This window comes from Mustelus asterias, chromosome 16 (genome assembly GCF_964213995.1).
Source record: "Mustelus asterias chromosome 16, sMusAst1.hap1.1, whole genome shotgun sequence".
Classification (NCBI taxonomy): domain Eukaryota; kingdom Metazoa; phylum Chordata; class Chondrichthyes; order Carcharhiniformes; family Triakidae; genus Mustelus; species Mustelus asterias.
The window spans coordinates 80,845,279-80,917,367 of NC_135816.1; the positions used below are offsets into that span (position 1 = coordinate 80,845,279).

The following is a 72,089-nucleotide window of genomic DNA, read 5'->3' on the forward strand; positions in this document are numbered from 1 at the left end:
ATGATACAATGAGAAGGAAAATAGAGTATTTTAGGAGTGTCAAGGGGAGCAAATCCGCAGATACATTATTGGAGTCGAAAGTGCAGTGTGAAGCTTAAGAAGGCAATTAGGAGAGCAAAGTGGGGAATATGAGAAAACTGTGGCTGGTAGAAGTAGAGAAAATCCCAAGGTATTCGTTCTGCAAGTGTATCAGCGGGAAGAGGAAAACTAGGGAATGATTAGAAGCCATTAGGGATGAAGGGTGCAATCTATGGGTGAAGCCACAGAAATCGATAGAGTGTTGAATGAACACTTCACATCCATCTTCACTCAAGAGATTGAGGATGAAAGTATGGAATTCGGGGAGAGAGAAATTATGAGGCTCTTGAGCAAATTAACATAGAAAAGAACAAGATATCGGAGGTTCTGGATTTAAACAAGCCAACACAATTGGACAAATCTGCAGGTCCAGATGAATTGTTTCCCAGGCTTCTGTGGGACGCAAGGGAGGAGATTGCAAGGGCTCTGACCCAAATTTTAATTCCTCTCTGGGAGGTGCCAAATGACTGGAGAATAGTTAATATGGTTCTGTTATTTAAGATGGGTTGTCGATATAAACCAGGAAACTACAGAGCAGTGTGTCTCATGTCAGCGGTATTCAATGAATGGCAGGACACTAGGACGTTCTGTTAAACAAAGTGACCTTGGCGTGTTTGTTCATAGATCTCTGAAGGTGAAAGGACATGTTAGTAAGGTGGTGAAAAAGGCATGTAGGACCCTTGTCTTTATCAATCGAGTTATAAATTACAGAAACAGGGAAGTCATGTTGGAGTTACATAGAACTTTGGTGAAGCCACAGTTGGAGTAATGTATGAAGTCATGGTCGCCACATCATAGGAAGGATGTGATTGCACTAGCGGGGATGCAGAGGAAATTCGCCAGGTTTCTGACTGGGATGGAATACTGAAGTTTCGAAGAGACTTTGGATAGACTCAGGTTGCTTTCACTGGAGCAGAGAAGAATGAGGGGCGACGTGATCAAGGTGTACAAGATTATGAGAGGCATTGGCAGAGTGGATGGGACCTGTTTGAACATGTTATGAACGCATCTTCCCTGCCTATCAAGTCTTGAGGTGGGACTGAACCCTGAGCTCCCCATTCTGAGGTCGGCACATAACCCACACTGCCATGAGAGGAGATAAGTTCTCTGATCTTGTTGGCCCCGCCATTGTTGCCGTTGAGAATGGAGAATTCGATGCTCAGTCAACTCTCCATTCAGTGCAGCGGGACCAGAAAACCCCAGCCACGGGTGAGGCCGGAGACTTCTGGTCCAGAGGGAATTCACTCAGAGTGTTGTGGGAATCTGGAATGCACTGCCCAGGAAGGTAGTCGAGGATGGAAACCTTACAATCTTTATAAAAATATTTGGATAATCACTTGAAATATCACAATATTCAAGGATATGGGACAAGTGCAGGACAATGGGAGTAACTCGCTTTTAGTGGTAGATATTGTCAATGGGCCAGAAGGGCCTTTTCTGCACTGCAGACTTTATGACTCTGGGTCTTTGGGTGCGCTCCAATCTCACTTCAAATCAGCAACGATGGAGTTAAAACAGTGAGAGCAAGAGGCACATGCGCACTGACACTTCCTGGATGGCTCCAAGTAGATTTATTGCAACAGGAACCAAGGGAGAAACCGACCGGTCCAATCCCCCCACCGCCCCCTGACCACACATTTCAACACTTGGACTGAACACAAGAGCCCAACTGAACGTGATCGGTGCCCCTTCTCTTCCCTCATGGACGAACTGGGTGAGTACTGTTGAGATCAGATTTCAGATGTGCAAACTGTCGAGGTGGAGAACAAACGTGACGCCGAAGAGGGAGAGATATGTAGGTCAAAGGGGCTCCTCAGTTCTTCGGACTGATAGTGCGGTATATAAATATCTGTATTAATAGAGAACTGTTCATGATAATTATGATATAATCTAAGCACCTCTGCCAGCACTTCGATAGAGCTACTTCGACATTCCAGCCTATCCTCTGCACGGTTTGACTCCCTTGTTAGTCAAGGATCTATCCACCTCTGCCTTAAAAAAAAAGGACCCTGCCACTGCCACTGTCTTGGGAGCAGTTTCAAACTCTCACCACCACCCGAGAGAGAACAAAAGGACTCCTGAACTCCGTCTTAAGTGGCAGACACTCTAGTCCTAGAACTTTCCTCTAGTCCTAAAATCGATTACAGAAGCAGGGAGGTTATGCTTCAGTTGCACATGGCATTCGTGAGACCACATCTGGCACATGGGGTATAGTATTGGTCTACTTATCTAAGGAAAGATGAAAATACATCAGAAGCAGTTCAGAGAAGGCTTATTAGTTTAATACCAGGAATGGGTGGATTATTTTATGAGGACAGGTTGGAGAGGTTAGGTTTAAATCTGCGAGAGTTTAGAAGAGTAAGAGGCAACTTGACCACAACCTTTAAGATCCTGAGGGGTATTGACAGGGTGGATGTGGAGAGGATGTTTCTTCTTATCAGAGAATCTAGAACTAGGGGTCGCTCATTTAAAACGAAGATGAGGAAAAATGTTTTCTCTCAGAGGGATGTGAGTCTCTGGAACTCGTTTCCCCGAAAGGCCCTGGAACCAGAGTCTTTGATTTTTTTTAAAGGAAAAGCTGAATAGATTATTGATTAATATAAGGGGTGAAGTGTTCCCGGGGGTCGGCAGGAATGTGGGGTTAAGTTACAATCAGATCAACCATAAACGTATTGATTGACTGAGCAGTTTGAGGGGCCGAGTGGCCTACTCTTGCTCCGAATAGCTTAGTTTGTATCTGATCTCTCCCACAAGGGTAAACGTTCTTTCGACATCCAGTCTGTGAAGGTCTGCTGAGGAACTCAAATCTTTCAATAGGATCACCTTTCATTCCTCTGAATTCTAATGAATACACGCCAAACCTCTCTAACCTTTCATCCTGTAGAAATGCATGTCTCAACTTTGCAACAAGAAAGCATCTTGGCCAGCTAAACTTTCAAATTACAAATTCTGCCACTCACTGGATCTTTGAAAGTGTTTAGTATAGCAAAATCGCCTAGGTTCATCTGTTGAGTGGCATTAATCCATACGTGGGTTAGTTAAGAAAACTTGGTAACATCAAGATGCATTTGTTGTCCCAAGGCACAGATTTGAGGCAATGTAAAATGAAGTTGACACAGGATGTGAGCTGATGTGTCATCGAGCCGGAGTTTTGCGACACAAAAAAAAGGCCATTCGGCCCGTTGTGTGGGCGCCCGGCCATCAAGGTTAATTTGGTAATTTTAAAAGGGGCATTGGAAATATAGAGGAAATTATAAAAAATATGAGCAGGATTGTTCTCACTTCCCACAGCGTGTATCCTGGGGGCGGGAGGCGGAGCGCTCACTGGATCTTACCTTCCCGACATTGTCAACGGGGTTTTCCCATTGACCTGCAGGGGAATCCTTCGTGGGGGTGCACCATGGGTCGGACTTTCAGATCCTGCTGTCATAAACGGCATCAAGATTTTGGCGAATATCACCGAAGTATGGGGAAAGAGCAGATGCTAAGTGGAGAGTATTCCATCACACTCCGGACTCCTCATAGCCAGCCCTCCATTTGAAATTCAGAAGTGTTATGAACCAGTCCCCACTTGTCTGGGTGAGTGCAACACTAACAACAGTCAATAAACTCAACACATCCAGGACAAAGCAATCCCTCTTGATTGACGCCCCTTCCAGAAACATTCACTTCTTCCACCAGAGATGAACAGCAGCAGACGTGTGTACCATCTACAAGATGCACTGCAGGGATTCACTAAGGCTCCTGCTTCGGCAGCACCTTCCAAACCCATGACCACTACAATCTAGAGGGACTAGGGAGCACACAGCTGGGAACACCACGACCTGGAAGTTCTTCTCCAAGACACTCAGCATCCTGTCTTGTAAATATATCACCATTCCTTCACTACCGCTGGAACAAAATCCAGGAACTCCCTCCCTCACCGCACTATTGGTGTATCTACTCCATTGGGACTGCAGTGGTTCAAGAATACAGTTTCTAAATGGCAAGTCGGAAGTGTAACAAATGCTGACCTAGCCACTAAAGCCCATATCCTATAAAAATGAATAAAAATTAAATAAAACAGAGGATAGGCTGGAATGTCGAATACAGCCTCCAAACAGATCAACCCTTTTGGTATTGAACGGCATAGTCGGAGAGATGGGACCGAACGGCCTGCTGCATTTCCTTATTAGCACGCTCGCATTAAGAAACTGAATGGCTACTTAAGAATTGTTGGAAAAATTATTTTAGTAAAGCGACATGATCCAACTTCCCACAAATGTTTTCACATATGGTGGGTCTCAATCGCTTTCAGAACGGGAACTGTTACTTTGCAAGTTCTTCAAACGGCGGTTTGCAATCTGGAGAACTTGCCTCTCTGCGGTGACAGACAGTGAGCAAAGTTAAAAATGAAATCTAACGCCCAGAGAACATCAAAGTAGACTTTTCAAACTAAAGAAATGCAAGGGCAAGTCGATGCTGGATAATATGGGTATCTGGTCTTAGCGTAAGCCAATTGCAATGGGGTTTGAATGGAATTGAAGAAAATAAGGCTGGAGCTGTCTCAGCATCTGCCTGCAATGAGATAGAAAGCGTAAGCAGCACGCCTCAAGCTGCAGCAATGAAATGTTTCCGTTTGCGGCCGTCTTACTTCCTCCAATTTTGGCTCGCTATGAGTAAGATGTTCTTCAACTCCGTGCGTAGGCAAACACCTGCTGTGTGTCACATGCTAGTGTTTGATATGGACACGAGCCTTGGGAAAGTTAACTCCAGAAATGTCAGTTTGGACAGGATTGCAGGAGGTGCTAAGTTAAAGGTTGCATTTAAGACCATGTAACGCACACCCGACACCAAAAAACACACAATTAATCACTGATATTCAAATTCTTCCATCATCTTTCTTAATCTTTCTGTCTTTTGCAGTTATCTGACGCACATTTGCATTCGTTTTCACTCCATACACACAGAGAAACACAGACACTTATTGATATGTGAGAACATTCCCCATCTATGTCCAACAAGTAGTATTTATTAACCTAGTCATATTACAAGAGGATTGGCGTACGGGAGTAGTAATCAATTGTATGGAACCTTGGATAGACAACACGTGGAGTATTATCGGCAGTGTCGGTTCCCTTAGCTCAAAAAGGATATTATTGCCTTAGAGGGCGTGTAACAAAGGTTCACCAGATTTGTTCTCCGGATTGTCTCATTAAGAGAAATTGGGTAAAGTGGGCCTGTATTCTCCAAAGCGTCGCACAACGAAGGCTATCTAATTGAAGCTAACTAAATACTTAAAGGAATAGACATGCTCGTTGCAGGTAAAGTGCTTCCCTTGTTTGGGGAGCCAGGAAACATAATTCCAAAATAAGGGGGGAAACCACTTGGGACTAAGACGAGGAGAAATTTCCTTACTCAGAGGGTTGTGAATCTCTGGAATTCTCTACCCCAGAAAGCTATGGAAGAACAATTACTGAACAAAGGTAGAGATTGATAGATTTTTGATCAGCAATAATGTAAAGGGTTATGGCCATAGTGTGATTAAAAGGCATTGCTATGATCACATTGCATAGAGGAGCAGGTTCGGTCGGCTGAATGGCCTATTCCCCGTTCCAATGTTACTGGAGATTCACTACCTGTATTCGTGGTGTATGTGTGTGCATGTGTGGATGGAGGGAGGTGGGAGGTGGAGGAGGTGCATGAGCTTTCTCTCTCCTCCACGTACACATATTGACCTATGTCCCTGAGATCTGCATTGCATCCTTTATCCCTCTGTGATTGGATGTGCTTCTTTCCTTAGCCGGATATGGCTGTCCTCTATATTTACTGGCCATTCAGAGAAATGATAGAAACCCTACAGTGCAGAAGGAGGCCATTCGGCCCATCGAGTCTGCACCGACCACAATCCCACCCACTCCCTATCCCCACATATTTACCCACTAATCCCTCTAACTACGCATCTCAGGGACAATTTTTAACCTGGCCAATCAACCTAACCCGCACATCTTTGGACTGTGGGAGAAAACCGGAGCACCCGGAGGAAACCCACGCAGACACGAGGAGAATGTGCAAACTCCACACAGACAGTGACCCGAGCCAGGAATCGAACCCGGGACCCTGGAGCTGTGAAGCAGCAGTGCTAACCACTGTGCTACCGTGCCGCCCCATTGCTCACAAGAAGGTACTGGTGGTGAGCTGTCTCCTTGAATCACTGTAATCCATGTGCTACATGAAGGCCCAAAGTATACAGTATGTCCTCCCTGCATGGACATTAGTGAACTAGTCAGTTTCATTTGTACAATAACAGTTTCGTGGTCGGCATTAGACTAGCTTTTAGTTCCAGATTTATTAATTGAATTTAACTTCTACACAGCTGACGTGGTGGCATAGTGGTGTCTTCAGGGGAATTAAAAAAGCAAGTTTTGCGGATCCGGGTTGGTATCCACCGCTGCAACTACCAATCTGGAATTGAAAGTCTGTTGTGACAATTGTTGTGAAATGACTTATGTCGCTATTACCAGAAAAACAATTGGCGGTGTGGTAACAGCGAGGAGGAAAGCTTTAGATTTCAAGAGGATATAGAAGGGCTGGTCAGATGGGCAGAACAGAGGCAAATGGAATTTAACTCCGAAAAGTGTGGGGTGTTACATTTTGGGAGCACCAACGAGGCAAGGACATACGCAATGAATGGTAGGATGCTAAGACCAGAGAGACCTTGAATTGCATGCCCAAAGATCCATGAAGGCAGCAGGACAGAAAGATAAGGCGCTTAAGGTACCATATGGGATCGCTGCCAACACACAGAATATAAGGGCAGGGAGGTTATGATGGAGCTACTATAAAACATAGGGCCACAGCTGGAGTTGAATGCAGTTTAGTCACCACTCCATCCGAAGGGTGTTACACTAGAAAGGGTGTAAAGGAGATTCACAAGGAAAAGGCTTGGGCTGGAGCATTTCAGCTATAAAGTGAGTCTGGATAAGCTGTGGTTGTTGTCCGTAGAGCAGAGAAGGTTGAGGGGGGATCCAACTGAGGTGTACACAATTATGAGGAACATAGATAAGGTCGACAGGAATTAACCTGTCTCCCCATAGTAGAGGGGTCAGTTACCAGGGGGTATATATTTAAAAGATAAGGAACAGCAGATTTAGTGGGGATATAAGGAAAAGCTTTTTCACCCAAAGGGTTGTAGGAATTTTGAACTCATTGTCTGAAAGAGTGGTAGAGGTCCAACCCTTATAAGAAGCGTTTAGATGCGCACTTGAAATGCCATAGTATACAAAGATATGGACCAATTGCCAGAAAATGGGATTATAATAGATAAGGCAGGGCAGATCTTACTCAGTTAATGGTAGGGAGTTGGGGAGAGTTATAGCACAAAGAGATCTAGGGGTACAAGTTCATAGCTCCTTGAAAGTGGAGTCACAGGTGGACAGAGTGGTGAAGAAGACGTTCGGCATGTTTGGTTTCATTGGTCAGAACATTGACTGCAGGAGCTGGGGCATCTTGTCGAAGTTGTACACGACATTGGGAAGGCCAATTTGGAACACTGTGTATAATTCTGGTCACCCTATTAGAGAAAGGGTATTATTAAACTAGAACGAGTATAGAAAAGATTTCCTAGGATGCTACCGGGACTTGATGGCTTGACTTATAAGGAGAGGCTGGATGGGCTCGGACATTTTATTCTTGAGCGTAGGAGGCTTCGGGATGATCTTATAGAGATCCATAAAATAATGAGGGGCATAGATCAGCTAGATAGTCAATATCTTTTCCCAAAGGTAGGGGAGTCTAAAACTAGAGGGCATAGGTTTAAGGTAAGAGGGGAGAGTTACAAAATGGTCCAGAGGGGCATTTTTTCACACAGACAGTGGTGAATGTCTGGAACAAGCTGCCAGAGGTAGTAGTAGAGACGGGTACAATTTTGTCTTTTAAAAAGCGTTTAGACAGTTGCATGGGTAAGATGGCTAGAGAGGGATATGGGCCATACGGGGGCATTTGGGTTTAGCTTAGTTATTAAAAAAAGGGGCGGCATGGACAAGTTGGGCCGAAGGGCCTGTTCCCATGCTGTAAACCACTATGACTCTAAGTGTTTGATGGCCTGGATAACCGTTCATCCCTTTGTCAAACAATAATCTATCTAACTTAAAAATATTCAAAGGTTCCTTTTGAGAATTCCAGAGCTTCGCCATCCTCTGATCGAAAACAAATTCTCCTCATCTCCGTTTTTAAACAGTGACCCCTATTTCTAGATTCTCCAACAAAAAGAAACATCCTCCCCACACCCGTCCCGTCGATACCCTTCAATATCTGAAACGCTTTGATCAAGTCGCCTCTTACTCTTCTAATTCCTAGTGGATACGAATCTAAGTTGTCCAACCGTTCCTCATGAGGCAACACGCACTTTCCGTGCATTAGTCGAGTAAATCTTCTCAACTGTTTCTAAGCATTTTTTTCTTCAACAAGGAGACCAACAGCTACAGCAGATGTGATCTCAAACTAAGTCATATACAACTGAGGTTGCTCGTCATGAGCGTGCATGTGATTAATGGTTCCTGTTTAACGTTCTGTTATACTTTCAGATATACTGTTGGCTGAACTTGAGCAAACGTCAGTGAGTAGCCGTGGAAGTAAATCGGATGACTTAGCTCCACCTGAGTATGACGTCCTGTCAGCATTTGAAACAAAGGGAAGTGCTTTAGAGTCTTCAGTGAATGTCAACGAGTTGCCTCCACAGGCCTCTGGTGGCATAAGTGACGCATCCACCATGCAATCAGTACAAGTAAGAAACATTTCAAGTTTCACTAGGGGAAATTGAATACATGAAATGGCAACAGCGAGAATTGATGGAGAGGCATGCGTCCGCATTGCACTTTCTGGGGTAAAAAAACGGACTTAGTGGAATGCTTATCCTCTGCATTATGGGCTAGATTTTCCGGTCCCTCTCGCTCTGTGACCAGAAATTCCTACCCAAGTTCAAGCTTTCTAATGGTCTGTGAAATTTTCTGCCCCACCAGCGACGATTCCGTCAGCGATCGGGACTGGAAATTCCCTCTTTGTATTTTTGCCATTGTGGGATAGTGAAGGATGGTGGGACTCACTGCCTAAAATGATGGTAGAGACTCGAACCCTCTCAACATTTAAGAAGCAAATAGATGAAAATTTGAATCGTAGTAGCATGCAAGGCTAAGGACCAAGCGCTGAAAAATGTATTTAGAATAGATAGGTGCTTGATGATCGCTGATAATATGATGGACCAAAGGGCCTCTTTTTGTGCAGTAAATCTCGATGATTCTATGGCTATAACATTGAAAACTGACATGGTGACATATCCAAGCACTCCCAGAAAGTCCCACACTCGATACTAGGTAGGAACCATTGTAGCAAGCATTGGAACATCCTGTTCCTTACATCTGGTAAACTCTATGATTTTATGGCATCTTCATTCGAGAAAGAAGAAAGCACGGGCTCCAGGTTTCACTTAACCAAGATCCCTTAAAGAAAGATTCGCCACTTAGCAGACAAGGAAGTCCTCCTAGTTTCCTCTGCAACTTCATTTCCCCAATTGAAATTATTAAAGCAAATCAGAGGATCTTTGCACTCTGCCAGCCACGGCGACGCCAATATTAGTTGCTGCTTTCTCCCCCAAAAAATCACCAAATCAAATCAATATTTGCCAAGTTAATTCTTGAAATTGAAATTTCTTAGGGTATCTAGTGAGCTGACCAACGTCGCTCAAAGGGGATATATTTTATGTATCTACTTCAAATTCATTTTAATTTACTGCACAAATTAGTCGGTGAGTTTCGCTGCACGCTAACTTTGGTAAATTTTCCAGTCCCGCCCACCATGGGAGTCATCGCGGAAGGGATGGAAAATCTGATGGTCCATTTAATGTTCCGTTGACCTCAGGCAGGAATTTCCTGTGTCGGGGCGGGGGCTCACTTACAACATGCTCGGTAAATGTTATTGAGGTCAGTGAGTCACAGAGATATTGGGACACTGAAAGAGCTATCAACTGCAGGCGGCTCTCCGCAGAGCAATCTAGTCTGTCCAATTTAATACCACCAATGCTGATCTTGTCTCGGTCAATTTCACTTTCCTGCCCATTAAGCATAGCCCTTCAACCCATTACTGATTAAAAATCAGTCTCACTCCTCCTTAAATTTGCTCAATGTCCCGCCATCCGCCGCACTCGGAGATAGTGAATTCCACAAATTCACGGGAGAAGTTGTTTCGCCTCATCATTGTTTTAAATCATAGAAACCATAGAAACCCTACAGTGCAGAAGGAGGCCATTCGGCCCATCGAGTCTGCACCGACCACAATCCCACCCAGGCCCTACTCCCACATATTTACCCGCTAATCCACGCATTTTAGGATTCTAAGGGGCAATTTTTAACCTGGCCAATCAACCTAGCCCGCACATCTTTGGACTGTGGGAGGAAACCGGAGCACCCGGAGGAAACCCACGCAGACACGAGGAGAATGTGCAAACTCCACACAGACAGTGACCCGAGCCGGGAATCGAACCCGGGACCCTGGAGCTGTGAAGCAGCAGTGCTAACCACTGCGCTACCGTGCCGCCCTAAATCTACTACCCCTTATCATAAAACTGCGACCTATATGTTTAAAGAAGGAATAAACTTCGGTTTTGAAGTGTCATATATGATGCACTTTCTGCAGTCAAGATTTTTATTGAGCGTTATGGTGAAAAGGGGAAATGTGTATAGCTTCCAATTTACGCGTATGGGACAAAAGAAATGTCCAAAATGATTAAAACTGGGCAACGGTAGCAAATGAAATCTCCTGGAAATCTATTTTCTCCGCTCCTATATTCAGTTCGAGTGAAATCCTCGTGGTCCTGAACGCGTATTGCTCTCCAGGAGTTTCGGTAGCGAAGTTGAAGTTGCTGCCAAAGCAGTTTGCTTATTCTTACAAAACTGACAAAAAAAACCCTGCTCAACTGTCAAGTGCAATTAAAGCAAATACAATTCATTCAAACCGGATATTTTGGTATCTTTAAATTAATAAAATCCATTAACGCCAGTTCCTCACAAACATCTGCCTGAACTGTCAATTATCGCACCAATGATAATTCATACTAAGCTGTTTCAGAAAAGCTGTTCAGATAAAGTCCATAAACATTGCTTCAGATCACCATTAAAAAAAACTTTAGATTGGTAGTATTATCAAAACCTTAAACTCTCCATCGTTGCAGTACAATGCAACACCATCACAGCTGTATGCATGTTTTTCCTCTTTCATAACGTTTAGATGCTGGTGCCCACTCCCTGTCAATTTGGGCTGAATCATCGCCAACCAGAGTATTGAATGTTCTAAGGAGGAAATTTACCCTTGAAAATACATTTGGCCAGGGCTTTTGCAATGGAGTGGCAAACCGGAATACTACCCTCAAAACTTCAGAAACATTCTGCTGGTTTTGTGATGGTATGAATTTATACAAATGAGATCCCCTCAGGTGCACTTGTGTTGTTTATATGATTTGGTTAATGCATACCTTTCTCCATTAATGTGTTTACTGCATTTCCAGTTACAGCCAGTCTACAAGTCCTACATCGATGGAGCTCAGTCTAAAGGTGATGTACTTAAAGGAAGTGATTATGGTTACAGGTAAGCAAGAATAATTTGGAATGATTTGATTTAACAAAAATGTTAACCTTTAGATTGTATATGAGTCGTTGCTGCTTGGCCAGTCACTCCCATTTTAATAAATTTTTAGTCGATCGTGAGGGTACTGTCACAAGGATATATACCAGATACTCACATGATAGATTGCGGGTAATGAAACTAAATATTCGAAGGAATTCACAAAGAATATCGTCGCCTTGGTCAGTTTTTGTAAGCTCTGTCTGATATTCATTATTCCACTGAAACACCTCCTCAATGATCATCCTCAACACCGGTTCCCCACAAGGCTGTGTTCTCAGCCTCCTATTATACTCCTTAAACACATGACTGTGTGGCCAAATTCCCCTCCAATTCGATTTTCAAGTTTGCTGATGACACCACCGTAGTGGGTCGGATCTCAAACAATGACGAGACAGCACAGGAATGAGATAGAGAATGGTGAATTGGTGCGGCAACAATAAGCTCTCCCTCAATGTCAACAAAACAAAGGAGATTGTCATCGACTTCATGAAGCATACAGGAGAACAGGCCCCTGTCTACATCAATGGGGACAAAGTGGAAAGGGTCGAGAGCTTCGAGTGTTTAGGTGTCCAGACCAACAACAACGTGGCCTGCCCCCCACCCCCCCCCCATGCCGACACTATAGTTAAGAAAGTCAACCAACGCCTCTACTTTCTCAGAAGACTAAGGAAATTTGGAATATTAGCTACGACTCTCACCAACTTTTACAGATGTACCATAGAACGCATTCTTTCTGGTTTTGTCACAGCTTGGTGTGGCTCCTGCTCTGCCCAAGACTGCAAGAAACTACTAAAGGTTGTGAATGTAGCCCAATCCATCACGCAAACCGACCTCCAATCTGTTGACTCTCTCTACACTTCCCGCTGCCTCGGCAAAGCAGCCAGCACAATCAAGGACCCCACGCACCCCCGACATTCTCTCTTCCACCTTCTTCTGTGGGGGAAAGGTACAAAAGTCTGTGGTCACGTACCAACCGACTCAAGAACAACTTCTTCCCTGCTGCTTTGAATGGACTTACCTCGCATTAAGTTGATCTTTCTCCAGACCCTAGCTATGACCGAAACATTACATTCTGCACTCTCTCATTTCGTTTTGTATGAACGGTATGCTCTGTCTGTATAGCGCGCAAGAAACAATAGTTTTCACTGTATGTTAATACATGTGACAATAATAAATCAAATCAAATCAAAATCAAAGAAGTCAATTTAGCAGTGCCGCACAACCGCCGGCCAATAGACTTCCACCAGATAAAAGCAAATTACTATGGATGCTGGAATTTGAAACCAAAAGAGAAAATGCTGGAAAATGTCAGCAGGTCCGGCAGCATCTGTAACGAGAGAGAAGAGCTGACGTTTTGAATCCAGGTGACCTTTTGTCAAAACTCAGAGTTTTGTCAGAGCTATGACGTAGGGTCATCTATTTTCTCTCCTTAGAGGTGCTGCCAGACCAGCTGATATTTTCCAGCATTTTCTTTTTTGATTTCAGATTTCCATCAGATTTCATATACGGCCGACGTCCAGTTTTAGTCACCACATTTCCTTTCGTTCCGGATGCATAAGCTGAACCATACAATTTCCCGTTGTTATGTTGATGGTCAATTCAAGTCATTACTGTGGAAAGTGTATCACATATGACACTTCAAAACTAAAATGTATTCTTTCTTTATATATAGGTAATGGTTTTAGGATAAGGGGTAGCAACGGAGATGAGGAGAAATTACTTCTCACAAAGGGTCGTGAATCTGTTGAATTTAATATCCCGGAGTGTGGTGGATGCCGTGACATTGACTAATTTTAAGGAAGAGATCGACATATTTTTAATTAGTAATAGGTTGAAGGATTATGGCGGACGGGCAGGAAGTGGAGTTGAGGTCAACACAAGATCAGTCATGATCATATTAAATGCCGGAACAGGCTCCAGAGGCTGAATTGCCTACTCCTGATCCTGGTTCTTATGTTTTATACGAGGTAGTGTGAAATGATAAACGGAATGATTTAGAAAATAAATTTATTGGCATATAAATTTCAGAATAAAATTCCCTGAGAAAAATCCATCAAAAGTGTTCTTGGAAATCAAATCAGCATGCGTTTCACCATTCAAGCTTTAGACGAAATACTATCAGTGACATAGAATCAAAGAATAACACAGCGTTGGATGTGGCCAATCAGCCCATCTTGTCTGGTCCAGTTCTTTTGATAAACCAATGAGTGTTACATCCCCTCGCCTTTCCAATATCTGTGCACTTTTGGAGCTATTTCTACAATTTTTTTTAGATGGCCTCCGTTACCGCCCGCAGCAGGAATAATCGCGGGTGGGACAGACAATTTGACTGACCGTTTAACGGCAATTTCCGTTCTCGAGGCGGAGGCGAACTGAAAAATCCCGTCTTTTTTCAGGGCGGGATTTTCCTCCCCCTCCACGCCGTGTTTCGGGGCGGCGGGTGGCGGCGAGCCGCTCATCTGGCGGCGGGATCTTATATTCCCGCCATTGTGAACGGTGTTTCCCATTGAACGCACCCATCGCCGCCCGGAAACCCGAGGCGAGGGCGCACTGTCGGCGGGATTATAACGAAATGACATATGCATCTATTTTTATTAATCTGGTGTTTCCTGATTAATTCACGTAATTAATTCTCCAAAGAAAATAGACAAGCAAAATGCCTTCTGACCATGCTTCTGTCATCCTCACCTGGCAGAACATAACCTTTCGAGAATGTTCCCCATGCAGAATGTACCCACACAGATCGGAAGGGTTGGTAACCAGAAGACATACATCAATTTAAGATATTGTGAAAGAGTAGCTGAAGGGAGATGAGGAAAGTTTTTTTTTACTTTCTTCCTTAATATGTGGTGGAGGTAGGCACCCGGGACAGCCGGAAGTGATCTTCTTTGCGTTATATCGTTCTACCATTGCATGATGGCGGAAATATCGTCAGGCTCGTTAGCAGTATGAACGTCATAGTGCGACAAAGATTGGCGAGTCATTTGTTATATTGAATATCAACTTGCCTGGAGGTCCGAAATGGATGTCGATCAAGGCTCGCTTTGGAGGTGTGAATGTTGCATTGAACCAATGGCTCGCCAGGGAATGGAGGAGATTTTGTAGAAAAGTAAACAGCGAACAATTCATAATTGGGTTGAAATAAAGGAAAACATTTTTAGAGAGGGTTTCAAATGGTTATATTCCGGTCAAATATTCTCATTGAGATTCATTGACCAGAGCGCCTGAGGACTTTTTAAACAATGTTTACATAAGATCATACGAAATCGGAGCAGAACTAGGCCCTTCAGCCCTTCGAGCCTGCTACGAAGAACAAAGTACATTACAGCATAAAAACAGGTCCTTCAACCCACAAATCTTGTGCCTTTCTAAAGAAGTCACAGTTGCACAGTGGTTAGCACTGCTGCGCCACAGCGCCAGAGACCCGCGTGCCATTCCGGCTTAGGGTCTCAGTCTCTGTGGAGTTTGCACATTCGCCCCGTGTCTGCGCGAGGTTACTCCGGGTGCTCCGGTTTCCTCCCATACTCCAAAGATGTGCGGGTTAGGTGGATTGGCCATGCTGAATTGTCCCTTAGTGTCAGGGCGAACTAGCAGGGTAAATACGTGGGGTTACAGGGATAGGATCCGGATGGAACTGTTGTCGGTGCAGGTTGAATGGGCGAAATTGCCTCCTTCTGCACTGTATGGATTCTATGACTATTATCTAAAGCAAACACCTTTTGCCTCTCCACCGTTGGTATCCCCCTATTCCAGTGGTTCCCAAACTTTTTTCACTGGGCCGCACTTTCGGAATAAAAATATGCTCGTGCCACACCGAATTTTTTATTGATAAGAAATACATTCAACAACAAAAAACCCCCAACTCCTAGCGGTGCTTGATTCATAACATAGAACACAACTACTTTATAATATGATCATGGGACATCCAGAAAGTATAAAACAATCACTTTGGAAAAACATCTAGTCCATGTTTAAATGTTTCTTTGATTGTCCTTGAATCTTCCCGCCTCACTTGCCACTCTCTCTTGCTGCACCAGTGTGGCGCGCCACACCCTTTGGGAAGCACTGTTCTGTTCCCTGCCTATTCATGTATCTGTCAAGATGCCCCATAAACCTTGCTATTTCTACCACATCCTCTGGCAGCACATTCCAGGCACTTACCGCCCTCTGGTAAAAACCTTGCCTCTTACATCTCCTTTAAACTTCCCCCTTTTACCTTAAATATATGTCCCTTAGTAATTGACGTTAGTACCTTGGGGAAAAAAGACTCCGACTGTCCTTTCTATCCACGGCTCTTATAATGTTATAAACTTCTAACATGTCGCCCCTTAGCCTCCGATGTCCAAGTGAAAACAATCCAAGTTTGTCCAATCAGTCCTCAAAGCTAATACGCTCCAGACAACATCCTGGTAAACGTTTTCTGTATCTTCTACAAAGCCCCTACATTCTTCAAGTACTGTAGCTACCAGAACTGTACACAATTTTCTAAATGTGGCCTAACTAGAGTTCTATACATCTGCAGTATCTTGCCAATTGTTATATTCTATGCCTTGACTAATGAAGGAAAACATGCCATATGGCTTATTGACCACGTTCTCCACTTGTATTGCCACTTTCAGGGATCTATGGACATGAACACGTAGGTCCCTCTGCATCTTAATGTTTGTTAGGGTTGTGCCATTTAATGTATATTTCCCTCCTGCATTAGACTTTCCAAAATGCATCACCTCTCATTTGCCTGAATTAGGTTCTATCTGACATTACTCTACTCAGGTCTCCAACCTATCTATATCCTTCTGTATCCACTGGCAATTCTCTTCGTTATCCACAGCTCCCCCAAACTTTGTGTCGACTGCAAACCTACAAATCAGAATATCTACATTCTCCTCCAAATCATTTATATATACTATAAACAATAGGGGTTCCAACAGTCACCACTGCGGAACACCATTGATCACAGTTCTTCAGTCACGAAAAGACACTTCCACCGCTACTCTCTGTCTTCTATGATGAAGCCAGTTCTGCATGCATCTTACCAGCGCACCGCGGATCCCATGTGACTTCAACTTTTATATCAGTCTGTCATGAGGGACCTTGTCAAAGGCCTTGCCAACGTTCATGCAGACAACAGCCACCGCCCTGCCCTCATCAATGGTCGATGTCACTTCCTCAAAAATCTCAATCAAGTTCGTGGGACATGACCTTCCCCGCACAAAGCCACAACCCCAATTAGAAGCGCTAGAACAACAGTTAAAAGTTATCATCGCTCATGTTCGTTGTCCGCAAACCTGGGCGTACATCACCCCACTGGACCAATGTCATGGAACTTAACCCCTATCGGCAATATAGATGTAACTTCACCACATGCTCTCAATTGACCCGAGAACAATGGGAGCGAAGGAACTAATAAGTAGGTTGGTCCTGCTTACTATCACCCATATCTGACATTGATGATGGCAGTTAGCATGTTGAGCTTCAATATCTACAATGCCAGGGTTAATTAAGGCTCCAACTTCACGCCTATCTGAACTTCTAACTCCTTTCACTTCTTTTACTTCAGTGAGATTCGGGAGGGTCCTCAGGTTACCACGGAAAGCACGCTGAGTCCAACCTCAGCAGCCCAACAGCTGGAGGATATCATGGCCAATCTGGCTGGCGTAAGTATCCTACCGGGCAAGGCATGTTAAATAGCAAGTGATTGACAATATTCGAGGAGGTTATGGGGCATATTTGAGTACGGGTAAAATGTGAGCTATATCTCATTGGGCTCTCATTATATATCAATACTTCAACCGATGTGGCACATAACGATTCAAGAAGGCGGTTCACCACCACCTTCTCAAGGGCAACTCGGGATGGGCAATAAATGCTGGCCCGCCAACGACGCCCATGTCCTACGGATGGATAAAAAATAAAACACCATTGAGGTGCCACAGAACAAATTTCCAAGCTTTATATTCTTATGATCCTATTTAATGTGTACGTTCTGTGCTAACCCTTCCACATTCAAATGTGTTCAAATTCTAATTCCACAAGAAAATTAATCAAATTGGGCGATGTCAGGTTGCTCGCCCAATTGGCGGAAATTTTGGGCCGTTCCCGGCCGCAGGATCTTCCAGCCCGCTGACGGCGACTCCCGCCGCGTGTTTTCGCACTCTGCAGCGGCGGATCTTTAACGCCATTGCAGTTAAATGAACCACTCAAATACCACCCGTTTTGCTTCACCGCGAATTTCCAGCTCAAATTACCCTTAATTCCACTTTTTCCTGAATTCCCAGATTTGTGTAAGTCAAGAACCGCACTCTTGAAAATCATTGCATTCGACGGATTTAACCCGGAGGTTTGTATGTATCTGCTACTTTGACAATCACCGACAATTTAACATCGCTGTTTTCTCCTGCAGCTCCTCAGCCCCACCGAGTCTACAAAAGTCTCGCTCGATCCGCCTCCATTAACAGCACCACAGGGAGCAGAGAGCTCGCTGGACAGCATGCTGGGAACCTTGGAATCAGACCTCCACCGACTTGGAGTCAGCACCGACGCCAAGGGAGTCTGCAGTTCCTGCAAGAAACGCATCGTAGGGACAGTAAGTCCTCCCACTAGTGATATGAGTATCTGGAGGGACTTGCTGCTGTAGTACTGAGACCGGCATTTGCAGAGAATGACATTTCACTGACATTATGACCGTTAATCTGCAGGGGCAACATTATTATTTATAAGCAACAAGCTGTCAACATAGCCTCCAGACTGGATATGCACGCAACAAGGTGATACAATGTTAGAACACTGAAAAATATCTCTCCTTATTTCTGAAAAATCCTCCTAGGTGCTTCAGAAGCACAGTAAAGGCAAGTTATCTTCCCATCAGGTCAATACTTATTAGTAATTAAAAGGAAACAATAGAAAAATAATGGTTGTGAGGAGCTTCAGTGCCAGATAGCAGCAATGCCTGGGATTGCAAAGCAGAAGATATGGACCACTGAATGTTTAGCCTCTACGGTTGGACGGAAGGCCAGTGTAAGGAGAGCAAATAATTCTGGAGGAGGTTGAAGCAAGGGATTGGAAAAGGAGGAATTATGTAACCTTTCTTGTCAACTAGGAGCCTATTTAGGTCAATAGCATTTATGAATTAATGGGATTTGTCAATAGCTCTGCTCCTGATAGCAAAAACAGCCATGTTATTTATACACTACCTGTGCGCAATTAAGGGTTCGAGTTTTATCAAGCAGCATTGTTAAAATCAAATTGACACTGAGGCACCTAATATAACCTCGGGCAGTTGACCAAAGCTTGGTAGGTTTTAAGGAAGATGTGAATGGAGGAAAAAGAGATGTAGAGAGAGGAAATGACAGAACTGGACATCCAGGTTCGGGAATGCTCAAAAGAGCAGGATTATAGAGTGGAGATATCTCATAGAATTCTCGGGCTGGATGAGATTGTCGATCCGGGAGAGCGGGGGAGGGAAGCCAGGGTATGGAAGGTTTTTCAAACAAGTGTTTGTATTTTTAAATCATGGTGGTACTTAATCGCGAGCCCGCGTAGAACAATTGGTAAGACGTTGAAGAGTGGAGAAGGCTGGATTTCTGATTGGAGCACTGACAGCAAATATTCGATCGCCTCAACTTTTCAATGTTATATCTTATGGATGGTTGAGTTTGTTAAATATCTCAGAAATAGTCACGGGGGATACGATAAAACACGTACACGAATATCAGTGGCAGTTAGGGTAGGACCGTGGAGATGCTTCCCGTTTGACGTTGGAAACGCATGATGTTTCGATGGAGAGGGAGATTTGTTTTGGTTATTCAACGCAGCTAGGTGGCAAAATACTGGCGACATTGACTTCGGAGGTGGATGCAATGGATGGCAAGGATATCATCATACGTGTCCGGAGACCATAGTTTTCCTGTTTTATTATAACCAGATTATATGAAAAGGGTGGTCACCGAGGACTGAATGTTAGATATGCAGACTAGAAAGCAAGGGGGGATTGGACGAATTAGTGGAAAAATCCTAGCGATGCCATTTTATGCACATGCCAGTCGTATATATTTCTTTTGAGCGTTTGGAGTCACAATCAGATCAGCAATTACCCTATTGAATGGCGAAGCGGGCTTGAGGGGCCGAGTGGTCTACTGCTGCTCCAATTTGGTATGTTCGCATGTACGTGTTTTCTGCTGATCTGATGTATGTTGGGACTTATAGATTGTCACGGCGATGGGTTTGACCTGGCACCCAGAGCACTTTGTCTGTGCTCACTGCAAAGAAGAAATCGGATTGAAAGGGTTTTGTGAACGTGATGGCCGAGCATATTGCCACAAGGATTACCACAATCTCTTCTCCCCACGCTGTGCCTACTGCAGAGGCCCTATTCTGGATGTAAGTCTGTTGACAAGTAATTGGAATTATTTTTTTCGTACGGCTGGTGCAACCTGCAATATTGGCTGGATTTTTAGCGGTTCCCGCCGGCGGGATCTTCAGGTGTAGCCGACGGTGATCCCGTCACAGGGAAGGCGAGGCAGGTTTTATCAACTTCGTAATTCATTAAACTTCCGATATTCAGTTTAATTGGTATCAATGTTCAAGGGATGTTCGGCATATTGAGTAGCAGCGGAGAAATACACATACTCCAGTTTGCATGGCCTAATATGATTTCAACTCTAGTAATTATATAGCAGCCTTCATATTGTTAGATTATTCCCAAGACAATGAGATATTGATGATGTGCAGGCGAATATCCTACCTCTGTTGGTACTCTGCCGCTACTCTCCACGTTCCTCTGGTAATTGTCAACTGCATTGATTTGAGAATTTAAATTCGCCTAACGGCTTCACACGTTCAACAATTGCTTGCTTGCATCTCAAATTGGTTGGCTTGCACTCTGTTTTTTTGATATTTTCCTGGGCGTAAATTTTTAAAATCATATGTGGGGTGTGGAGGTCGCTGACTGGACCAGCATTTATTACCCATCCCTTGGTTATGAATTAGTCATGAAACAATTTACTTTCTTGGCCAGTTCAGAGAACATTTAAGAGTTAACTATATTGCTGTGGCTCTGTAGTCACATTTCGGCAAGGCCAGGGAAGAACGGCAGATTTCCTTCCCTAAAGGATATTAGTGAACCAAATTTGTTATTACGACAATCGACAGTGGTTTCATGGTCATCAGTACACTTTTAATTCCAGATTTTTATTGAAGTTAAATTTCACCATCTGCCCTGGTGGGATTCCAACCGGGGTCCCCATACTGTTAGCCGGGGTCGTTAGATTACTGGACCAGTGTATACGCTTCCCTTCAAATTTAAAAATTCTGCTCTTAGTTATTTTACTTTAATAATTAGAAGCGTAATGCATGGCATTCGGAGTTGCTGTGGTTTGCATCACTCTGTATAGGTAGCCTGTTAATAACTCTGCAACTTAAGTAAGTGAGATACTGTTTCCTGGAGCCACCCAGCATATCGAGGCAAAGGGGAGGCGTTATGCGGGGCAGTCGCTCGGGCGTTGTGTGTAGGCGCGAAATTATTAATGGCTCGGCGCACAAAGAGTCAAATTTAAGTCAACATAAATGAGTATCAATATGGTGGTCAATGTACAGTTGCTCACTCTGTGCTTCCGAATAAGAGTCTGCTTCATCAATCTTTCTACTGAAGGAGGTCTTGTGGTGCAATGGATAGCCTTCCTTCCTGTGAGCAAGAAGCTCCGGGTGCAAGTCCCACCTCAGGGCCTGATGACTAAGGAAGGTGTGATCGTTATGTATTGAGTATCTTTCGAGTAAGAACGGGAGAAACTGCTTGATGCGGAGTGGCACCCCACAAGCTTTACACGTCGGACAGACACTAGCAACATGTTCCAGGATTAGCTCACTCTGGAACTCCACCTTGAATGAATTGTCCTATCAGTAGCTTACTGCTCTACCCCATTAATTGTGGAGCATTAGGCTAACATTTCTTATTATTTCAAAAGGGTCAAATATTGTTTTTCTTCACTTGGCTTCATTTTGTATGTTTGCAGAAAGTGCTCACAGCCCTGGATAAAACCTGGCACCCGGAACATTTTTTCTGTGTGAAGTGCGGTGACGTATTTGGAAACGAGGGTAAGTTTTTCAAAGCGACCTCAGGGTGTACCATTCAAACTGTTGGGAAAGCTCCGGCCAAATGTGGATTCATTCAGTGAGGTGTTGTTAACCATATAACATTCCAACCTTTCACATTGCCTAGGCATGAGCGCCCATGTAATGTTAAGAGACTTGTAACTGGTGAGACGTGAGTAAAATGCAATTGTGGTCATTTTAACTTTTGGGTGATGAACAAACGGACATGCGAGATAGGAGCATCAGTCGGACATTTGGCCTCACGAGCCTGCTCCGCCATTTAATATGATCATGGCTGATATGTTTGTGGTTTGAGTTCCACAGTCCCCATCCACCCCTGATAATCGTTGATTCCCTTGCGTAACAAGAATTTATCTACTTCCGCCTTAAAAATATGCAGTGACCCCTCTTTCGCCGCCTTCCGAGGCAGAGTGTTCCAAAGTCGCACAACACTCTGAAAGATAAAACACCCTCATCTCTGTCTTATAAGGGTATCCGATAATTTTAAGCAGTACCTCCTGGTTCTGGACTCACTCACAGGAGGCGACACCCTTTCGACTTCCACCTTGAAGGCGAGAAATGAGCTTAGGCGGATCAACTGTGAATTATACACGGTGCAGCATTTTTAGCCCATGGCAAACAAAATAAGCAGGGGATATATTGACTTTGACCAGTTTATTGCCTCTTGTTTTACTGCACAGCTCTAACGTAAAATCAAGACAAAGTTGTAGTCTTGATTATGTGCACGCGATTGTGCAGGCATTAAACTGGATGGGAATATACCTTTTCCTTCAGTGGAGGTTTCAATAATCAGGGAGCATTGATTTAAGGTCAGGGGCACAAGATTTAGAGGAGATTTGAGGAAAACCTGTTTTTCATCTTGAGGGTGGTGGGAATCTGGAACTCATTGTCTGAAAGGGTGGTAGAGGCAGGAACCCTCACAACGTTTAAGACGCATTTACATGAGTACTTACCCGCCATAGCATACAAGAGTCTTTGGAAAATTTTAAGGGGTAGGCAGGAATACGGGGTTGAGATTGCAATCAGATTAGCATTGATATTATTTAATGGCAGAGCGGGCTCGAAGGACCGAGGGGCCTACTCCTGCTTTTAATTCGTTTGTTCGTATTCCCTAGCCCACAAACTTACAGAGTAAGAATAGTAATCTTATATTTGGCTTTATAGCTTTTTTCCTATGGACAAAAAACATTTCCGGATTATAGACAGAATCTAGGATATAAAAAATATTAATTCTAAATAGTTCCTCTGTTATTTATACTTTTTACTTGATGGTTGTTGAGGTTAATCCGAAATATTGACGTGGAATGCGGCAATTAACGTTTCTGGGGTGAAATTGAAACTCGGACAGGCATGCCACCAAAGAGGGCTCTCATCGGCCGACCATTACTCGACATAGCTGATCTTCAGTTCCAATAATATTAATGTAACTGAACACTGGGCAGAATTCTTGACCGGCCATTGATATGATATTGCTCAATTCCAGCTTCTACCTCTCTCACGCCCACTCTCTTCCATGTTCACTGTGCTGATCAGAATACTGCGCTGTCCCCTCATGTGCATCACACCTTTTTTCCTTCCTCTTCAGGTTACCACGAGAAAGACGGGAAGGCTTATTGTCGCAAAGACTATTTCAACATGTTCGCTCCCAAGTGTGGCAGCTGTGATCGCCCAGTTTTGGATAACTACCTCTCGGCACTCAACAACGTCTGGCACCCGGAATGCTTTGTCTGCAGAGTAAGTAGCAATTGATCAAAACAAACTCTTTTGCGATTTTGGTCATCTTTCTGCATTTCGGATGGAGAACTGATTAGTAATTATGTAGTTTGCACAATATTTTCACGCCTCGATGCGCTTCACAGAGTACGTTTCTGATGTAATGATCACTGATAGCTCGGAGAATGGGTGGATTAAAGCCAATTACCGCAATTATCCCATTGTCTACCATTGTATGTTATGGCGTTTCAAATGCTCATTTAAATGCTTCTTAAATGTTGTGAGCGTTCCCGTCTCTACTATCCTTTCAGGCAGTGAGATCCACCACCCTCTAATATACCACGATCGCAAAGGGGGAGATCTTCTGGTCCCGATCACCGGGGAAATCGGAGTAAATGGGGCGCAAAATTTGACAGACTATTGAAAGGTTACTTGCAGGACTTGCAGATAGTGAGGAACATTGTCAGAGGCTACAGAAGGATATAGATAGGCTGGAAATTTGGGCAAGGAAATGGCAGATGGAGTTCAATCCTGATAAATGCGAAGTGATGCATTTTGGTGGGAATAATGTAGGGAGGAGCTACACGATAAATGGAAGAACCATAAAGGGTGTAGAGACGCAGAGGGACCTGGGTGTGCAAGTCCACAGATCTTTGAAGGTGACGTCACAGGTGGAGAAGGTGGTGAAGAAGGCATATGGCATGCTTGCCTTTATAGGACGGGGCATAGAGTATAAAAGTTGGGGTCTGATGTTGCAGATGTATAGAACGTTGGTTCGGCCGCATTTGGAATACTGCGTCCAGTTCTGGTCGCCACACTACCAGAAGGACGTGGAGGCTTTGGAGAGAGTACAGAGGAGGTTTACCAGGATGTTGCCTGGTATGGAGGGGCTTGGTTATGAGGAGAGATTGGGGAAACTGGGGTTGTTCTCCTTGGAAAGACGGAGGATGAGGGGAGACTTAATAGAGGTGTATAAAATTATGAAAGGCATAGATAGGGTGAACGGTGGGAAGCTTTTCCCCGGGTCGGTGGTGACGTTCCCGAGGGGTCATAGGTTCAAGGTGAAGGGGGGGAGGTTTAACACAGATATCAGAAGGACATATTTCACACAGAGGGTCGTGGGGGCCTGGAATGTGTTGCCGGGCAAGGTGGTGGAGGCGGACACACTGGGAACGTTTAAGACTTATCTAGACAGCTATATGAACGGAGTGGGAATGGAGGGATACAAAAGAGTGATCTAGTTTGGACCAGGGAGCGGCGCGGGCTAATTGTTCCTGGTTTCTCGTTTCAAGGCTTCATTCTACGATCATCTTGCTGGTGCCAGTACAGAGTGAGACTGCGGATAGTTGGGAACCTGTCTCGGGGGCAGGGGATTCATATGGTGTTCGTGGAAGTGGAAATGACTAGGGTTGGGAAGCATTTTCCGATCGGGGCCATTGTGATCTCCTGGACTCGTTTCGATCGCCTCAGGGGGTCGGAGAGGAATTTCCCAGATTTTTTTTCTCCCCATATTGGCCCTGGGGTTTTTCACTCTGGGTTTTCGCCTCTCCCTGGAGATCACATGGTCTGGAATGGGGGGGTGGGGGTAAGTTAATAGGTTGTAATGAACAAAGCATCGTAGCTGTGAGGGACAGCTCGGTGGATAGGATATTGGTATGTAGATAGGCTGGAAAATTGGGCGGGGATCCTGGATTCAGGATTCAATCCTGGACCGGGGAGCGGCGCGGGCTTGGAGGGCCGAAGGGCCTGTTCCTGTGCTGTATTGTTCTTTGTTCTTTGTTCTTTGTTCGACCTTTGGGTGGCAATTCCCGGTTATAATTCTGTGCACCTCGATCAATTCCTGAGTCGTTAACCTCTTAAATTCTGCCAATAGTTGAGAGGTTAAGGTCTCCCCGATCACCTTTTTGCAATGCTGCTTGCGTACAACTGAGGTAGCAACCTGGGCTTCAGGTTAATATACGATTCTGAAGGTGGCACCTACGCTAGACCAGCGCTCTTACTTTCCGACAATATCATCGGCATGGGGTATATTTAATAATTAACGTGTGAGGAATAGTATACCAACTGGAAGCACAGTTCTGGTTAAAAATGAAATTAGATTTAGGAAGGATCTCCAAGTAGATTGAATTGTTATAGTTCGCCATTGCACAATCCGCTCGATCAGCTGAAGCCAATGGAACTGAATACCACATGGGGTGTTCAGCAAGTCACCGAGATGGCAGTGATATACTCCCAACAGTGTTTATTTTTAAATACCTATATCATGCATTTTCATCCGTGCCACCAGCGATTAAGAATCTGTAATTAAAAACAGAAACTTCTGGATGAACAGAGCAGGTCTGGCGGCACCTCTGCACAGAAACAGAATGAACGTTTCGATCCCATATGGCTCTTTTTCAGAACTGAAAAGGGATAGAAATGTGATAGATTATATGGTTAGAGAGGTGGTTGAGAAGGTGGGACAGAGCTAAAGACAGATTGACAAAGATGTCATGGACAGAAGACAAAGGTCGAGTTAGTGGTAGAATTAAGGACTAAAGAAGGTGCTGATAGTGCATAAAGGTAAGATAGCAGGAAGTGTTCACAGGAAAACAAAGCTTAGTACTCAATGTAATCAAAATTAAACAAGACGTGACAGATGTCTTGTGGGGAAGGGGTGGTGGAGGCGGGAGGTGAAATAGAGTGGACACTCATCGAAAGCAACAAAAAAGCGGTAAAGACGGAGGAGAAAGGTCACGCCTGAAGTTGTTGAACTTAATGTTGAGTCCAATGTTGAAGCTGCACCATGCCTCTTCGGAATGTTTGCGATGATATCTACCACTGTTTTTTTGTGAAATAGCTATCATTGTTGGTAACATTAGAGTAGAACGTTAGGATGCTCCAGGCGCACGTGTTCCTCTTCTGCACCACACTGTATGAACCTAATGGCATTGGCTGGCGATGGACACTGTTCACAGCTCAGTTAGCAGATTACAGTGAACTATATAGACCCTACAGCTCAGAAACGGCCATAAGACATAGGAGCAGGTTTAGGCCATTCGGCCCATCGACTCTGCTCCGCCATTCAATCATGGCTGATATTTTTCTCACCCCTATTCTTCTGCCGTTTCCCCATAACCCCGATCCCCTTATTAATCATTTATTCCATTCTGATATTTATGCTGAATGCAAGCCTCCTTCCCTCCTCTTCATCAAAACTATCAGGAACCCGTCTATTCTATTCTATCTGTGAATGTATTAAGATTAGTTTCAAATATATCCATGCTATTTCTCTTTTTAATATGGGAGTGTTCAATTTATTGATAATCTCTAATAGTCGGTGGGAAGCTGCTGATAACTCAAGATCTTGAAGAGTCATATGAACTCGAATCCCTCTCTGCTGATGCAACCAGACCTGCTGTGTTTAACCAGTACGTTTATTGTTTCGGGGTCATTATTGAAAAGCTATTGGCCTAAATGGACCGTGACTCAGGGACGAATCTCCAGAAGGTTGACCCAGCAACAGTAAAGGAACACGAATGCAGTTTCAAATCTGGATAGAGTGTGCCTTAGTGGAGAACCTGCAGGTTATGGGATGTGCACTGCACCTCTTACCCTTGTATTCTTGGTGTTACAAGTCTTTGGTTTGTGGGGTGCTGTTGAAGGACGCTTATGGAGTTGCTGCAGCGCATCCTGTATCTCATTCATGCATTGCAGTCACTTTGCACTGGTGGGGATGACACAGTGAAGATAAGTGAATATTTGGGATGTCAATCAAACTGAAGATGTTGGAAGTCTTGAATGTTGTTGGACCCAGAAACATCCACACTATGCTTCACACTCGTGACTTCTTTGTTGTAGATGATGGACAAACTTTGATGAGGAAACACGTAAACTACTCAATTCCTATATGGACTCCAATTTGGCCTGTTCTGATAGCATTAGTATTTACATGGGAAGCTCATTCTACTCAATTTTATTAATTCAGCGGAGTGTGGGCATCGCTGACTAAGCCAATATTTACCGTCCTTCTCTAATTGCCCTTGAACTGAGTGACCAGTACGGAGCCAAATTTCCATCCCTCGAGGGCATTAGTGAGCTAGATGGTTCTCTAATGACAATGACGGCCATCACTAGGCTGGCAATTCCAGGATAGAAAATGAATTCACGATTTTACCATCTGCTGTGGTGGGACTCGGGTCCCTAGAACATTACCCTGGGTTTCTGGATTACTAGCCCAAAACTACTGAGAAGCCACCTTCTCCATGGCATCTTTCAAACATTTGATGGTGGGCAATTCAGTGATGGCAATACCGTTGCATGTCATTGGGAGATAGATTGGTATTCTTGCCTCGATGACAAAGACAGTTACTTTTGTCTCGCCTCTGGAATGTACCTCTTTACTCCTGGCAAAAACAGGTGGCAGTTTAGGAAAAGGGGCAGTGCAATGTGACCTGGGTGTCATGGTGGAACAGTCGGTGAATGTTGGCATGCAGGTACAGCAGGCGCTGAGGAAAGCTTATAACATGCTGGACTTCATTGTAAGTGCATAGAAATATAGGAGTAAAGATGTCTTGCTGCAGTTATGCGGGGCCTTGGTGAGGTCATACCTTGAGTATTGTGTGCAGTTTTGGTCTCCTAGTCTGAGGAAGAACATTCTTGCTATTGAGGGAATCCAGTGAATGTTCACCAGACTGATTCCTGGAATGGCAGGACTGATATATGAACAGAGATTGGATCGACTGGCCTTGTACTCACTGGAATTTAGAAGAATGAGAGCGGATCTCATTGAAACATTTAAAATCCGGATGGGACTGGACAGGTTAGATGGGGCAAGGATGTTTTCAATGTTGGGAAAGTGCAGAACTGGGAGCCACGGTCTAAGAATAAGGGTAAGCCATGCAGGACTGAGATGAGGAAGAATGTCCTCACTCAGAGAGTTGTGAACCTATGCAATTCGCTACCACAGAAATCTGTTGGGGCCAGTTCATTAGATATGTCCAAGAGGGAGCTGGACGTGGCCCTTGTGGTTAAATGAATCAAGGGGCATGGAGAGAAAGTGGGAGTGGGATACTGAAAGTGCATGTTCAGCCATGATTATATTGAATGCTGGTGCAGGCTCGAAGAGCCGAATGGCCTACACCTGTACCTATGTTCTATCTTTCGAGGTTTCTATGTAACATAGAACCATAGAAAATTACAGCTCAGAAACAGGCCTTTTGGCCCTTCTTGTCTGTGCCGAACCATTTTATGCCTAGTCCCACTGACCTGCACTTGGACCATATCCCTCCACACCCCTCTCATCCATGAACTCGTCCAAGTTTTTCTTAAATGTTAAAAGCATTTACCACTTTATCCGGCAGCTCATTGCACACTCCCACCGCTCTCTGCGTGAAGAAGCCCCCCCTAATATTCCCTTTAAACTTTTCTCCTTTCACCCTTAACCCATGCCCTCTGGTTTTTTTCTCCCCTAGCCTCAGCGGAAAAAGCCTGCTTGCATTCACTCTGTCTATACCCATCAAAATCTTATACACCTCTATCAAATCTCCCCTCAATCTTCTACGCTCCATCTTGGAAAATTGATGTCTGAACAGAAATTTCAGATCATGAAATTCACATTCAATAATGATTCACGGTATTTCAGCACAAGTGTTGTCTTCTCCCACGCACCAAGGTTGCTAATGATTTTGATCCCAATCGCTGATGTCAAGCTAACCAGTCCATAATTCCCGATTTTCTCTTTCCCTCCTTTTTTAAAAGGTGGGGTTACATTAGCTATCTTCCAATCCACTGGAATTCTTCCAGAGCCTATAGAATGCTGGAAAATGATCACCAATGTGTCCACTATTTCTAGGGCCACTTCCTTGAGTATTCTGGGATGCATCAAGTCCTGGAGACCTATCTGGTTTTAAATTCAGCAATTTTCCCAATACAATTTCCTGACTAATAAGGATTTCTTTTAGTTCCTCTTTCACGCTAGACCCTCTTTCCTCTGGTATTTATGGATGGTTATTTGTGTCCTCCTGAGAGAAGACAGATCCAAAGTATTTGTTCAGCTGGTCTGTCTTCGCATTTTTGCGCATTATGAATTCGCTTGATTCTAACGTGAGGAAGCTACATTTGTTTTCACCAGTCTTTTTCTTTCCACATATCCATAGAAGCGTTTGCAGTCAGTTTTTATGTTTTCTGCAAACCTACTCTCATATTCTATTTTCACCTTCCGAATTAAAGCCTTTGTTCTCCTCTGCTGGATTTTAATTTTCTCCTCGTCCTCAGGTGAGCTGCTTTTTCTGGCGAATTTATATGACTCCTCTTTGGCTTTAACACTATCCCTGATTTCCCTTGTTAGGCATGGATGAGCCACATCACCATTCTTACGCCAGACAGGGATGTACAGCTGTTGAAGTTCATCAATATGTTCTTTAAATGTCTGCCATTGCCTATCCACTCTCAACCCCTCAAATGTCCTTTGCCACGTTATCCTAGCCAATTCATGTCTCAAGCCATTAAAGTTAGCTTTTGTGAAGTTCAGGACCCTCGTCTCAGACTTCACTGTGTCACGCTGCACCTTAATGAGGAATTCTACCATACTGTGGTCACTCTTCCCCAAAGGATCGAGCACCACAAGATTGCTAATTAATCCTCTCTTATTGCACAATACCCAGTCGAGGATGGCCTGCTCTCTAGTTGGTTCCTCGACATATTGGTCGAGAAAACCTTCCCTTATACATTCCGCAAAATTCTTCTCCATCATATTACTACCAGTTTGGTGAGCCCAATCAATATGCAAATTGAAGTCACCCATAATAACTGCTGTACCCTTACTGCATGCATCTCTAATTTCCTGCTTCTTGCCATCCCCAACCGCACTGTTACTGCTTGGTGGTCTGGACACAACTCCCACTCCCAACAGATTTTTGTCTGTTGGTGTTCTGCAGTTCCGCCCATACAGATTCCAGATAATCCAGGCTAATGTCTTTCCTTACTATTGCATTAATTTCGTCTTTAACCAAGCAACGCTACCCCATCCCTGTTAGGTTCAACAATTCGCTAACAGCTCGTAGTCAGGTACAAGTGTGCAAGTTTATTCGGAGTTCCTTCTTCCTTGCATGATGTTTACCGTCTTCTATTGTGCTCTCTCTTACAGTCATTATTATACATTATTTGAGAGAACACCAATTCTCATTCTTTGCTTAATTAAACATATTTGCAGAAGGCTGCATGGTGGCACTGTGGTTAGCACAGCTGCCTCACAGTGCCAGGGACCCGGGTTTGATTCCCAGCTTGGGTCAGTGTGTTGAGTTTGCACATTCTCCACAATGACTGTGTGGCTTTCCTCTGCTCCCCTTTCCTCCCACAGTCCAAAGATGGATTGGCCATGCGAAACTGTCCCTTAGTGACAGCGGGACTGGCTAGGGTAAATATATGGGGTCATGGGGATAGGACCTAGTGCAGACTCGATAGGCCGAATGGCCTCCCTTCCGCACTGTAGGATTCTATGATTCTATGATTATTGGTGGCTGATATTAATTGGTTCTGACCTATAATCATGCCCAATCCATGAATTAGTGGTTTCTGCTGAGGCTAGCTGGTCACGAGCTGTGAATGGATGCAACGTGTCTCAGCATGTTCTAATATTGGAACATGCCCCAGCACAAATAAAACCTGAAACGTCAGATTTATCCTGTGAGAAAATGCTAGTACAAATATATTGCAGAAAATATAAAAAAATATAAAACAAAAGTATAATTAGATAGTTGGCTTCCCTAAATCCACTCCCTCCGCCCCACATCCCCCCACCCCACCGCCCTTTAATTCTTCCTTAGTCTTTATGGAAGAATAACTAAGCAAGCAAGAGCACATATTGCAAGCGTTCTCATCTATCTTTTATTGCTCCAATCCTTTTCTATGGAGCAGCATTCAAGCGAAGGGAAGGCACAGCTTGGCTTGACTGAGCTTGATTATATATATGTATATATAGTGTGTGTATTGCGATAAGGATCATCATGAGGAGAGGCTGATGTGACAGGGAGAAGCGTCATGACCTCCAAAACCTTTCACATAGCTCGCTTCCAACTACATTTAATGACCACAAAAATGAGATAGAAAATCAATCAAAACATCAAGAAAAACACAATTCCCTGCATCATAGATGCTCCCAGGGAACCCAATTATCCTGAAGCCAAGCTCCATAGGGTAGGCGATGGAAATAGTTTGAGTTTCTCGATTTTATTCTTGATATGGTTGGCCAAATCAATAATGGATTCTGAGTTATCTGGTTTATAGGTGCATAATTGAAAGCCGATTGAAGCACATATTCCACCCCCCACTCCATCACCCCCAGCTGCTAAAGCAAAGTCCAGCACAGTACGGTTTTGGAAGCATACGATGTGGATAGCTACCATCTCATCATTAATCTTAGTCAGTACTGAAGAGGTGTCATTGGCTACCTTCTCCAGGACGGATGTCGTATTGATACTTTACCGGGCCAACTTGGCTGCACCATACCATGGAATCAGGATAGAGGAGAAGCACTGAGCCTCCGTGATAACCTTCTTTTTCCTTGCAGGAGTGGGGAGAGGGGGCAAAGAAGGAGAGTAGTAAGATGTAAGGGCAAACATAGCCAAGGTAGCATGATACACGGCACTGTGCAGGTAACAATGGATATGCATGGTCACCACAGATCCAATTGGTTCCATTGAGAGGGTTCGGTAACGAGATCAACTGTGCCGTTAGGGGTGCAAACAATAATGTTAGCACCGTAGGCAGTTGAGCTTCCCAGCATGGTGCCATTATTGCCATCACACCGGAAGCACCGTGGGGCTCTTAGTAGCCCTTTATTATGAAGCTCAGGCGAGGGTGGTTGGCAGGATATATTAAAGGAAGGTTGATACCAACCTGTGCTGAAGACAGTATAATTGCAATGCATCTCAGAGCATAAGCAATTGCTAGTGTAATCAAGGGTGAGAAGGAATGTGTTCCATTATTGAAACCAAGTAATGAGTTTGGAGGCATTGAGTCGGAAGCCTCTTATTGGCATCCCACGTTGTCCATGGAGGGGAACATGTGAACAGATCTAACATTTAGAGAAGTTAAGGTTTTTAACTTAGGACATGTAAAGATAAGTATTTCCTTGTAACTCTAGGGGAGTGCTGGGCAACATCGGATGACAGACGCGCTGAACTCAAAAACAGTAAAATTAACAACTTAATAATGGATAAAGAAAAAGATGACATTGACAAAAACATGATTTAATCATTTTAGTGATCAATTGACAGTTGCTGGACTTAGTCTCTTTCCAGCGGTCTGCTATGTGATACGTGGATCCAAGGTTTCTTGCCTTTGACTTTCACTGTGGGCAGGGGGACAAGCAGAACTTGATAGGGACCTTCCCACTTAGCGTCAAGTCGTTCATGTTTCTTAATGCACACCCACGCGCTTGGAACGATGTCGGGTTCGCCTTCGGGTGGTGTCTCCCAAGCAGCAGCAACCTGTTGGGAAACAGAATCTGCAGCTTTGGTTCGTGGGAGACGGTATGCCATGATGGAATCGCTCATCATGTGACAGTCAGCCCTACGGAGGTTCCTGGCAAGGACATTGGCGTACTAGTTAAATCCTCAAAAGGGCTCAGCCCTGTTGTTACATTCGGGGTTGTCTGTGCACAATACTATGGGAAGGGCCTGGGGCCATTTGAGACACTCCAGATGGTATTTGTAGAGTCAATTCTTCAATGTGTGGTCTGCCCTGGGTAATAAGGAGCGTGGAAGTTTCAGGTAATGTTCAGCAAGCGACAAACCTCCTGGCATGCAGTCCCTGTGAAATGTGTGCCTTGATCAGAATCTATCTTAACAGGCAGGCCCCACAGATGTATATAGCCTTTGCAGAGGACCTTTGCTGTGTGTGTGGATGTGGCATGACGTGTAGGAGAAACGTCCTCCCATCTAGAGAATTTGTCCACCACGACCAAAACGTCTGCATACCCTTGGCACGATGGCAGTGAAATATAGTCCACTGGAATGGCCCTGCCGGTGCCTTTAATTATGGTACCTGCACTTTGAACCCTCTGTTATTCCATTGACTGGTTAAACAACGATACACCACAGCTTGAGCATACTTTCTAAACCCACGTGCAGTGTCCTACTTCTGCTCACATGCAATAAGCTCCATTGACGGAATGACCCTCCCTTGTTCCTGGGCTAATGGCTTGATGGGATGAATGATTTCTTTCTGCTTTTATATTATACATTTGATGGGTTGACTGTCCTTCCACTGCTTCTCTTCAACTTCGTAGTTTTTTGAAATTCATTTCATGAGATGTGAGCATCGCTGGGTAGACCAACATTGATTGTCCATCCCTAATTACCTTTGAGAAGGTGGTTCGGGGCTCCTTTCCTGAACCACTCCAGTTCCCAAGTTGCAAGTACAGTCACAGTGCTGTTAGGGAGGGAATTCCAGGATATTGATCCACTGACAGTGAAGGAATGGCAACATATTTCCAAGTCAGGATGGTGAGAGAGTTGGAGGGGAACCTCCACGTCACGTGTTCCCAGGTATGTGCTGCTCTTGTCCTTCTAGATGTTAGTGACCATGTGTTTGGAAGGTGCTGCTTAAGGAACTTTGGTGAGTTCATGGTACATACAGCTGCCACTGTTCGCCAGTGGTGGAAGGATTGAGTGATTGTGCAAGTGGTAGCAACCAAGTGGCCTGCTTTGTCTTGGAGGTATCGAGGTTCTTGAGTATCGTTGAAGCTGCACTCATCCAGGCAAGTAAAGTGTATTCCTCACACTCATGACTTGTGCCTTGAGGATGGTGGACAGGCTTTGGGGAGTCATGAGGTGAGTTACTCACGGTAGGGTATCTGGCCTCTTCCCTGATTTTGTCGGGATGGCATTTAAAAGCTAGTCTCACTCTGTTTCTGGTCAATGGTAATCCCCAGAATGTTGGTAGTTCGGGGATTCGCGATGGTTTTGTCATTGAATGTCAAAATGATAACATTTTCCATTTATTTGTCTCCAATTTAGGATTGTCTCACCCCTTTTGTGAATGGCAGTTTCTTTGAAGTTGGTGGAATGCCTTACTGTGAGTTGCACTATCATCAGCGCCAGGGCTCGTTGTGCAGTGGATGCCAGAAGCCCATCAGCGGGCGCTGCATTTCAGCCATGGGCATGAGGTTCCACCCGGAGCACTTTATCTGCGCCTTCTGCCTAAAGCAACTCAGCCAAGGCGTCTTCAAGGAGAACAAGGAGAAGCCTTACTGCAATGCTTGCTTTAACAAACTCTTCCTTTTACAATAGAGATAAGCTGATGAAGCAGCACCAACTCATGCACCAGCCAGCTAATGGTGACTCATCCTGCAGCCTGCCAAAGTTTTGGAAAGCAAATTATCAAGGAACATGAATCCAAACTAAACCATTTATCATGCTTAGTTACAATTGTCTGCTTAACTGACATCTTATTGCTTATCTGAGATGTAACCATAAGACATAGGAACAGAAGTACGCATCTAGATCATCGGGTCTGACCGCCATTCATGGCTAATCTGATCTGATAATTCACACCTCCACTTTCCACCTTATCCCAATAACCTTTGATTCCCTTACTGATTAAATTCTTCCTATCTCAGCCTTGAACATACTTAACTGCCCATCCACTACATCTCTCTGCTGGAAAGAAATCTACAGATTCACCATCCTCTGAGAGAATAATTTCCTCTTCATTTCTGTCTTGAATGGGTGACCCCTTACTCTAAGATTATGCGACATGGCCCTGGACACTCCCACAAGAGGAACAGTGTCTCAGAATCCCGTATCTCAATGAGTCGCTTGTCATTCATTTAAACTCAAATTAGTAACCATCTCATAAGGCAATCTCTCCATATCCGGGATGAACCTTGTGAACCTTCTTTGGACTGCCTTCACTGCCAGCATGTCATTCCGTAGATGATGGAATGAAAACTGTTCATAGCATTCCAGGTGTGCTTTAATTAGTTGTATAGTTGTAGCAAGATTCCTTAATTCAATACTCTATTCCCTTTGAAATAAAGGCCAACATTCTATTTGCCATTTGTTTATGCCATGAAGAATTATTTCTCTCTTTGCACTCTCTGTTCTACAGGTCTTGGAAACGAGTGTTTGTGAGGAATGGTGGGTGGGTGGGTGGATAGTATATGGATAATTCTCACTTATCCGTTGGGAAGCTTTTGCCTCTGTGTCCCAGACATGGTTTTACACCCCCAGATTATGATGGACTTCTGCACCGGTGTCAATGTCTTTACACTTCACTGGTCCCCTGTTTTCATTGGCTTCTCGTTAACTACCCTCTATCATTTTCAACACATATTGGATTAGGCACACATCATAACAGGTTGGAGAATTCATGTGTGAACTGAAATTTCAGATGATGAAATCCACATTCAATCTTGAATCCCAACATTTTGGGACAAGTGCCGCCCACTTAACAAACACGTCATCTCCCTCACACCAATGATAATCAAAATCGAATGATATTAAAATAAGGTGGGATGTAAAACTGGCATCCCAATCCATGGGCTGCTTGCCTTGTGAAATGGGTTGATATTTGTCCCGAACGTGTCCCAAAGTCCCCCGCTATCAAAATGGAGATCGTTTGAGGCCTCTGAATTAGTTCTGCAGACAATCTTATGACAATTTAGTCTTTAGCATTCAGTTATAATCATCATTTTGTGAGCAATTGGACTGTACAATCTGTCCATCACAAGTGCTGCAATTCGGTTATTGGTGGCACTGATGACTCCCAGGTACTGGGTGCAGATTTGGGATCAACCTAGTGAACATTCTCTGTCTGCCTCCAGTGCCAATACGTCTTCTCTTTGATAAACAGATCAAAGCTGTTCGCAGTATTCGAGGTGTGGTCCAAACAATGTCTTGCACAGTTTTATTAAGTCTTCCTTTTTTTGCTCCAATCGTTTGAAATAAAGGCCAACATTGCATTTGCCTTCCCAATTATCTGCTGAATTTGCATGCTAGCTTTTGTTATATATGCACAAGGACCCTCAAATCCTTCTGTGCTGCGACTTTCTCAAGAATTTTTCGATTTAAATAATATTCAGCTCATTTATTTTTCCTGCTCAAGCCCAAAAGTTCATAATTTGCTGCATTATATTCCATCGGCCAAGGTTATTCCCTGTAGACTCCTTGTGTCATTCTCATTACTTGCCTTCCCATCTTTTTTGTGTCATCTGCAAACTGGACAAAAATGCAGTCACTTCCCTCGTCCAAGTCAGATTGTGATTTTACTGAGCTGTTTGAAAAATAATCTTGCTATATTTAAAAGACACGATTCTCTATCATTCCTTCACCACATATTAACATTGAAGTCAACACTACCTGTAATTATGCTTGCCATGGATCAGACTGCTATCCACCAAGCCCAACGTGTTAGCACTCCAGTGGATCACACATCTTGTTATCTTAGTTTTTTCTGTTCAATGAGTGAGGTTTGACAGTTGGATTGTCACTCAGTGAATGTCAGTATTTATGTTATGGAGCTTAACTAGTTATTCTATAAATTTAATATAATGCTTATATCGTCCCATTACCGGTTTACATTATGGCCCCAGTTTAAGGGTATTAGAGTAAAAACTCTCGAATTACTTACCTATTCATTTACTTAACACAGCTGGACTTCAGCTCTCGTTCTTGCTGTCTCCATCTCTCTCTGAGTCTTTCTCTCTCTCTCAGACTACCATTTTTCATAAAAAGCCAGAAGGTGAACGATTATCCCTCATTTCACTGGATTTCCCACTAACCAAATTCCCAATTTTTTGCACTCGGTCTCCCTTCATACAATCCTCAGCTAAACCTTTGTGCAACTCATTTTCTTTACCTTTGCTTACTTACTTCACCCCTAAACTCCTCTGTTCAGTACGGTGCAAATGTAAATTGTCACTTGTCAGCACAAGCCTGGATATTGTGCAAATGTTTCTGCACATGGCCTGCTTCAGTATCTGAGTCGCAAGAGGTGCTGGACATTGTGAAAACATTTGCAATCGACACCACTTCTGACTACTGATGAACAGAAGGCCACTGATGAAGCAGCTGAAGATGTTTGGGCCGTGGACACTACCTGAAGAACTCCTGCAGTGATGTCCTGTAACTCAGTTGAGTGACCTACTACCACCTAAACCGTATTCTTTTCTGCCAGGAATGATTCCTACCGACAGAAAGCTTTCTCCTTCATTCCCATTGATTCAGGTTTTGCTCGGGCTCCTTGACACCACACTCGGTCAACTGCTGCCTTGGTGTCAACAGCAGTCCCTCTCAACTCACCTATTTGTAACGTCACATTATTGTCTCTTATACAGAGCATATCAGGCACTATCAGAAATTCATGGCGTCTGAATGATAGTCCTGGTCTATAAAGAGGCGCTAAATAAATAAACGGTGGGGAAAATTTAGAATATTAGGTGTATTTAGTGTCCCACATCTGCAAAGATCCATCAGCAATCAAAATAAATGTTAAGTTCCATTGGTTCAAATCCCACTGGTTCCCAGTGAGCCAGTAAATTGCTTTGAAAAAAAATCCACCCTTTCGTAACCCTTCATACCTGAGTCGCCCTGATTTGCATAATTGTCCTCCTCCAGCTCAGAGCTTTGTATGCTTTCCGCTTTTACGATGGCATAGTGGCTAGCACTGCTGACTCAGAGCGCTAGAGACCCGGGTTAATGACTGCATGTTTTCCCCATGTCTTCTTGGGTTTCCTCTGGGGTCTCAGGTTTTCTCCCGCATTCTGAAAGATGTGCTGGTTATGTGCATTGGCCATGTTAACTTCGCCATTCGTGTACCTGGACAGGCATCAGAGTGTGGTAACTCGATGATTTCCAAAGTAACTTCATTGTAATGTTAATGTAAGCCTACTTGTGACACTAACAAATAATCTTAAAACGTTTCAGACCTTTCCTGTGGCACAAGTTTGCAAATTATTCACAGCATACCCCAGTCTCAGACATTTTTCACTTAATTGTTCTCCAAGCATCAGGGACACATAATAACATAGATTTACAAGGTCCAATCTATCAGTTTGGTTTCACCATCCGAAGATATAACTAATCTGTGACCAACTCCATAGACACACAGATTCCATATTTCCTCTATGTACCTTAAAAACGTATACAGAACGCCCTTCTATCTGTTTAACTCAGTGGTTCCCAAACTTTTTTCACTGGGCCGCACGTTTGGAATAAAAATTTGCTCACGCCACACCGAATTTTTTATTGATAAGAAATACATTCAAAAACAAAAAAAACACAACTCCTAGCCGTGCTTGATTCATAACATAGAACACAACTACTTTATAATATGATAATGGGACATCCAGAAAGCATAAAACAATGCTTGTTTAAACCATGTTTAAATGTTTCTTTGATTGTCCTTGAATCTTCCCGCCACACTTGCCATCCTCTCTCGCCACAACCTTTGGGAACCACTGGTTTAACTGATGAACGTTCTACCCTCCCGCCCCCCCCCCCCACCGCCCCACCTTAACGATCTCTCTGTATTCGTTTCCACCTGAGATTTCTGAGATGCCAGTCACGCAGGCAGCTGCAAGTTGTCATTGCCAAAGTGAGCACCCAGTATGTGCTCTACATTCATGCGTTAATAATCCAAACTGTGTGGGGTCGCAGATCCTGGGTTTCCTCGTACATTCCTCAATCCAGTTGACATTCTGCTGTTAAGATGCCTGCCCAAAGTATGGGAAAAAGCAGGTGGAGACTTACCAAGAAGCTGCCCTGCAAAACCTAGCGGCAAGTTACAATCACAATTCTGTACCTGGAATGCAACATGACTATTCTTATAAATCTGTAATTGTTTCATTTCTCGATAATTAAAACATTAGAATTCAAAATTACTTCATTATATCAGCTCATGTTAAATTATCAACCATCAAAATATATTTCATTCTCGCCGTCCTCTTTATGTGGATGGAGTTCAGGTGAGAACTCCAGCCATTGCTCCCGCGCACAAAAACTGATGAATTGTCCTTCGGGGGCAACACCTATATTCAGGTGACTTCATAGAAGAATCCAATCAGAAAGCAGTGAGAGCAGGCCCCGCCCACATGCGTGTCATATAAAGTCCCATGGCCAAGCTCGGCTCTTGGCGCAGTCTCGCTGAGGTGAGCGGATGCTTCATCACCCGCTCTATCCAGCATTAGTGGGTCGGTTAGGTCGGCTGAATGATGATGTGGAGTTAACGCTGATCAGCGTGGGTTCAATTCCCATATCGGCTGAAGTTATTCATAAAGAACTGTCTTCTCAATCTTGAGACTCTGGTTGAGTCACTGCCAGTAAGTTTGCTTTCAAAGGCCGCTGGGCCCGTGGAGCCATTTGCATTTACGAGGCTTCTCTGCGAGCCCAGCAATGCTCATAAGCAGTGGCGGATTAACTACCACCCGGACCCCTAGGCTGAGCTTTAGTAAGGCCCCCTGACCTGCCCCCTGCCCCACCGTTCGTTGAATAGAATAAAGTGAACTTACGTGACGTTAGATAACTTATATCGTTCTACTATGTATAACGTACCACATGTATAATATCATAAAGTTATATGAATCAATTACAACCCTTTTATTCATTTACTTTTCATTTTCTTTACATTTGTACTTTAAAAAGCTCTTGTTGCCACTGGGAGGCGGAGGTCCCCAGTGGAGGTCCCTCTACGGAGGGATCTCCCCCAATTATCTTGGGGATCTGGGGTGGAGGGTGTTGCACGCAGCAGTGCCGTACAACCGTAGGTTTTTCCGGTTCACGGGCTCCCAAGACTGCCCTTTCTGTGGCCTTGTGGAGTCCGTGGACCATGTCTACGTTCTGTATTTTAGACTGCACACCTTTTTTGGTTTCCTGAAACACCTCTAATTGATGTTTTGTTTGCACTTCAGTCCCACGCTCCTGATCTACGGGCACCTGGTGCAGAGAGGGGCGGGCCGGGATGCCGACGTCCTCGTGAACCTGCTCCTGGGCCTGGATAGACGCGCCATCAATAGGTCCAGGCAGCAGGCGATCGACGGGGCTGTCCATCCTGACTGTCTGCCCCTCTACCGCTGCTACATTCGTGGCCAAGTGTCGCTGGAGAGGGAGCATGCAGTGTCCACCGGCGCGGTTGACGCCTTCCGCGACCGCTGGGCACCGCAGGGGCTGGGGTGTATTATCGACCCTGATAATCACCTTTTGGTTTGATGTTTTAAGTTTCCTTTCGACTTTGTTTTTGGTTCGGGCTGTTCCCCCTTTCTTTTGGGGAGCTGCTCCTTTTAATTTGTCCCTAAGTTAATTTGAGTTCGTTTACTTGGTTGGTGTTGAAAGAAATACCACATGTATAATATCATAAAGTTATATGAATCAATTACAACCCTTTTATTCATTTACTTTTCATTTTCTTTACATTTGTACTTTAAAAAGCTGCCGTGTTTTTTGGTTTACAAAAGTGTCGATAACAGCATGTAAATCAACAGATTGAAGCATGTCTGATTCAATGTGCATGAGTGCCAGATCACTAAGTTGGTGACAGTCATCGTGCTGTGGTGTGGGACTAATACTATGTAAGGGTGAATGTTGAAAAAAGTACTGTGTGTAACTAAGTATGCACTAAAATAAGTATGTACACATGATATAGCATGACAATAAACTCTTTGTTGCATTTATTTTGTATTTATTTGCATGTCGTACAAGTCCGGGGGTGAAGCTCCTCTATTTATAGGTATTTGTTATATTAATTCACCCACGGGGTATAGTTATGAAAATTTATTCACCCTTAAAAGGGTTAAACCAATTTGTTTTTGCTCTCGGGCCCCCCTCCCTTCCGGGCCCTAAGCTGAAGCCTACTCAGCCTAATGGTTAAATGAGTCACAAGTCTCATTTGCTGACCTCTCAGCAATCGCCAAGTCTGGCTTCACCTAATCAACGAAATGACAAACTGATATTTAAAATAGGATGCAACTTGCATTGCCCGCCCCTTGTGCCAGCACGCAGATGTTTTTTTCCCTTTCGGATGTTTGTTAAGTTAGAACATAGAACATAGCACATAGAAAAGCTACAGCACAAACAGGCCCTTCGGCCCACAAGTTGCGCCGAACATGTCCCTACCTACTAGGCTTACCTATAACCCTCTATCTTACTAACTTCCATGAACTTATCCAAAAGTCTCTGAAAATACCCTATTGAATCCGCCTCCACCACCACTACCGGCAGTCGATTGCATACACCACCACCGTCTGAGTGAAAAACATACCCCTGACATCTCCTCTGTACCTACTCCCCAACACCCTAAACCTGTGACCTCTTGTGGCAACCATTTCAGCCCTGGGTAAAAGCCTCTGAGAATCCACTCTATCAATACCTCTCAACATCTTATACACCTCTATCAGGTCACCTCTCATCCTTCGCTTCTCCAAGGAGAAAAGACCTAGCTCTCTCAACCTATCCTCATAAGGCATGCTACCTAATCCAGGCAACATCCTTGTTAATCTCCTCTGCACCCTTTCTATGGCTTCCACATCCTTTCTGTAATGAGGCAACCAGAACTGGGCACAATACTCCAGGTGGGGTCTGACCAGGGTCCTATACAGCTGCAGCATTATCTCCCGATTGCTAAACTCAATTCCTCTATTGATGAAGGCCAGTATTCCATACGCCTTCTTAACCACAGCCTCTACCTGCGATGCTGGTTTGAGCGTCCTATGAACCCAGACCCCAAGATCCTTATGCGAAGCATCTTACCCTTAATATTATATTCTTTCAGCCTATTCGACCTGCCAAAATGAACCACCACACACTTAACTTTTCTCCCCAGAAAACATTGGATGTGAGATCATTTAATTTATTCAGGGCAGGTTGAGCAATATGTTTATAGACATGTGTTGGGGGGGGGGGGGAGGGGGGAGGGGGAGGAGGGGCTTGGTGCATGGTGGTTGGGGTTAGGTCTGGGCAGAGAGGAAAGTGGATTTGAGACCATAATCCGATCATTCACGCATCTATGTGTCCCGATGTAAGTGCCTCCCCAATGTTCCAGTAAGCACCCACTTTGCGTGTGAGGATTCTTAGAGCAGCACTGAAATATTGCAATGCCGGTGTTGGGAAACTGGAAGTTGTTGATAATGTGTTGGTGAATGTGGAAGTAAAATGTGTTCATACATTTGGAAGAAAATAAGGAGCACGATAAATCCAAAAACATTTCCGGGAGCAAAATTAAGGATTAATGCGAAGCGTTAGGTTTTCCAATATGTCTAACAAGTTGGGAGTAAAAACTAGTAAAGACAGTTTAGTAAATACTTCGAATCGAACAAAAAGAATTCTGGAAGGCTCGCTTACATGAAAGGCTGCTAACAATTCCTTTTTAAATGTAGTTACTGTTGAACCACATAATATTGGAATCAGTAATTCAGGGTCAGAGACTTCAGGGTACAAACGAATCAAAACTGATTCAAGTGGCGATTTATAGCATTACGTATACATAGGCCAGTTTTCCCAATCAGTCCTATTGTTTAGCAGTTCCAAATCAGTCTCCTCCCAGCTTTCCTGTCTAAATTTAGTATCGCACTCCTCATTTTCCTTCTCGCTTATGTACCTATATAGCTCCCTTCTAATTGCCTATTCACTTTAACTTGGCATGTATTGAGAATTGTGAAGCAGATGGAAACTATAGAGCAGGAATAAATGGATATTTTCGAAATTGGAGGCATTGACTTTTGGGGGCCCTCAGGGATCTGTGCTTGGGTCCAGTTATTTCGAATATACATCAATGATTTTGATGAGGGAACGAAAAGTAACATTTCCAAACTTTCTGACATGAAATTTGGCCGGAACCTGAGTGGTGTGGAGGAACTTAAGAGACAGCAAGTTGATTTAGACAAGTTAACTGTGTGGGCAAACACATTACAGATGCAATGTAATGTGGATAAATGTGAAGGTATCCACTTCGGACAGAGAAATAGAATGTTGGAGTACCATATAAATGGTGGTAGATAGGGAAGTGTCGCCACACAAAGGGACCTGGGTGTCCTTGTGTACCAGATACTGACAGAAATCACGCAGGTATGCCAAGTAGTCAGGTGGTAATTGATATGTTTGCCTTCATTACAAGAGGACTTCAGTACAGGAACAAGGACATTTGACTGAAGATGTACGAGGCTTTGGTGAGACCACAACTGGAGTATTGTGTGCAGTTTTGGTCTCCTGACCTGACAAAGGGTATACTACTCATGCAGGGAGTGCACCTAATGTGCACCAGACTGATTTCCGGGATGGCACGTTTGTAGTATGAGGTGACATTGGGTTGACTGGACATGTGTTCGCTGGAATTGAGAAGAATTTTGAAATGCATAAAATTCTGACAGGTTTGGAAAGCCTGGATGCTGGGATGTCATTTCTGTTGGCAGGGTAGGGTAGATGGTCAATAAATCAGATGTCACAGCCTTCGGATATTGGTGGGCCATTATAGATTGAGATGAGGAGAAACGTCTTCACTCAGAGGGTGGGTGAGCCTATGGAATTCTCTACTACAGATGACTGTGGAGGCCAAGTCATTGAATATATTCAAGAAGGAAATGGAGGCAATCCAGAAGAGGTTCAGTAGGTTGATGTCCGGTATGGAGGGATTTTCTTATGAGGAGACGTTGAATAGTTTCTGCCTGTTAAAAGGAATGAGAGACGACCTTCTTGATACACGTAAGATTCATCAACCTTATTGAGACATGTAAGAGGCTTGGCAGGTTGGACACTGAGGGTGCTTCCCCTTGTGGGAGGGTCTCTGTTTGGATGGCATTATCTCAGAGTAAGGGGTCATAGAACATAGAACATTACAACGCAGTACAGGCCCTTCAGCCCTCGATGTTGCGCCGACCAGTGAAACCAATCTAAAGCCCCTCTAATCTACACTATTCCAATATCATCCATATGTTTATCCAATAACCATTTGAATGCTCTTACTGTTGACGAGTTCACTATTGCTGCAGGCAGGGCATTCCACGCTCTTACTACAGTCTGAGTAAAGAACCTACCTCTGACATCTGTCCTATATCTGTCACCTCTCAATTTAAAGCTATGTTCCCTCGTGTTAGCCATCACCATCCTAGGAAAAAGGCTCTCACTATCCAAACTATCTTATCCTCTGATCATCTTGTATGCCTCTATTAAGTCACCTCTTAACCTTTTTTTCTCAAACGAAAACAACCTCAAGTCCCTCAGCCTTTCCTCATACGATCTTCCCACCATACCAGGCAACATCCTGGTCAATCTCCTCTGCACCCTTTCCAACGCTTCCACATCTTTGCTATAATGCGGCGACCAGAACTGTATGCAATACTCCAAGTGCGTGTGGACCAGTGTTTTGTACAGTTGCAGCATGACCTCATGGCTCCGAAACGCAATCCCTCTACCAATAAAAGCTAACACACCGTATGCCTTCTTAACAACCCTATCAACCTGGGTGCCAACTTTCAGGGATCTATGCACATGGACACCCAGATCCCTCTGTTCATCCACACTACCAAGTATCTTACCATTAGCCCAGTACTCTCTATTCCTGTTACTCCTTCCAAAGTGTATCACCTCACACTTTTCCGCATTAAACTCCATTTACCACCTGTCAGCCCAAAGGGTCGTCCATTTAAGAGGAAAATGAGGAGGAATTTCTTCTCTGAGGATACTGTATCCATGGAATTCTTTAATGTACAGGCTGTAGAGGCTATTTCATTAAGTATGCTCAAGGCTGAGATAGACAGGCTTTAATCTGTAAGGGAATCCAGGGTTATGGGGACAAGGTGGGAAAGTGGCCTTGAGGATTATCAGTTTAAAGCACTCATGATCTCATTGATTGCTGCAGCAGACTCAATGGGCTGAATGACCTACTTCCGCTCCTTCGTCTTATCGTGTTATGGTAGTGGGCAAAGTTCCACATGAAAGAATGGAAAAATAACGATGGGGTGGGGCATTCTCGGGGTTTTGATTCTTCCTGTTCATTTTTTATGGGCGATCAGCAAACTTTCCCAATTATAACCTGACCATATTCCTTCAGTAATGTAGGATCACTGCCTGTAATGTTTATGTCGTTTCACTAACAGCAGTGTTAGAGTTTAGTCGCTACCAGTAACATTGCTGTAGATTGAGCAACAGTAATGTTATATTAGCGTCACAACAATCATGTTACGGTAGCATTACTATCAGCCAAGCCACCGTTGGATTCTACCCGTAACTTTTGTGTTGAGTTGGCCCCAAAAACAGTACAATCTAATGTCAATGCTGTCACTTCTAAACATTTTTCATCAAATTACAATTGATCCTCAAATATATAATGCAGAATCTGAGAGACTTTAGCTCTGGGGATTTGCGGTGCATCAAGAGAGCATTCCCTCTGAGATTCCAATACATCCCACTGATTTCAAAGTTTGGAGCATTTGGTACCATTATCAAATGTTTGCTTCTGGGTGCACCGAAGCAAAAACATCTACCTTTATTTGTTCAGTTACTATAATTATCACCGTGCAACATTGTCACCTGATTTTTCTAGTGGGGACTCAATTATTCCATAAAAAGGGAACTCATTGATACTTGAGAGATCTACTTCCAGTGGAAGATGGGAATTCGCTTGCTCTTCAAGAAATGGTGCAAGCCACAATCCTGCAGATAAAGGACATTTACTACCCTCTCCTTGCGGCCTTTGGTGTACTGATAAGTCTGTATGCATCCTGTCGATGAATAGCTGTGAGACTACTTGGCTGTTTTGTTGCCTATTGATTATTTTAACAACTTTCCGATCATAACATTGAAAATTCACAGCTGTTGAAATGAAATCACGATTGTAAGCCATACTCCAATCGTGCATGCGGCTGGTGAGACACCATCCAGGTCAGTAAATCACAGGCAATGGCAGGTTGAAATTCCTGTCCCTGGCGCAGAATTGTCATCTGCTGTTTACCATATCCTGCTCTGCATGTTTCCAATACTAACTGCAAAAGCTTTATATAACATGAACAAATATTTGAACTACAGATATCTCTATCTCACCTCTTTGAAAGATAATTTGTCAATCATTTGTTTGATGAACATAGAAATGCTTCAATGTGCCTCCAGATATTCCTCCAGGAACACTTAAGCATAATAGCAGGCAGTGGGGAAAAGCTGAGGTCGTCATTGGCCTCCGTCTGTGCGGCAGAATGGATGGTATGGCATCTCCATCTCTCAGATCGCTATTGCTGTCAGTGGAACTCAATATGAGGAAGTGCTTATAATGGTCGTCCCAACATCTTCTGCTCTGATGCCAACCACCAGAAATGAATTTCTACCTCATGCCCTTAGTTCCTACCATTAATAGTGTTATGAAGGGGAGGTTGATCTCCTGTCCGAGAACTAACACTCAACCACTCAATGAGAAGCACCCCCCTTCATAATCTGTTAAAGAGTGTGTGAGAAGGGGGATTGTCTGCACTTCAACAGCTTATAGTGGCCAAATCAAAATAACTACCTGAGACTCCCTCTTTAAAGCAACAAGAAACACTTTGTTTATCTAACAGTAAACAGGGTAACTAAACTATTAACAAGCCGAATAAAACACTATTCTAATGGAATGCTGTTTAGATAATTACAATTCCCACTTATTAACAAAATAAAATATAATGTTTAGTGACACTCAAAATGCAATCAGTTTTGTCATCTTCCAGAATCTTTTGTCGTCTTTTCTGACTTCTTCTGTGTTCTGTTCTCCTGTTGGTACCTTTACCATGGAGATGAGACTTTCTTTTAAGATATAAATGTTGCTACTTTACTAGCAGATAACAGTAACTGTCTGTCTCTCTCTCTCTCGCTGTGATCTGTGGCAGTCACTGGCAGGCCGTCTTCTGACAGTTTAGAGCTGGGAGCTGTGGCCTTTATATTCCTGATGACATAGCAAAAACCCCTACAATAGGATTGGTTTACAGGTTACCAAAACATCAAATTCAAATCCGATAGGCTGCTGCTATTCAAATGCCTATTTCTGATTCATTGGGCAAACTTCAAAAACAACCTGTTGTCGTGGCAACACTACTGCCTTGCCCCATTACAAGGTTTCACTTTGCATCTCCCTGAGTACTTGCATTTGCACCTGCATTTCTTTTAACTCTCTAAGCACAGCAAAAAATACCCTTTTTTTGAACAGACAATACAATTTTACAGCTCTTAGCATTTCTTAATAATTTTTTATAATTTTACAAAAACAAACTTCACAACACCACCCCTTTCAGGAAACAAAAAATGAACCACCATCTTGAAAAGATGGCTTCATTTTTCTTTTCTTTTAAACTTGCGATAAACTATCTGCAACAACATTTTCACGACTCGCAACATGTACCATCTGTAAATTAAATGCTCACGTGGAAAGCATAATAAGACTCGAACGAAATAGTCTGGCGTTCTTGTCCTTGAATCTTTCCTGAAATGTCAAAGGATTGTGATTGGTATACACAATCGGTTCTGATGCAGTGATGGAACGTAAACATCAAAATGCTGTAAAGCCATTTCTAAACTCAATATCTCCTTTTCAATTGTGGAATATTTTTTCTGGTGGATATTGAAATTTTTTCAAAAATTCACCGATTGGCCTTTCAATTCTACAATCATCCTTCTGTAATAGCAAATCTTCAACACCTATATCGCTGGCATCAATGGGGTTTCAAAAGGGGTTAAGGGGTTTCAAAAAGTTTGGTGTGGCTAAAACAGGTTCAGTGGTTAACACTGCTTTTGAATTCTCAAATGCCTCATGGCAATGTTCTGTCCACCAAAATGTCATTTTTTTTAACAAGTCCGTCAACGGTGCCACTATGCTACTAAAGTTTGGTACGAACTTTCTGTAGAACCTGCTCAATCCCAAAAATCGCAGCACTTCCTTCTTCGATGATGGTCTTGGAAATTCCTCCATGGCTTCACCTTCACATTTCTCGGTGTCATCCGTCCACATTCAATGTTGTGTCCTAAGACTGTCACTTCTGCCTTCACAAATTCTGTTTTTTTTTCGAAGTTTATGACCAACCTAGCCTTATGCACTTTCGAGAAGAGCTCTGCCAAATGCTCCATGTGATCTTTCCATGAATGACTGAAGATCACTAAGTCATCTATGTAGACAGCATAAATAGTCCATCCTGCAACATCTCTGTTCATAAGCCTTGGAAAAGGAGCTGGTATATTTTTCATGGCAAAGGACATTACTTTAAATTGATATAGCCCATCTGGAGTTCCAAAGGCAGAAACTACTTTTGCTCTCTGACAAAGGTACTTGCCAGTAACCGTAAAGTAAGTCGAACTTTGATCTAAATAGCTTGTCCGACATTTTCAACACAATCCTCCAACGTTGGAATTGGGTATGAATCAGATCAAGACAGTTTAGGACGGAGGTGAGGAGACATTTCTGCACCCAAACAGTGGTGAGCCTGTTGGAATCCATTACCACAGGAAATAGTTGATGCCAAAACATTGAATGTATTCAAAAGGCGACTGGATATAGCACTTGGGGCGAATGGGATTAAAGGTTAGATAGCTATGAAGAATGCTAAGTCTGGCCCAAAAGTTAAAATTCTAAATTGGGGTAAGGCCAATTTTGATATCAGGTAGGAACTTTCAACAGTTAATTGGGGGAATCTGTGGGAATGCAAAGGGACGTCTGTTAACTGGGAGTTCAGGGTAAGTACATCCCTCTTAGAGTGAAGGACAAGGATGGTATAAGTAGGGAACCCTGGATGACTCGCGATATTGAGGCCCTGGTCAAGAAGAAGAAGGAGGCACATGGCATGCGGAGACAACTGGGATCAGGTGGATCCCTTGAAGAGTACATAAGGTGTAGAAGTAGAGTTAAGAGAGAAATCAGGAGGGCAAAAAGGGGGCACGAGATTGTTTTGGCAGATAAGTCAAAAGATAATCCAAAGAGCTACTACAAATACATAAAGGGCAAAATAATAATTAGGGAGAGAGTAGGAACTCTTAAGGATTAACAAGGTCATCTATGTGCGGATCCACAAGAGATGGGTAAGATCCTAAATTTACTGTTGAGAAAAGCATGGATGTTAGGGAACCTGGGGAAATAAATAGTGATGTCTTGAGGAGTGGACTGATAACAGAACGAGGTGCTGGAAGTCTTAAAGCGCATCAAGGTAGATACATTCACGGGACCTGATAATGTATCCCAGGACACTGTAGGAGGCTAGGGAGGAAATTGCTGATTCCCTAGCAGAGATATTTGAACCAACAATAGCCACAGATGAGGTGCCTGAAGATTGGAGGGTGGCAAATGTTGTGCCTTTGTTTAAGAAGGGCTGCAGAGAAAAGCCTAGGTACTACAGGCCGGTGAGCCTCATCTGTAGTGGGTAAGTTGTTAGAAGGCTTTCTGAGAGAATGGATCTACAGGCATTTAGAGAGGCAAGGACTGATTAGGGACAGTCAGCATGACTTTATGAGTGGAAAATCATGTCTCATAAATTTGAGTGAGTTTTTTGGAGGTGTAACCAAGAAGGTAGATGAGGGCAGTGCAGTTGATGTTGTCTACATGGACTTTAGCAAGGCCTTTGACAAGTTACCACATGGTAGGCTGTTGCACAAGGTTAAGTCTCACGGGAGCCAGGATGAGGTACCCAAATGGATACACAATTGGCTTGATGATAGAAGACAGAGGGTGGTTGTAAAGGGCTGTTTTTCAAACTGGAGGCCTGTGACAAGTGTTGTGCCTCTGGGATCGGTGCTGGGTCCACTGTTAGTTGTCATTTATATTAATGAGTTGGATGAGAATTTCGTCGGCATGGTTAGTAAGTTTGCAGATGACACCAAGATTGATGGCATAGTCGACAGTGAAGGAGGTTATCTAGGATTGCAACGGGATCTTGATCAATTGGGCCAGTGGGCTGTCGAATGACAGATGGAGTTTAATTTAGATAAATGTGAGGTGAAACATTTTGGTCGATCGAACTAGGGCAAGGTAATGGTAGGGCGTTGGGGAGAGTTATAGGACAAAGAGATCGAGGGTTAGAGGGTCATACCTCCTTGAAAGTGGAGTCACAGGTGGGCAGGGTGGTGAAGAAGGCATTCAGCATGCTTGGTTTCATTGGTCAGAACATTGAATACAGGAGTTGGGACGTCTTGTTGAAGCTGTACAAGACATTGGTAAGGCCACACTTGGAATACTGTGTTCAGTTCTGGTCACCCTATTATAGAAAGAATATTATCAAATTAGCAAGAGTGAAGAAAAGATTTACTGGGATGCTACCGAGAGTTGATGGTTTGAGTTATAAGGAGAGGCTGGATAGACTGGATGTTTTTCTCTGGAACATAGGGGACTTAGGGATGATCTTGTAGAGGTCTGTAAAATAATGAGGGCCATTGATCAACTAGATAGTCAATATCTTTTCCCAAAGGTAGGGGAGTTTAAAACTAGAGGGCATACGTTTAAGGTGAGAGGGGGAGATACAAAAGGGTCCAGCGGGGCAATGTTTTCATAGAGGGTGGTGAGTGTCTGGAACAAGCTGCCAGAGTTAATAGTAGAGGCAGGTATAGTTCCGTCTTTTAAAAAGTGTTCAGATAGTAAAATGGTAAGATGGCTATAGAGGGATATGGGCCAAATGTGGGCAATTGGAACTAACTTAGGGTTAAAAAAAGGGCAGCATGGGCAAGTTGGGCCAAAGGGCCTGTTTCCATGCTGTAAACCTCTATGACTCTATGGGGAAAAGCAAGATTAGGCTATTGAGTTGAATGATCAACCATGATGGAAATGAATGGTGGAGCAGGCTCGAAGGGCCAAATGGCCTCTCCTGCTTCTATCTTTTATGTTTCTATATTTCTATGTTTCCGACAAGCTAAGCAGAATCGTTCAGTACCAATAGATTTGGGGGCCAATATGATGGACGAACTTTACTCGCTTTGACTCGGCTCTATGATGTCGTCTTATAGCATCACTTCCACTTCCTTCTGAACTGCGCTGCTTTTAGAGGATTAAGCCAATAGGGGTGTGTTATTGGAACAGCATTCCCTACCTCAACCTCATGCATTACATCATTAGTCCTCCCCATTCTATTTCCACAAGGTCCTCATAGCACTGTAACAAGTCTTTCAATTCAGGTCTCTGTTCCTGACACACATAGCTCACTACCCCATTCCATTCCTTAAGGACTTCTTCATTATTCAACTTAGTCTGAGGCACATCAAAATTCATATAATCTGGATTTGATTCCTCACTGAGTGGCAGTAACTAATACTATTTCCCTGGATCACTTTCCCCGTCATAGTACTGTTTTAGAATGTTCACATGACATACTCGATGCATTTTTGTCCTATCTGGCAGCTTTACCAGATAATTCACCCATCTTAACTTCTTCTCAATCTGAAAGGGACCATTAAACCTGACTTTCAAGGGATCACCTACCACTGGTAATAGCACCAATACATTATCCCCATGGACAAACACCCACATTTTAGATTTCTTTTCTGCTTCTTGTTTCATTAGACTCTATGCCACCTTCAAGTGCTGTCTAGCTAATTCACACACTCTGTTTGATCTTTCACTCATCTCCAATAAATAATCCAACTGAGATCTCTGACCTCGGACCTACCAACTTTTCCTTAATGAATTTTAAAGGACCTCTTACTTCGTGTCCGAATATTAACTCAAATGGGCTAAACTGAATGGATTCACTTGGAGCATCATTAATAGGAAATAATATTCAGGGGATACCTTTATCCCAATCAGATGGGTAATCATGGAATCCCTACAGTGCAGAATGAGATCACTTAGCCTATTGAGTCTGCACCGGCCACAACTACACCCAGTCCCTATCCCTGTAACCCCACATATTTACCCTGCTAATAATCCTGGCAATAAATCCTCAACATGGTCTTTAGGATCTGATATAATCTTTCCAATGGGCCCTGGGATTCAGATCATTGAGCAGTTGCCAGTGCTGTCGTCGTATTGTACTAGGTTCTATGGGTTAAGCTTTTTCTGGAGCAAGACTGTGTTGTACAAGAGTGGGAGTGTTGCCAAGACACATGGCCTTGGCAGTACTTAGTTCGTTGAGTGATTGTTTGACATAAGGCTGAAGACTGAAATCTATAATGCTGGGTCCTCCAGTTGAGGCTGAGTTGAATACTGGTACTTCTGGCTGAAGGGAAAAAAATCATTTTTTGCAAGGTTGTTCTGGTTTAGACTATCATTGAGACCGGGGATATATGTGGAGGCTCCTCAACCAGTTGGTTGGTTAACTGTTGCTCAGCATTCATGACTGGATGGGCGCAATGTCATATAGAGGCCCCAGATGCAGGAAGTGGCAAAACTTCCTAAAAATGCACACATGCAAGGGAAGCAGATAAAGAAAGTGGCGAAAATTCATAATGTGGTGTGAGTGGGAGAGAGTGAGCTGTGGACTTCAAAAAAACTGTGTAAGCCGGAGATCAGAAAGACCTTATAAAGAGGCTTTCAGCAAAATAGTTTCACCACTCGCCCTCAACTCTAACAAAGTTGATTTACTCTCAGGACTCTTTTGTACATCCTTTCTTTTTCAAATATAACAAGAACCACATTCCATATTCAGAAAGCACATGCTTTTGGTTTTCCATAATTTCTGAAGACATCATGAACTACAATCTTAGGAACATATTCTCTGTGGTGTATCAATTTTCATACAAGAGCTCTGCAATGCCATGGCGGAGCTGTTGGCTGAATCCCATCGAAATTGGAAGTCTAAATATTGAAGTTATTAAATAACAATCTGATTGCAGCCTTTGTCATTGTGGCTATCTTCCTCAGATTAATACCTCCATATTTTGTGACATTTCTAAATCATGTGCATTGATATCTCCCAGTCCAGGGCCTGATATTCTTCATCCCACAGTACTTAAGGAAGTCGTTCTGAAAATAGTAGAACAATTGGTGCTCATTTTCCAAAATTCATTGGACTCTGGAATAGTTCCTACAAATTGGAGCGTAGCTAATATAAGTCTGCTATTCAAAAAGGCAGAAAGAGAGAAGGCAGGAAACTATAGACCAGTGTGCCTAACATCGGTCATAGGGATGTTACTCGAATCCATTATTAATGGTTTCATAGCACAACATTTGTAAAACAGTACAATAAGCATACGAAGTCAGCAAGTATTTACAAAACGGAGAGCTTGCTTGACAAATCTACTAGAATTCTTAAGGATGTAATTAGTAGAGTTGACGAGGCAGAAACGGTGGATGTGCGTTTTTTAAACATTCAGAAGGCTTTTGATAAGGTGTCACATTGCAGATTACTATGTAAAGTTAAGGCGCACGGGATTGTGAGTAGTGTCTTGAGATAAATAAAGTAGTTAGCAGATACGAAGGAAAGAGTTGGAATTAATGGCACATTTTCTAATCGGCAGGAAGTGACGAGGAGGGTACTGCAGAGTATGCGCTAGGATTCCCACTGTTCATATTAAATATTCGTGATTTGGATGAGGGAACACAATGTATTATCTTCAATTGTACAGTTGGGTAGGAGGATGCAGGGATGCTTCAGTGTGATTTGGACGGACTGAGTGAGTGGGCATATGCATGGCAGATGCAATACAATATGGATAAACCTGAGGTTGTGCACTTCAGTGGAAAAAAGTGAACCAGCTTGTTATTTGAATGGGTGGAAATTGAGAAATGTGGATACTCAGCGAGTATCACATTGATTTCTTTTACTAACTCACTCATACTGGGGTGACCAGGACGTATCCTTGTGTGTGTGGGTATCATGAAAACCTTGGTGTCCTCGTGCATCAGTCACTGAAAGTGTGTGCAGGTAGAGCACACGGAAAAGAAGGGTAATAGTATGTGATCATTTATAGTGAGAGTTTGAGTATAGGAATAGAAATGTTTTGCTGCACCTTTATAAGGTGTTGGTGTGGCTACACCTGGAGTATATTGTGAAGTTTTGGTGTCCTTATCTGAGGACGGATGTGCTTGCTATAGAAGGAATACAGCGGGCGGTTGCTCGGCTGCTTGTGGGATGGCACGTATTTCATATGAGGAGAGTCTTAGTAGGTTAGGATTATATTGACTGGAGTTTAGAAGAATGAAAGGGGATCTCCTAGAAATGTATAAAATTCTAAGGGGATTAGGCAGGGCAGATTCAGAGAATGCTTCCGATGGTTGGAGTTCTAAACTAGGGGTCATGGTTTGAGGGTAAAGGGTAAAACCTTTAGGACTGAGGTCAGGAGAAATTTCTTCTCCCAGAGAGTGGTGAATGTGTGGAATTCACTTCCAGGGAAGGTAATTTAGAAGCAAGCACATTGTGATTTCAAGACGGCATGAGATGCAGCTCTTGTAGCTAAAGGGGGTCAAGGGACATGTTGTGGAGGTGGGCAGCAGACGCGATCAGGGTGTTAAATTTGACGATCGGCCATGATCATAATGAATGCCGAGCAGGGTGGAATGACCATCTTGACCTCATGGGATTTCATTTGTTATTAATAACGGATTTTGCTCAGCAACACAGAACGCTGAACGTGGGATGTGAGAATGATTCCCATCGATTACAACCCACGTGACGCTCGTCCCGCCCTGAGAAATCCCTTATGTCTGCCTTCTTACCTACGTTATCAGCTCGGAGCTGTGTTGTTCTACTCATGAAATTGTCATTGGTAGCCACCTTGTTCCCGAAAACTGCTGATAATGTAGCCTGCATTCAGTAGAACTATTGCCGTCTTGGAATGCAGGCACTATCTCCTGCCTCATCCCACGAAGCCCTGCAGTGTTTTGCCATTGTCTGAAGCTTTCACAAAATGTCACTAAAAGCAAACTGCATCCATTTTATAAATTCAAAATACATGTTTAAAATGAGAAATACTTGTTATTCGCATAGAGCTGTCTTCTATAGCAACAGCCTTTGTCAGCGCACTCCATAGCCTACGATCATTCACTCTTAAGTCAGTGTCGTGTTAGTGTTCCTAAACTTGTTGTGTGTTTTACTAGCCTAATGAGCCTCCCCCCCCCCCCCACATGAGTTCACCCCTATTGGTCGTTGGCCAATGACCAACTAATACCACTTAACTGATGTCCCTCAGTAACTAATCTTAATCCTTACTAATTATTTCGACTTTTGTATTTTCCTCTTCCTTACCCTAACTGCTGTCACTGATGCTGCAACTTTGGTGGACTTAGAAAGTCGTGCACATCCATATTTGATTAGTTATACAATTACATCTAACACTCGGATCACAAAAATAATATAATCCCTTGAAGGATCGATGTTCCCAGAGAGCCTATCCAGCCTGAGTGCCAATCGCCTATGGTAAGTGATGCAGGGTCTGTGTTTCTCCACCTCCTTCTTGATGTGTACAACCAGATCAGTTGTTTTTTGAACTGCCCGGTATGTAAGTGCAACATATATGGCAACCATCTCACGATTGATCTGTAATTGCAACTTGTTCCCAATGTAACACACAATTGTAACTTCTCTCATTGTTCTAACCATTCCATATTGTGGAAACGTTATGCCATAAACCGTTCTGCTTCTGTCACAGCTCGCCGACGTCTTGGCAGGTCAGGGAGTTTATATATGTATTGAGGTTTCTCCAAGGTAACAAGATTCTTTCCATCAAACCAGGGAGCCAAGCGTTGATTCTATCTCCACAAATCCAATATACCATTTAAAGTTGGATAGTTGTCATGGCTCACTGAAGCAATAGGACAAATAACATGACTGATCGTTACTGGGTGGGCTCAGGCATGACATTCTCCTTGGGCTTAATGTTTAATCACATTCGCTTGCTCCTAAGTTTTTTTTCAGAACCTCCCTGTGCAATAAATTTCTCTATTGATGTAGGTGCTGGCTGTTCGAAATCTAGACTCGGAGCTGATCCTATTAAATTGTAAACAGGTGCATACCCCTTCATACAATTAGACTTCATGCACAGGCCTCACTGTTGTGATACTACTTACCCTTACCTACTAACTTCAAAATCCGAATATGTTATGTCCTTATGTGTGTGCCAAATATAATTTTTAACCTGTGTTTCCTGAGGAAGGTGTTGAATGATCTTAGATATTGGTCCTGGTTGATCCAATATCTCCATATTCAGTCCTAGAAAAATGGAAACACATACATTCGTTATAACAATTGCCATAAGTATCCCCTTAAGTTTCGAATGTTAGTCAATGTTAAAGGAGCAAAATTCAATTATATCTCGCATTATAATCACGGTACACTTGATGCTGTCTTCTTGTCATCAATGTTGCGCGTGGTCTCGTTGTCCTGCCACTGAGATATACTCTTGATCTGGTGTAGTCTTCCTTTTTCAAGAGCTCTCACAATTCTGCAAAACAGAAGTATGATGCCTGGCGGCACTAAGTTAGTTCCTTATTAAGTCATTTATTTATTTCTCTTTCCCTCTAATACCTCTCTCGTTATTTTGTACTATTACCCGACTTAACCTAATTGCTGGAAAATCTCAACAGGTCTGGCAGCATCTCTCAGGAGAGAAAAGAGCGAGGTTTCAAGTCCAGATGACCCTTTGTCAAAGCAGCTTTGATGTCAGCTCTTTTCTCTCCTTACAGATGCTGCCAGACCTGCTGAGATTTTCCAGCATTTGCTCTTTTGGTTTCATATTCCAGCATCCGCAGTAATTTGCTTTAAACCTAATTGCTAATCTACAAATTCAAATTACGCTAGCGAAGTCCTCAAGCTGCGACAATAGCTGTGATGACTCCTGCTTGAGTAGGATTATAAACCCACTGGCATGACCCACTGATACCACTTTGGAATTACACATTGAGATAAGGTTTTAACTGAGTGCAGTGACGGGCTTCTCATCAATGAGGGCACACGTTTGAACTGCTATGATCACATTGAATGCCTTCTCGCTTGACGCCCAGCTCTTTCCTGTCTGTCATGAGTTTCACCATTAACTTAAGCCCTGGTGTAGATAAGTTAGGAGTGTTCTCCTCTGCTCGTTTCATCCAGTCTCTGTGCGAGTGCTGGATAACCACCTGCCTATTAAGAGAATGTAAAGCATCAATTAAATCTCTCAGTGAATCACTGCACCTCAGCTGATTCCAAATTCCCCTCTGTCTGTTGGAAGGAGTAGTTCTCCGTCGTAACAGTATTACAGGCAAATCCTGCACCCAATTATTCTCTCCCTCTGAATGGTCTTAGCAAGACTGTTTTTCAACGCCCTGTTAATCTGTTCTACCCTTCCTGAGCTTTGGGGTGTTATGGGATGTGAGATCTTTGCTTTATTCCCAATATCTTACAGGCTTCTCTTAAAACCTTCCCTGTGAAGTGGGTTGCCTGATCTGAATCTAACTGAAGAAGCATTCCCCACCTAGGTATTATCTCATTTACTAATCAAAGCCACTGTTTTGGCTGTAGTATCTTTCGATGGGAATGCTTCTACCCACCAGGTAGACTGATGAATAACCACCAGTTAATAGGTCTTTCCTTGCGCTCTGGGAAAGGGCCCTGTAAAATCTATCTGTCTATTTTCCCATGGCCCTTTACGCCGTGGTTGATCACCCATCTTTACCTGCAGGAATGACCTGATTGCACGAGGTTACACTGCATACACCCTTGGCAATCTCGCCACATCTCCTCATCATTGTACATGCGGTCCTTGCCTTTGTGTGATAATCATGATGTGGAGATGCCGGCGTTGGACTGGGGTAAACACAGTAAGACGCTTAACAACACCAGGTTAAAGTCCAATAGGTTTATTTGGTAGCAAAAGCCACACAAGCTTTCGGAGCTCCAAGCCCCTTCTTTAGGTGAGTGGGAATTCTGTTCACAAGCAGGGCATATAAAGACACAGACTCAATTTCCATGAATAATGGTTGGAATGCGAATACTTACAGCTAATCAAGTCTTTAAGGTACAAACAACGTGAGTGGAGAGAGCATCAAGACAGGCTAAAAAGATGTGTATTGTCTCCAGACAAGACAGCCAGTGAAACTCTGCAGGTCCAGGCAAGCTGTGGGGGTTACAAATAGTGTGACATGAATCCAATATCCCGGTTGAGGCTGTCCTCCTGTGTGCGGAACTTGGCTATCAGTTTCTGCTCAGCGACTCTGCGCCGCCGTGTGTTGTGAAGGCCGCCTTGGAGAACGCTTACCCCAATGTCAGAGGCCGAATGCCCGTGACCGCTGAAGTGCTCCCCAACAGGAAGAGAACAGTTTTGCCTGGTGATTGTCGAGTGGTGTTCATTCATCCGTTGCTGCAGCGTCGATGCTGCAACAACGGATGAATGAACACCGCTCGACAATCACCAGGCAAGACTGTTCTCTTCCTGTTGGGGAGCACTTCAGCGGTCACGGGCATTCGGCCTCTGATATTCGGGTAAGCGTTCTCCAAGGCGGCCTTCGCAACACACGACAGCGCAGAGTCACTGAGCAGAAACTGATAGCCAAGTTCCACACACACGAGGACGGCCTCAACCGGGATATTGGGTTCATGCCACACTATTTGTAACCCCCACAGCTTGCCTGGACCTGCAGAGTTTCACTGGCTGTCTTGTCTGGAGACAATACATATCTTTTTAGCCTGTCTTGATGCTCTCTCCACTCACGTTGTTTGTATCTTAAAGACTTGATTAGCTGTAAGTATTCGCATTCCAACCATTATTCATGTAAATTGAGTCTGTGTCATTATATGCCCTGTTTGTGAACAGAATTCCCACTCACCTGAAGAAGGGGCTTGGAGCTCCGAAAGCTTGTGTGGCTTTTGCTACCAAATAAACGTGTTGGACTTTAACCTGGTGTTTGTAAACTTCTTACTTTGTGTGATAATCCATGATATGCCTCCAATAAGGTCTGGTGTAATACCTATGGGGCTGTTATTCTGTTTTCCCTTCTCCATATGCCATCGTGACCTCTCTGTCCTCCATGTTTTCCCATTCCTGTTTCTCTTCCTCTGACGCCTGTTCCTGTATCTGTTTCACATCAACGTCTGTGACTTCCCTGGCTTATGCTGCAGCTGAACTTGTTCTTTGTATTCCTTCCAAATTATGTCCCAACAGGATTTTAGCTGCCTTATCTGCTCTGCTGGTTCAATCTTGTGCCTTGGTGGAAATCCTCTTGTGGGCATGTACTTTTCTTACTGCCCCTTCTGTGGGACTGTGAGCTGCCTGAAGTAAATTCATGATAAGGTGTTCATGCTGGATATGTCCCCTGCTAAACATCACACATCCCCTTCTTCCTCCATGTTTTTATGTAGTCAAAGGTGTATTGGCTGACTGTGAACACGTTTATTCACTTTCTTTTACCCGTTTTTAATGCTAACAACTCTGCTGAACAACCTGTGCTGAATTATTCCCTGGGATTTTCTCTACTGCAATCACTGTTCATTCGTCATTCACCACCACCCATGCCGTGCGGGGTTCATGATCGGTTAGCTCGGCTGGATGGACGGCTGCTTCGTGTTGTGGACTAACGCTATTCAGCGTGTGTTCAATTCCCATATCGGCTGAGGTTATTCAAAAGGACTGCATTCTCAACCTTGACACTCTGGTTGAGTCATTATCTATACGTTTACTCTCAAAGGCCGCTGGGGCCCTGGCGACATTTGTATTTATCGGACCTCCTCCGCGAGGACAGCAATCCTGAAGTCTATTTACTGACCCCTCAGTAACCGCCAACTGTAGCTTCTGCTAACCAACGAAATGCCAAACTGATATTTAAAAGAGTATATTTAAAATAGGACGCAGTTTGCATTGCCAGCACGCCTGATGCGCCAGCGCACAGATGAGGGTCGTCTTTTTCCCACTCGGATGGTTGTGAGCTGCGGAATTCTTCTCCCCAGGAAACAATGGAGGGGCTGGGTCATTAAATTTGTTCAGGACAGGTTGAGAAACATTATTATAGACACGTGCTGGGGGGGGGGGGAGGGGTGGGGTGGCTGGGGGGGGGGGAGGGGGGCTGGGGTTAGATGGGGGCATAGCGTAAAGTGGATTTGAGACCATAATCCGATCATTCACGCACCTATGTGTCCCAATGTAAGTGCCTCATAATGCTTGAAAAGCGGGTGTCAATTTGTGTTTAAATGTAGTTACAGTGTTGAACCACATAACATTTGGATTCTGTAATTCGGGGTCATAGAGTCGAGGTGACAAAGAAATCACCACTATCGTAAGTGGCGAATTATAGCATTACGTCGAAATAAGTCTGTTTCCCCAATCAATCCATGTTTCTTATCAGTTCCAGCCCAGCCTCCTGCCAGCTTTCCTTGTCTAAATTTAAATTCATGCTCCTCATTTTCCTCCTCGCTCATATACCTATATAGCAGCCCCCAATTGCCTATTGACTTTAATTGGCATGGATTGAGAATTGTTTAGCAGAGGGAAACCAGAGAGCAGGAATAAATGGGTTTTTTCGAAGTTGCAGGCAGTCAATTTTGGGGACCTTCAGGTATCTGTGCTTAGATCCAGCCATTTACAATACATAACAATGGTTTTGATGATGGAATCAAAAATACCATTTCCAAATTTTTTGGCATGAAACTTGGCTGGGACCTGAGTGGTGTGGAGGATGTTAAGAGGCAGCAAGTTGATTTAGACAAGTTAATTGTGTGGGCAAACACATTACAGATGCAGGGTAATGTGGAAAAATGTGAAGCTAACCACTTCGGACAGAGAAGCACAATGTTAGAGTATCACTTAAATGGTGATAGATGGGGAAGTGTCGACACACAGAGGGACCTGGTGGTCCTTGTACACCAGACACTGAAGGAAATCACGCAGGGATGGCAAGCAGACGGGTGGCAATTGATATGTTGGCCTTTTTTGCAAGAGGTCTTCAGTACAGGAACAAGGATATCTGACTGAAGCTGTACGAGGCTTTGTGAGACCATAACTGGAGTATGTGTGAAGTTTTGACCTCCTGACCTGGCAAAGGGTATGTTAGTCATGCAGGGAATTAAGCTAATGTACAACCTCACTATATTAAAAAAATGCATTCTGAAGAGCATTTGGGATGCCATAAGATATGAGGCTACGGGCCAAGATTTGTAGCATTGGATTAGGAAAGATAGCTGTTTGATGCCCAGTGCAGTTATGATGGGCCGAAGGGTCTATTTTGTGCTGTAAAACGCTACTAGGTCTGCGGTTTGAGACTGTGGAAACAGTACCAACTACCAAAGCTCTTCATGCAAATCAGAATGCCGGAACCAGAGGTAATAAACCGGAGAGAAATATTGACAGCCACATAAACCTGGAGCAATGGTAAGAAAATGCCAAAGAAATGTTGCCACCAGGTGGGAATGGAACAATGCTAATAAGGGTGCTGGGATAATGATCCAGAATCCTCGAATAATGTTCCATTAACGTTACTTCGAATCCCAGCATGGAATTGGGATCTTTAAATTCAATTAATTATTCCATGTTGAATTGTCAATGCCCTAAAAACGAACGTTCATAATATTAAAAACGTACATAGACCGTATCTGACATTCAAAATGACCATGTTTCAACTTTTGACTCAATTCCACCTTTCTAGATCCAAAGTGAAGGAATCAAGAAAAGAGGAAATGTTAATCATCGAAAGAAAAACAGACAAGGAAATGAAGGCAGAGGTTATGGTACACTATGTGTTTAGGAACCAGTATTGCCTGTCGAATGCTGCTTAGTTTTGTTCCTTGAGTTTGCCCTCACCTTCCTTGGAATACTGTGGCAGTTTCCGTTTGTTCCCAGAGAGCTGGAACAAACTGTTTCTCTTTTCTAAAATCTTCCATCGTAAAGAAAAGTCTCTCTCCCCACCACCCCGCCCCACCATCCCTGCCGCCGCCCTGCCCACGAAATTGACATGTCATTTCTTCCAATGCAGGTATTCACTTGAATATGGTAATATGAGTAATCTGGACATCACGGCGTTTGATGTCCTGTCCGCTAATTTTCGACCCAACTCCCTATATTCTGAAATCTGGATTTTACCTGTTGTCCTTATCCCTTTCCATTGTCAAAATTAGAACACATTGGTCTAATAAGTGTGTCTGCATTCTGGAACATGACATATATAGTATCAGATGGTTCAATTTGAATTCGATAAAAAAATCCTGAATTAAAAGTATAATAGAAACCATGAAACCCTTGACAGTTGCCATCAGAAGAATTTGCTTCACTAATGTCCTTTAGGCAGGGAATTCTCCACAGCAATGTATCTGAATGTTAATTGACATCTGAGATGGTCTAACAATCCACTTAAGGACAATTAGGGTTCGTCAATAATCCTGGCCCAGCCAGCAAGGCCCACGTCACATGAATGAATAATGAAAAGTAAAATGCAGCTAACTTCTCCCGTCAACATCATCTCCCGCACCCCGAACGCCAGTCCCCCACCTCCTACCTGATGCAGCACAGATTTTGAATATTGGCCTTCAGTTCAGCATCTCTGAGTGACAGACATTTGCTCTCTATGTAGTTGGCTTGGCACACTCACATCCACCAGTTCCACCTTTGTATGCTATCTTTCCTATGACGTTCTCTGTCATTCTTAATGTTTTCCAAATAATTTATTAACTATTTTCTTAATTGAAGTTTCAACAATGTTGCTAATCCTTTTGTTCACGTGTTCTTTATATTTCAGGTCATGCTATACTTATCCTGGATGCAACTCCATCAGAGAAACGTCGAAAATAGTCACCAATTGCAAACCTATCCACTTCCTTATGCTGCTGCGCATCAAATAGTCTTTTGGAAGATGACCTCTGAACTCTGATCCTGGCTACTGTCTTTAATGCCCAGGTACTGCGTTTATTCTCGCCTACGATCCCGGGCATGAACTCTCGCTCTCTCCAGTGCTCTTTTTTGCCCACTCCTTCATCCTTCCACCAATATGGAATCTAAAATTGTGCCAGATAAAGTTTTTTTAAATGAAGTTTGTTTATCAGTGCCATAAGTATGCTTACATTAACACTGCTATGAATTTACTGTGAAAATCAACCGCTTCTCATATTGTGTGATTTTTCGGGTACACTGAGGAATAATTTAGAATGGCCAATGAATCTATCCAGCAAGTCTTCCAGACCGTGGGAGGAATCCGAATCACCCAGAGAAAACACACGCAATGTGAGGAGAACGTGCAGGCTCCGTACAGACAGTGACCCCAGCCAGGAATCGAACCCGGGAGTCTGGCACTGCGATACAACAGTGCCAACCACTTTTCCGCGGTGCCACATGTCGAACCTAGTAGCATTCTCACTAAGCCCTGCACAATGGTTCCTTCTTGGGGCAACCCAATTCCGTTGCGAGAGGAGAGCCTGTCACCTGCCTTCTTAGTTGATTGCTGTGCGTTTAACTGATATATAATATATGTCACAGGGGGCTTTGGTTTGGAAGTTGGCATTGGAAGAGTCTTGTTGTATTGTTGAAACACACCTTGAATATAGTACTGTTATTGCTGACTTCGCATGTACTAATCACAGGAGACTCAGAGCAGGTTACGATCATTTATTCAAGCATATGCAATTAGTTCAGCCAGTAGCTGATCCAAACTTTGGTGTTTACAGAGAAACTGCTTGTTTTTATACCATTTTTCGCACGTATATTGACGTTGTTTAAATTTATGTTTGACCATATACAGGCACATTTTATAATAGCATTTACACTTGCACCGTTTACAGAAGCTCCCATCTTATCTTGGTATTATTCCGGCCCTGAAATTTATCTGGTATGATGAAAATTGTCCTTGCTGTCTCACTCCAGAAGGCTCTTGCAGTCGTTTACGTGGTGTCAGGCGCATCTGGAGATTTTGCTGACACGTTTAAGTTTTACGAATTTCAACTGCTGTTAGAATGTCACCAATGCTCACATTAGCAACAAAGATATATGCTCACTCTTTGTAACAAGGAAATTTGTAACCCCTTTTTGATATTTTCTATTTATTTCCCAAACCTTACAACGCAGCCTTTGTTATTTCGTTCGCCCGAATTGTACACTCTGCTGCCTTCTTGGTGCAGGGAATGAATACTTTAGGCTGTGGATATGATAGTTATTAAAAGGGCTGCTTGTTTTGGATTGCATAGAGTTCCTTGAGAATTGTTGGATTCACACTCATACAGACACGCAGAGACTATTCCATCCCGTTACTGATCTGTGTCGTGTGGATTCTGGTCAGGTTTTTGGGACTTCTGAAGATACATTGTCCGCCATAAATTAATAGAATCTGACCTATTCTTGTAACCGCACTTCTTATGTTAGTAGTCTAGTTACATTTCTGTTCAGTGTTAATCCACTGATATTGCTGGTTGAAAATTCGAAATTGGTAGCACAATTGAATATCAATGGAGGTCGGAAGATTCTGAATTGTTGGAGATGTCTGGCTTCTGTCATTTGTCCCTTGTAAACTCAAAACTGAATGTTTCGAGATTTTATCAATATGGACATGGACTGCTCCAGTATTTGGAGACTTGTGAATTGTATTGAACGCTGTGCAATCATCAGCGATCATCCCCACCTTGGACCTTATGTATATGAAAGACCACTGATGTTGTAGCTGAGGAAGTTGGTTGGGAATGCTATCCTGCAGTCGGGAACTCGCTCAGCGATGTTGAACTTTGAGATGATTAATTGTTAACAACCACAATCATCATATTTTATGCAGGAGTTTGAAGTATTCTGCTTGACTCATACTGTCTTCAATTTAGTCTTGATCAAGTATTGCTCTGCTGTGAATGCGTCACGTTCACCTCAGTTATTTTGTCCATGTTTGGGCTAAGGCTGCAATGAGGTCAGCAGCTTGCAGAAACCAAACGCTGCATCTGTCAGCATATCATTGCTGCACACATGCTGCGCAATATCACTTCCATTGATGATCGAGAGCAGCTCATGATGCAAACACCTCCCACATTGGATATGTTCTGTTTTTTGTGGTAAAGGAAATACCTGGACATTTTCTGCGTCATCGAGCAGTTGCCAGTGCTGTAGTTTTATTGAACTCGGTGCTGCGGGCTCAGCTTTTTCTAGAGCAGGATGTCTTCCACTAGAGCGGGAGTTTTGCTCGGACACATAGGCTTGGCACTACATAGTTCTTTGAGCGATTGCTTGACATCAGACAGGGCGAATCCAAATGGTTGAAGACTGAAATCTATGATGCTGGGATCCTCAAAAGGAGGCTGAGTTGAATACTGTTCCGGCAGGCTGAAGGGATAAATTCGTTTTTTCTGCATGGTCGTGCTGGGTTAGACTATCACTGAGAGCGGGGATATATTTGGAGGCTCTTCAACTTTCAGCTTTCCTGATGAATGGGCATGTTTTCGTGTAGAGGCAACAGACATAGGGATAAGTAAGACTTCATCCAAAAGCGCTAACGCGAGGGAAACAGATAAAGTGGCGATAATTCACACCGTGGTGCAAGTGGGAGAGAAACAGCTGTGGACTACATTAAAAAAGCGTGAGCGGGAGAACGGAAGGACCTTATAAAGAGACATTCAACAACGTAATAGTTTCACCACTCTCTCAACTCCAACAAGGCAGATTTACTCTCAGGGCTGTCTTGTACATCTTTTCCTCTCTTTGAATATCAGAAGAACCATATTCCATATTCATCACCGAGAAGAAAACGCCTGCTTTTGGCTTTCCATAATTTCTGAATATATCATGAACTACAATCTTAGGAACATATTCGCTGTGCTCTATCAATTTTCATGCAAGAACTTTGCAATGCCATGGCGTAGTTTTTGGCGAAATCTCACCAACCTTACAATTTGTGGCCTAAATAATTATGTTATTAAATAACAATTTGAATGCAGTCTTTGTCACTATGACTACCTTCCTCAATTTAGTTACTGCATATTTTGTGACATCACTAATTGATATATATTTATATCTCCCAGTCCTTTAATGTCATTTATGCACATTTCAGTAATCTTATGTTATCCCTCCCCATAAATATTGGATTAAACAAATCAGACGCATACGCAAAAATGAAAACAAGCTGTGTTCCCTTTTGAATCAGGAAGATGAAATCGACATTGAATAATTTTTCTGAAAATGACCGATTCTAGAAATACAATAGAGGAGGAGAGTTGGAGAGGAGGATACCAGGACAGACAGTTAGCAGCACCGAGAGTAGAGTGTGAGGAGAGGACACCGGAATGGAGGTGATCGAACAGGTGGGCGCAAGCAGGCTCCAGAGACATTACCAGCAACCAGAAGAGTGTTGAAAACATGGGCCAGCAGTCAACATCTCAGTAAAGTATTCTGGGAACCCGTTGATTGACAAGTAGGAACTGTTGATTATCTATTCTACTGTTTGGTATTGCAGTAATAATAGAGGTAATATCTGTTGTCACAGACTCATAATACGTAGTAGAAGGTTATTAAGATTCTCAAAATTCAAAGCAGTGAAGGGAGTGATGAAAGGGCCTGTTGTGGCAGGACAGCTTGGCCACATGGATTGTTCCTCCTGTGCTATGTGTGAACCCAGTGGCACATCGATTTTCCAAGATGCAAATACGTGCATGGAGCACCGCCAGCTACAGCTCCTGGGCCTCTGTGTAGCAAAGCTTTCAACAGGTTTATTTGGTAGCAAATACCATTAGCTTTCGGAGCACTGTTCCACTCCATCTGACGAAGGAGCAGCGCTCCGAAAGCTAATGGTATCTGCTACCAAATAAACCTGTTGGACTTTAACCTGGTGTTGTTAAAACTGTTACTGTGTTTACTCCAGTCCAACGCCGGCATCTCCACATCATTAAAAAATACCCTGAGCTTCTGAATTATTAGTCCTGTGCTAATCCATTACGGCATTGCCTCCCCTAAAGGCAATGGAACCATTTGACAGCTTCAATTGGAGGGGGGTCGGTGGGGGCGGGCGGTGCAGCTTGCAACACAGTTCATCTTTTTTTTTGCTTGTGCATTCCATGGATGCTTATTCTACGAATGTTCTACCATATAGTCACAAATGCATATAACGGAATGCAGTAGAGCAACATTAAGAAGTGATACCGAATTTTGAAACTTAATAATTAAAACAAAACAGAGTGAGTAACAGGAGCGAAATTACACGAAGTCTAAGAATGGTATTGATGAACATTTTCATTGATAGGAGAAAATAGCTCTTTGTTTTCATCTGCCAAATAATGCGGTCAGAATAATGTAGTCTTTGTGGTCTTCCTATTTTATCAGACTGGGACATAACTCTGTCGAAAACATATGATATAAAGAAAATTATAACAATAATTGTTGTATAATGCTGAAATCACACTGTCCTCTGGAGATCATATTTACTGCTGTCCATCAAGATTATTGTACACTATTCTAAACTTTGCATAAATGTAGCAAACCTGCCTGCAATCTTCAGATGACCAGATTTCATTGTCTAACATTATTTGCCTTAAAGGTTCATTTTCCTGCAAATATCCTAATAACTACCTGTCATTAATCTCTGTCTTAACGAATTAGGAATCTTCTCAAGGGTAGGATTTTTACCGCTATGAATAATTGCACGATCCCTTCTATTTGCTCAGTATGAATTGACGTCTTATCATCCTGTTGTATAAGGTGGAATCCACAGTTCTTAGTCTAACAAGCTTATGGAAATATGTCAAGTTATAGAAAGCAAGATCTTGTATGCATTATATGCTTTCAAAAAGATCTATTATCCGCTCCTGACCGATGTTCACGTTCCTGGTGAGACACTGTATAAGTCTATGATTGTCATTTATATTAATGATTTGGATGATAATTTAGTCGGCATGTTTAGTAAGTTTGCAGATGACACCAAGATTGGTGGCATAGTGGACAGTGAAGAAGGTAATCTAGGATTGCAATGGGATCTTGATTACTTGGGGCAGTGGGCTGACGAATGGCAGATGGAGTTTAATTTAGATAAATGTGAGGTGATGCATTTTTGTAGATCGAACCAGGGCAGGACTTACTCAGATAATGGTAGGGCGTTGGGGAGAGTTATAGTACAAAGAAATCTAGGGGATACAGGTTCATAGCTCCTTGAAAGTGAAGTCACCTGTGGACAGAGTGGTGAAAACGGCATTCGACATGCTTGGTTTCATTGGTCAGAATATTGGATACTGGAGTCGGGACGCCTTGTTGAAGTTGTACAAGACATTGGTAAGGCCACACTTGGAATTCTGTGTACAGGTCTGGTCACCATATTATAAAAAAGGATATTACTAAACTAGAAAGAATGCAGAAAATATTTACTAGGATACTACCTGGACTTGATGGTTTGAGTTATAAGGAGAGGTTGGATAGACTGGGACATTTTTGTCTGGAGCGTAGGAGGCTTTGGGGTGGTCTTATAGAGATCTATAAAATAATAAGGGGCATAGATCAGCATGATAGTCAATATCATTTCCCAAAGGGAGGGGGTTTAAAACTAGAAGGCATAGGTTTAAGGTGAGAGGGGAGAGATCCAAAAGGGTCCAGAGGGATAATTCTTTCACATAGATGTTGGTGAGAGTCTGCAAAAAGCTGCCAGAGTTAATAGTAGAGGCGGGTACAATGTTGTCTTTTAAAAAGCATTTAGACAGTTAAATGGGTAAGATGGGTATAGAGGGGTATGGGCCAAGCGCGGACAATTGGAACTAGCTTAGGGGTTAAAAAAAGGGGCGGCATGGCCAAGTTGGGACGAAGGGCCTGTTTCCAGGCTGCAAACCTCTGTGACTCTATGACTCTATAATATTTTAAATACATCTCTGTTATCCACTCTACAACGTTGTTTCGTCCATTTTACTTAGCTCTGTTAATACAGTAAGGACGCAACTTTAGTTTTAAGTTTAAGTTGATTCATTAGTGTGACATGTAGGCTTATTTTAAAACTGCAATTAAGTTACTATGAAAGTCCCCTAGTTGCGACACTCCGGTGCCTATTCGGGTACACCGAAGGAAAATTCAGCATGTCCAATGCACCTAACAAGCTTGTCTTTCAGCTTGTGGGAGGAAACCAGAGTTTACTGAGGAAACTCACAAAGACATATGGAGAATATGCAGATTCCGTGCAGACAATGACACAAGCCAGGAATTAAACGCTGGTCCATGGCACTGTGAGAACAAAGAACAAAGAACAGTACAGCACAGGAAACAGGCCCTTCGGCCCTGCAAGCCTGTGCCGCTCCTTGGTCCAACTGGACCAATCGTTTGTATCCCTCCATTCCCAGACTGCTCATGTGACTATCCAGGTAAGTCTTAAACGATGTCAGCGTGTCTGCCTCCACCACCCTACTTGGCAGCACATTCCAGGCCCCCACCACCCTCTGTGTAAAAAAACGTCCCTCTGATATCTGAGTTATACTTCGCCCCTCTCACCTTGAGCCTGTGACCCCGCGTGATCGTCATTTCTGATGTGGGAAAAAGCTTCCCACCGTTCACCCTATCTATTCCCTTCATAATCCTGTACACCTCTGTTAGATCTCCCCTCATTCTCCATCTTTCCAGGCAGAACAACCCCAGTTTACCCAATCCCTCCTCATAGCTAAGACGCTCCATACCAGGCAACATCCTGGTAAACCTTCACTGCACTCTCTCTAATGCCTCCACGTCCTTCTGGCAGTGCGGTGACCAGAACTGGATGCAGTATTCCAAATGTGGCCTAACCAGCGTTCTATACAGCTGCATCATCAGACTCCAGCTTTTATACTCTATACCCCGTCCTATAAAGGCAACCATGCCATATGCCTTCTTCACCACCTTCTCCACCTGTGTTGCCACCTTCAAGGATTTGTGGACTTGCACACCTAGATCCCTCTGTGTTTCTACACTCTTGATGACTCTGCCATTTATTGTATAACTCCTCCCTACATTATTTCTTCCAAAATGCATCACTTCGCATTAATCCAGATTAAATTCCATCTGCCATCACTCCGCCCAATTTTCCAACCTATCTATATCCTGCTGTATTGCCCGACAATGCTCATCGCTATCTGCAAGTCCAGCCATCTTCGTGTCATCCACAAACTTGCAGATAACACCAGTTACACCTTCTTCCTTCATTTATATATATGACAAATAGCAGCGGGCCCAGTACAGAGCCCTGCGGAACACCACTGGCACAGACCTCCAGCCGGAAAAAGACCCTTCAACAGCTACCCTCTGTCTCCTGTGGTCAAGCCAGTTCTCCACCCATCTAGCCACTTCTCCTTGTATCCCATGAGCCTTAACCTTCTTAACCAACCTGCCATGTGGGACTTTGTCAAATGAATTACTGAAATCCATATAGATGACATCCACGGCCCTTCCTTTGTCAACCATTTTTGTCACTTCCTCAAAAAACTCCAACAAATTTGTAAGGCACGATCTCCCTCTTACAAAACTGTCACTAATGAGATTGTTCCGTTCTAAATGCACATACATCTGTCTCTAAGAATCCTCTCCAACAACTTCCCTACCACGGACGTCAAGCTCACCGACCTATAATTTCCCGGGTTATCCCTATTACCTTTCTTAAACAATGGGACCACATTCGCTATCCTCCAATCCTCAGGGACCTCACCTGTGTCCAAAGAAGCGACAAAGATTTCCGTCAGAGGCCCAGCAATTTCATCTCTCATCTCCCTCAGCAGTCTAGGATAGATGCCATCAGGCCCTGGGGTTTTGTCAGTTTTAATGTTCCCTAAAAAACGTAACACTTCTTCCCTTGTAATGGAGATTTTCTCTAACGGGTCAACACCTCCCTCTGAGACACTCCCGGTTAACACGTCCCTCTCCTTCGTGAATACCGATGCAAAGACATTTGAGATCACATTTGAGATTTGAGACATTTGAGATCACAGCAATGTTCATCAATCTATTTATTGACCTCTCAGCAATCACCAAATGTAGCATTCGCTCAACAATGAAATGACAAATTGGTATTTAAAATAGGGTGCAGATTGCATTGCCCGTGATGCGTTATGCCAGCACTCCCCATGTGCTAGCACGCAGGTCAGGGTAGCTTTTGTTCCCTCTCGGATGTTTGTGAAGCTGTGGAATTTTCTTCCCCAGAAAAAAGGAGGTTGTGTCATTGAATTTATTCAGGGCAGGTTGCGAAATATTTTTGCAGACACATGTTATGGGGGCGAGGGGGGAGGCGGGGAGAGATATGTGGTGATTGGGGTTAGATGGTGACAGAGAGAAAGGTGGATTTGAGATCATAATCCGATCATTAAGGCATCAATGCGTCCCGATGTCAGTGCTTCCATAATAATCCAGTAAGCACATATGTTGCGTATGAAATTTCTTCGAGAGTGCAGAACTGCAACATTGCAATGCCGGTATTGAGAAACGAGAGTTGTTGACAATGTGTGGCTGAATGTGGAAGTAAAATATATTGAAACATTTTGAAAGAAGATAAGGAACACAATAGATCCAAAACGTTGTCCGAGAGTGACATGAAGGATTAATGCCAAGCATTTGATCTTCCAACATGTTTAGCAAGTGTGTAGAGTAAAGACTAGCAAAGACGTATAGTAAATATTTCGAATCGAACAAAGAGATTATGGAAGGCATGCTGACATGAAAGGCTGCTATCAATTTTTGTTTAAATGTAGTTATAGTGTTGAATCACATAACATTGGAATCAGTAATTCAGGGACATCGACTCAGAGACAAACAAATCAAAACTAACATAAGTGGCGATTTGTAGCATTACGT

General features: G+C 43.4%; 1 protein-coding gene across 1 annotated transcript; it reads left to right on the forward strand.

Annotated features, from left to right (window-relative positions):
• The first annotated feature begins 1,605 nt into the window (after nucleotides 1-1,605).
• LOC144505274 (leupaxin-like) lies at nucleotides 1,606-36,513 on the forward strand. The gene is made up of 9 exons (XM_078231328.1): nucleotides 1,606-1,792; nucleotides 8,643-8,842; nucleotides 11,615-11,694; nucleotides 17,294-17,390; nucleotides 18,137-18,319; nucleotides 19,939-20,112; nucleotides 21,744-21,825; nucleotides 23,429-23,577; nucleotides 34,557-36,513. Exons 1-9 carry the CDS (start codon nucleotides 1,780-1,782, stop codon nucleotides 34,827-34,829), a joined length of 1,251 nt encoding a protein of 416 aa, XP_078087454.1. The 5' UTR covers nucleotides 1,606-1,779; the 3' UTR covers nucleotides 34,830-36,513.
• The last annotated feature ends 35,576 nt before the right edge of the window (nucleotides 36,514-72,089 follow it).

Coding starts and splice junctions, on each gene's coding strand:
- LOC144505274 (XM_078231328.1), top strand. Junction 8,843..11,614: donor CCACCATGCAATCAGTACAA/GTAAGAAACATT, acceptor CTGCATTTCCAG/TTACAGCCAGTCTACAAGTC. Junction 21,826..23,428: donor TGACGTATTTGGAAACGAGG/GTAAGTTTTTCA, acceptor CTTCCTCTTCAG/GTTACCACGAGAAAGACGGG.